Here is a 72,089-nt window from a genome sequence, read left to right as displayed (position 1 = left end):
CAAGAGATCATAAGAGAATACTATGAAAAACTATATGCCAACAAATTGAACAACCTGGAAGAAATGGACAAATTCCTAGACTCCTACAATCTCCCCAAACTGAATCAGGAAGAAATGGAGAATCTGAATAGACCAATCACAAGTAAGGAAATAGAAACAGTAATCAAAAACCTCCCCAAAAACAAGAGTCCAGGACCAGACGGCTTCTCTGGAGAATTCTACCAAACATTCAAAGAAGACTTAATACCTATTCTCCTCAAACTGTTCCAGAAAATTGAGAAAGATGGAGAACTCCCTAACACATTCTATGAAGCCAACATCACTCTGATCCCCAAACCTGACAAGGACAACACAAAGAAGGAGAACTACAGGCCGATATCACTGATGAACATAGATGCAAAAATCCTCAACAAAATTTTGGCAAACCGATTACAGCAATACATCAAAAAGATTATACACCATGATCAAGTGGGATTTATACCAGGGACACAGGGATGGTTCAACATCCGCAAGTCAATCAACGTGATACACTACATTAACAAAATGAAAACCAAAAACCACATGATCATCTCAACAGATGCAGAGAAAGCATTCGACAAGATCCAACACCCATTTATGATAAAAACCCTCAGTAAAATGGGTATAGAAGGAAAGTACCTCAACATAATAAAGGCCATATATGATAGACCCACAGCCAACATCATACTCAATGGACAAAAGCTGAAAGCCATCCCTCTGAGGACAGGAACAAGACAAGGGTGCCCACTTTCACCACTCCTATTCAACATAGTTCTGGAGGTGCTGGCCAGAGCAATTCGGCAGGAAAAAGAAATAAAAGGAATCCAAATAGGTAACGAAGAAGTAAAACTCTCATTGTTTGCAGACGACATGATCTTATACATAGAAAACCCCAAAGAATCCACAGAAAAACTATTAGAAATAATCAACAACTACAGCAAAGTAGCAGGGTATAAAATTAACGTGCATAAATCAGTAGCATTTCTATACACTAACAATAAACTAACAGAAAAAGAACTCAAGAACTCTATCCCATTCACAATAGCAACGAAAAGAATAAAATACCTTGGGATAAACTTAACCACGGAAGTGAAGGATCTATACAATGAAAACTACAAGACTCTCTTGAAAGAAATAGGCGATGACATAAAGAGATGGAAAGACATCCCTTGCACATGGATCGGAAGAATAAACATAGTTAAAATGTCCATACTACCTAAAGCAATATACAGATTCAATGCTATCCCAATCAGAATCCCAAGAACATTCTTCACAGAAATTGAACAAACAATCCTAAAATTCATATGGGGCAACAAAAGACCGCGAATTGCTAAAGCAATCCTGAGCAAGAAAAACAAAGCCGGCGGAATCACAATCCCCGATTTCAAAACATACTACAAAGCTACAGTGATCAAAACAGCATGGTACTGGTACAAAAACAGGTCCACAGATCAATGGAACAGAATTGAAAGCCCAGAGATAAAACCACACATCTATGGACAGCTAATCTTCGACAAAGGAGCAGAGGGCCTACAATGGAGAAAAGAAAGTCTCTTCAACAAATGGTGCTGGGAAAACTGGACAGCCACATGCAAAAGATTGAAAATTGACCATTCTTTTTCACCACACACCAAAATAAACTCAAAATGGATCAAAGACCTAAAGATTAGGCCTGAGACAATAAGTCTTTTGGAAGAGAATATAGGCAGTACACTCTTTGACATCAGTTTCAAAAGAATCTTTTCGGACACTGTAACTCCTCAGTTGAGGGAAACAATAGAAAGAATAAACAAATGGGACTTCATCAGACTAAAGAGCTTCTTCAAGGCAAGGGAAAACAGGATTGAAACAAAAAAACAGCTCACTAATTGGGAAAAAATATTTACAAGCCACTTATCCGACAAAGGGTTAATCTCCATAATATACAAAGAACTCACACTGCTTAACAACAAAAAAACAAACAACCCGATCAAAAAATGGGCAGAGGACATGAACAGACATTTCTCAAAAGAAGATATGAATATGGCCAATAGACACATGAAAAGATGTTCATCATCGCTAATCATCAGGGAAATGCAAATCAAAACTACACTAAGATATCACCTTACCCCCGTTAGATTGGCAAAAACATCCAAAACCAAGAACGACAAATGTTGGAGGGGTTGTGGAGAAAGAGGAACCCTCATACACTGTTGGTGGGAATGCAAACTGGTACAGCCACTATGGAAAACAGTATGGAGATTTCTCAAAAAGTTAAAAATAGAAATACCCTATGACCCAGCCATCCCATTACTGGGTATCTATCCTAAGAACCTGATATCAGATATCTCAAGAGTCCGTTGCACCCCTATGTTCATTGCAGCATTATTTACAATAGCCAAGACGTGGAACCAGCCTACATGCCCAGAAACTAATGATTGGATAAAGAAGATGTGGTATATATACACAATGGAATACTACTCAGCCATAAAAAAAGACGAAATTGGCCCATTCACAACAATGTGGATGGACCTCGAGGGTATTATGTTAAGCGAAATAAGTCAGTCAGAGAAAGACGAACTCTATATGACTCCACTCATAGGTGGAAATTAGTATATTGAGAAGGAGATCTGATTGGTGGTTACCAGGGAAAAGGGGGGGTGGGGGGAGGGTACGGAGGGGGAAGTGGTGTACCCACAACATGACTAACAAAAATGTACAACTGAAATCTCACAAGGTTGTAATCTATCATAACATTAATAAAAAAAAAAAAAAAAAAAAGCAGAGAATTTTCTCTGGTTGGAGTCAGAGGGATGCAGAAGAAGGGAAATCAGAGAAATTGCAACTTGGGAAGGATTTTTGCTACTGCTGGTTATGAGATGCAGAGGGCCACATGTGTGACCTGAGAGAGGCCTCTAGGAGCTGAGTGGGTTCCAGCTGACAACCAGCAAGGAAATGGGGATCTCAGTGCTACATCTGCAAGGATCTGAATTCAGACAACAACCTGAGTGAGCTTGGAAGTGGGTTCTTCCAGAGTCCCCAGTAAGGAACAGAAATCTGTCAACACCCTGATCTCAGCCCAGTGAGAACATGTTGGACTTGTAACCTACACAACAGTGAGATAATAAATGGGTGTTATTTAAAGCCACTAGGTCTGTGGGAATCTTTACGGCAGCAATAGAAACCACACAGCAGAGAGGATGCTCTCACTCCTTGGCCTCTCACTTCCCTGAACTCCTCTCCTCCATGACCTTCTACTCTGCTCTCCCTGGGCCACCACTCACTTGTATCCCCTAGACCTTGTCATTACCGATAACCCAGCCCTTCCATGGTCTCCATTTCATGCTTCCCACCCTCTGAACTCCATCTCTCCTTCTCATCTCCTTGCAGGGTGACCAAAGCTCTGGAAACACTGATACTATTATTTTACAATATATTGTAGTATAATATGAGCACAACTTTCATTACAAATGTGCCTGTTTTCCAGGTGTGGAGTCCACCCTGTAGTACATCAATTCTAACGATTCTTTGACTCCTCTGGGATTTCCAGTCCATTGATCCTACCATCTTTCACTGTCCCTCATCCCTGATGTCCTGTCCTCCCTCCTTACTCATTTTAAAGTCATTTCAATCCCTCCCCTGCTTCTCACTTGCTTTGTCACACTTGCTGGACAAAACTACACAGCTGGTGATTCTACATGTGTCTACCCTATACCTGCCCCCACGCAGCTACAGGAGGCTGGAGGACAACACGCAGCCATGCTGATTGCTCTCACTTTAACATCTTGACCCAAAACATAAAGGGAACCCCTACCATTTCCCAGTAATCATCCTATCCTTGCTTGGTCCACTCAGTCTCCTCCTATCCTAGATGATGATTACCCACCTTCTCTCTCTGCTCAAACATCCAACCGTCCTTTGCCATTCTTATTTGTGCTAATGACCTTGTTTCCTAGTTCCGTGAGAAAACTGAACACATTAGAAGATGACTTTCACAGATTTCCACCACCATCTACTCATATATTAGCATCTGCATGCTCATTATGGGCCTTCCAGTCCTTTATCTTAGGTTAACCATCCATGCTCCCAGCCAGAGCCAGTCCCTCTGCTAGCTCCCTATACCTCATCCTCTCCCATCTACTTAAAGGCATTAGTCCCACAATTCTTCCCTTTTCTCTCCTTTATCATTAGTTTTTTGCACCCAACTGCATCACTATGGACACCATGAGAATGCATATCCCAGATCCTCAAGTGGAAGAAACACAATTGACTGATGGCCCAGCTGTGGAAGCTTGAAATCTATTGCCATATTGCCCTAGGACCAAGCTTCCCATGGGCTTCTTCTAGCCAATGATTGTGAACAGCAAGAAAACTAAACAGGACCATTCCTCCTCTGAAGCTGACTTAGACTCCAGAGCTCCTTAACACCCTTACTGAACTGTCCTTAAACTCTACTGGGTCAATGACTCTTCCAGCCACCTTCCTTCTCTCTCTTCTTCATTTGGATTCAGACTCGCATCAAGATTTGATGGCTTTCCCAACCTCTTCTGGCTCCTTTCTCATTTTCTCCCATAGGTATTTCCCCTAATAATATCTTCACATGTTTAATACTGAATTGGTGTCCATTCTTCACAGGACACTAACTGACACAAGTGGTATTAGGAGCAGTCCAAGACGTTGGCAAGAAATGGGTGTTTGGGACTAGCTCATTCACTGCCTGGCAGGCCCAGAGGATGCTGTCCAAGTTGGTAGGTGGGGCACAAGGTGACAGCTGAACTGTTATAGATTTCATTGGTGGTGACCTAACAAAATGTGCTTATTTGAGGGAATGCTATGGCAAGTGTGACGATAGAAGCCTTTGAAAAATAATTGGAAAGAATGCCTACAAAGACAGTGGAGCTGGTTGGTTACTGCTAAGCTGTATTGATGTCCTATAGAAAGTTAATAAGAATCTGAGGATTGTTAGCAAACCATTACTGGCTAGAGTGAGAGCCCCTGCAGGGGTTTATAGAGAAGCTTTTATCTTATGTACAGCAAGCACAGATAGACTTGAATGGCAGCTGAAGATATAACTGTGAGGGTTGTAGAACTCTAGAGATGTTTGAACCCTGAGCAAAACAGGCCTATTATGTGAAAGTCAGGTCTCTGGTGGGGAAAATATATGGTTCTGCAAACTGGAACACGGTTATTCCAATGGATGCCCTTCAGGCCTCTCTGGACATGCAGAGGAGGCTCACCTTTCTCCAGTAATGGTTAGTACTTCCACTGTACTTGGAGATAATGTAGAAGTCTCATCCGTATGGTATATGGATATCCCACTCAGGAGCTGCCCCCACCTCTTCTCCTGGTTGACAGTCTAATAACTGGGGCTAAATCCTTGTATAACCCAGATGGAGACATACTGGAGTTAATAAGAGGGGAAAGAGGCTTTACACACAAATAATTGCAAGAACTAGCCAGCATGTACGTGTAGGGTCCCAAGTAGCACTTCTGAGATTGGATTTTGAAGGTACTTAATTACAGGGCCATAATGTCAGGCTAGATGAGAAAAATTCTATTAGCTTAGGGACACTTTCTCAAGACATGGGTTGATGAAGCACTCCAGGGCATGAGGCAATCTCACTGCTGGGGTGACTACATGTGGACTGGAAAAAACTAACTCTTAACAAATTGGCCATGACTTAGTTGTCCTGCTAGGTGGTAGAAAATGGGATAAAGAGGTTGAGGGAAGTGAGCATTTGGAATAGAGATATTATGTAAGACCAGAAGAGACATCAGAGGATAAAGTACCACAAGAGGACCCAGAGAACACACTTTTTCACTAAAGCCTTCAGGAATGCAGTTGTGAGAAGAATTGGCATTACTAAGAATTTTGGTAGTGTTGTCCTCTGCAGGCCAGGGATGATGGTAGGAAAGATGGTCACAGAGTTGGGCTCATTAATATCTGGGCTCACTTAATCGCTAGAATCAAGGAGGCCGAAATGACCGTAATAACCCTGGAGGCGTAGCCAAGGGATCTTGACCTGCAGGGAGTTGCAGAGAAGGTTAATAGAACATGGTGTCTCTAGAGTCAAAACTCTAGCACAGTTGATGTTGAGGAATAGCCAACATGAGTGCTGCTTAATGACTATAACAGCAAAAAAAAAAAAAAAAAAGAAAAGAAAAAGAAATGAAAAAGAAAATGAAAAGAATTTAGGAGTAGGAAGTTGAGGGTTGTTGCCTCCATAAAAAATCATGATCCCTTGCTCAGTTACCAGTCCTGAGCCAATTTTCAATTCAAAACCCATTGGCTGAAGAGGCAGCTCCTTAGAGGAAGGATCCTGGAACACCATGGCAACTATATATTATGACAATTTTCCCCGTCTTTGGGCAAAGGAACCTAAAGTCAGTTACATAGGTGACTGTTACACTGAGGAAAGGAGAATAACCAGAAATTTCAAGGCCTATAAGATACCATATTTGAGTTGATATTTATACCCACAGCATCAATCAAGTCCCCACTATTACATTGGGGCCTTACAGAGGTCAGGTAATAAATGGAGTCCTGGTCAAAGTCCAGCTCACAAATGGCCCACTGGGTCCTCAGAGTCACCTAGTACATAATTGGGTATGTCAAACACCTCTAGTTATTTCCCCATTCTCTGAGTAGTAATCGGTATTGACATACTTGGCAGTTTGAGCAACTCTCATACTGGGTCCTTGGTCTGTGGAGTAAGGGCTCCAAATACTGTGGAAGGCCAAAGGGAAACCTCTAAAACTGGCCCCATCCTGGCCAAATCAGAAATGATATTGTACTCCTGAGGGTGGGTCTTGTGGAAATTAGGCCCACCATTAGAAACATGGAGGATACAGGGGTCGTGTTGGTGTTGCCTATCATCTCCATTTGGTTCAACAATCTGTCTCTGTAGAAACCTGATGGATCCTAATTGTAAGAGCTACGTTTATAAAAATATTAGGAAAATTCATAGGGCAAAAGCTTCACAACGTTGGATTTGACAATGGTTTCTTGGATGTGACACCAAAGGCATTGGGAACAAGAGAAAAAATAGACAAATTGGTCCTCCTGAAAATTAAAATCTTTTGTGCATCAAAGGACACTATCAACAAAGTAAGAAGGCAACCCACAGAATGGGAGAAAATATTCCCAAATCACAAATTTGATAAGGGATTAATATCCAGAATACATAGACAACTCCTAATACTCTAAAAAAGACAAACAACTTGAATAAAAAGTGGGCAGAGGACTTGAATAGATATTTCTCCAAAGATATACAATGGCCAATAAGCACATGAAGAGATGTTCAACATCACTAACCATTAGGGAAATGCAAATTAAAACCACAATAAGATACTACTTCACATCCATTAAGATGGCTACTATAGGGGCCAGCCTCATGGCACAGCAGTTAAGTTCGCATGTTCTGCTTCTCGGCGGCACGGGGATCTCCAGTTCGGATCCTGGGTGCGGATTTACATTATATGTGGGACGCCTACCACAGCATGGTGTGCCAAGTGGTGTCGTGTCCGCACCCAGGATCCAAACCCTCGAACCCTGGTGCCATGCTGTGGTAGGCGTCCCACATATAATGTAGAGGAAGATGGGCATGGATGTTAGCTCAGGGCCAGTCTTCCTCAGCAAAAAGAGGAGGATAGGCAGTAGTTAGCTCAGGGCTAATCTTCCTCAAAAAAAAAAAAAGAAAAGAAAAAATTAAATATGGAATTACCATATCATCCAGCAATTCTACTTGTGGGTATATACTCAAAAGAATTGAAAGTAGAGACACGAACAAATATTTGTAAATCCATGTTCATAGAAGCATTATTTACAATAGCCAAAAGGAGTAAGTGACCCAGTTTTCCATCAATGGATGAACAGATAAGCAAAATATGGTATATACATATAATGGAATACTATTTGGCTTTAAAAAAAGAGAAAAATCTGACACATGCTACAACTTAGATGAACCTTGAGAAGAGTATGTGAAATAAGACAGCCACAAAAAGATGAATATTGTATGATTCCGCTTATATATGGTACCTAGAATTATCAAAGTCATAGAGACAGAAAGTAGAATGGTGGTTGCCATGGGGTGGGAGGAGGGAGTAATGGGGAATTATTGTGAAATAGATATAGCGTTTCAGTCTTGAAAGGTGAAAGAATTCTGGAGATAGATGGTGTTGATGGATGTATCACAGTATGAATGGACTAAATACTATTGAACTATATAACTAAAATTAGTTAAGATGGTAAGTTTCATGTTGTGTGTATTGTACCATAATTTTTAAAAAATTAAAAATTTTAGAAAATGATTCAGGGGGTGGCCACCTCTATTGAGTTTTATGGATCTACAGGTTAGTGGCATGCAGGACTATCTTCTCCAAAGTAAGACATAAATTATTGCATTTGGCATCCCTCACTGCAAAAAAGGAACAACATGGCCTGGGAGGCCACTTTGGGTTCTAGCAGCAACATATTCCATACCTAGGTTTATTGTTTGGCCCATACTCTTGGCGAAAAAAAAGGATGCTAGCTTTGAGTAGGACCTGGACAGGAAGATCCAGGCCATGTTACATTCAGACACCATCCATCAGATCCCATGGGTTTGGAGGTATCAGTGGTGGGAAAAGATGCAGCATGGAGCTAAAGGCAAATATTAATAGGAAAATCACATGCTGGTACCTGGGATACTGTTTTAAGTCCATGCTATCTACAGAAGAGAAGTATACTCTCTTTTAGAAGTGACTTTTGGTGTGTTACTAGGCCTGATAAAATGGAATCTTTGACCATGGGACACTAAGCAGTCATGTGATTAAAAAGGACCATATGCACTTGGTTCTGTATTACTCACTACATCATAAGTTGGACAGGTCTATAGCACTCCATCATAAGAGGAAACGATATATCTGCAGTTAAGCCTGAATTACATGTTAACATCCACCAGAAAACATCCTCCCCTGAAGAGGCACTGAACAATTAAGCAGACAAGTAGACCTTAGCAAGTCTTCACCGGTCAACCCAGAACTGGAAGGATGGGCACATGAATGGAGTGACCACGATGGCAGAGATGAAGCTACATACAGCTCGAACAGCATTGACTCCTACTTACCAAGGCTACTGCTACTTCTGAATGTCCAACCTGTCAAAAATAGAGACCAAAACTAGTTGATAATAGCACTCTCTCTTGAGGTGATCAACTATCCATGAAGTGACAAGTTGACTGCATTGAGCCTCTTTCATCCTGGAAGGGCAAGAGGTTCATCTTCAAAGGTATAGACACCTTTTCCATGTGTGGGTTTTCCTTTCCTGCTCTCAGAGCCAGTGCCACTGTGTTGGGGGCTACCAAAATGCCTGATACACAGGCTCGGAATTGGTCTTGGCACAGCATCTGACTGGAGGACCCACTTTATAGTGAAAGAGGTACAGGATGAGCCATGACCGTGGGATCCACTGGTCATATCACATTTCACATGATCCAAAGGTAGTCAGCCAGCCAGAACACTAGATAGGTCTTCTAAAGGCACAAAGTGCCAGCTTTGAGGAAGCATTCTGCAGGGATAGGTGTCATTTTTCAAGATGCATTGTATTTATTGAATTAGAAACCTCTCTATGGTGCCACGTTCTCAATAGGAAGAGTACATGGGTCCAGGAACCAAGGGGGTAGAAGCAGGGAGGGCCCGACTTACCATCATTTCCAATCATTCACTAGGGTATTTTGGGCTTCCCTTCTTTGCAATCTTGGGCTCTGCAGGGTTGGAGGTCCTGGTCCCCAAAGGCATGCATTCTTACAAGGGGAGAAATGAGGGTCTATTGAATTACATACATATTGCAGTTGCCATCAGGGAAGTCTGGATATGTGCCCAGAGAACAGCAGGTGAGAAGAGGAGTGACACCTTCTCCAAGAAGAAGTAATTGACTCTTATCCTCAGGAGCAGGTGGGGCTGCTGTCATACATGGAGGCAAGAGGAATAGTGTGGAACCTGGGTGATAAACTTGGGTGCCTCCTGGTTCTTCATTGTGCCATTGTAGTTATAAACGAACACATGCGGCAACCAAGCCTGAGAAGGGTTTGATTTCCAAGGCCCCAGACTCCTCAGGTAGGAAGGTTTAGGTCACATTCTCCAGGTAAGCTACAAGGGCCCCACTTACTGTGCTCTGAAATCCAGGACAGAATTTATGCAGAGACACTGCTTCACATGGGCTATTCTTATCCAATGACTTGTCACAGCAGGGACACTAAGGCAGTTCATTCCTGGGAAACATAGGACTCCTCTGATGACAGAATGCGGCTTAAGGACTCCCTTATGGCATTGCTCAACTTCACATTGCCTAGTGGTCCAACACACGTTCTCTCCTTCTGACCATCCCTTGGGATCAGACTTGCATCTTGGTCTGCTGGCTCTCCCAGCATTTTATGTCTCCCTCTTCATGTTCTCTGACAGGTGTTTCCTCTAATAAAATACTGCCGAGTTTAATCCCATTCTTGGTGTCTGCTTCTTGGAGGACCCCAACTAACAAAATCATTTTCATTTATATATCAATGACCTATTACTTATTCTATCTTGTAAAATCCTCTCTTTATCCAACTTCTCCCACTAGCATCTGCTCCAGCTTGCTTGTCTTTTTAGTATCTCTTTGAACTAATAGACATTTTTTGCTCTAAGCCACTAAGTTTAGAGTAATTTGCTATAAAACAAAGATAAGTAATAAAGCTCTAAGTTTCTATTATTCTATAGGTACTACCTACATCTCTTTTATTTCCTTGCATTTGGAAAATGTTATCTGTACTCACTAATTACATTTCCTCTCCTGTTCTTTCTTTACGTTATTTTCTCATTCCTTCCTTCCTTCGTTCCTTTCTTTTCTCCTTCTTTCCTTCCTTTCTTCCTTCCTTCTCTCCTTCTTTCCTGCCTTCCTTTCTTTCTATTATGGAAGATTCCAAACATAGAAAATAATGCTATATGGTTATGCTGAAAGGAAGCATTATCTGGACATATATGCTAAAAGTATAATGCCAAGGTATATGGAATAAAAGTAAAAGAAAAGAGGTGATTAATAGAATCAGAAAAAATTTTGGGGTGATTCTGCAACCCAGGAAGTGACTTTCAGCTCATTTTCTCCCCTTCAGCTGCAACAGCTCCCTCTCAATTTTTATTTTCAGAACCATCACAACAGCAGCATGAACACTTAAACATTCCTGGTAAAACTCTAAATAGGTACAAGTATTCTGAAAATCAAATTAGCATTATCTAGTATGGTTAAAGTACAAACCCCATGTAACCCAGCAATCCTCCTCCTGATCATACACCCTGGGAAATTTCTTGCCTATGTGTCCCAGGAGACATGTACACTAGTGTTTATGGCAAAAACTGGAATGGGGGCCAGCCCTGTGGCCGAGCGTTTAAGTTCGTGTGCTCCACTTCGGTGGCCCAGGGTTTCCCCGGTTCGGATCCTGGGCAACGACATGGCACCACTCATCAAGCCATGCTGAGGCAGCGTCCCACATGCCACAACTAGAAGGACCCACAACTAAAAATATACAGCTATGTACTGGGGGGATTTGGGGAGAAAAAGGAAAAATAAAATCTTAAAAAAAAAAAACTGGAATCAACCACAAACACATCAGTAGGAAAATAATAAAACTGTGGTATAATCCTGTCAATGCAAATAATCGATAACCAATCTATAGATAAGAAAGATAAAGTGATATTTAATGAGCTGAGGACAAGCCCAGAAGTGCTACCTCCGCCAGGGAAGAAAGCACTCTGGGGAAGCGTGGTTTACAGCTTGGTTATATACTGTTTCAGAACAAAGAACACACATCAAGCATAAGAGGAATACATCTTTTTCCCCAAAGTCACAAGGAGATGTTTTGCTGCAGTTTACCAGATAAACAGCAGGCCAATTTGACCTTGGTTCTCTGGGGGAAAAAAAAAAAGCTTATCTTCAAAGAAGTACTGGTATTGGCATCAGAGAAAGGGAGACATTTGTCCCTATCTTTAAAGAGTTCATTCTTTGCTTTGGGAAAATGTTTGAAGCAGATGTGCAATGCATGCTTGGTGGGCCATAAGTCAGGCTGCTATGGGAAAAACAAATTTTAGGCTGAATCAGATTTGTACCAGAATGGCTTCCTTACATACCACAATAAGTGAAAACTTATTATTCTTATTGTTTTCATCAATCATAAAATGTAAACTTCACAGCAGTAAAAATGAGTGAACTATGCCTCACACAACAGGGATAATTCACCTACACATAACATTGAGTCACAGAAGTATCCATGCAGTATGAGTTCACTGTACAGGAAAGTTAAAAACAGGCAAAAATAGGGGCCAGTGCTGTGGCCGAGTGGTTAAGTTCGCACACTCCACTTCAGCAGCCCGGGGTTCATGGTTTGGGTCCTGGGTGCGGACCTACACACTGCTCATCAGGCCATGCTGTGGTGGTGTCCCACACAGAAGAACTAGAATGACCTGCAACTACGATATACAACTATGTACTGGGGTTTTGAGGAGGAAAAAAAAGAGGAAGGTTAGCAACAGACGTTAGCTCAGGGCCAATCTTCCTTAGAAAAAACAAAAAATAAAAAAAAAATCAAACTAAATAATATTTGGTTTGTGGATGTATATATACTTACTGTAAAATCTTCAGAGAGACTCAAGGGTATAGAAACAAGAGTCTCAGGATAGCAGTTACATCTGGGGGATGGGATTGGGGAGGCGCCCACGGTGGCTTCACAGGTTCTGTTTCTTATGCCAGTGGTGGGTGCCCAGGTATTTACTTGATCGTAACTCTGTAAACTGACATTTTTCAAACTGGAGTTTGTGAATCATTCTAGGTTATTTCTTTTGTAATGAAAAAGAAAATTACATACCAAAGTTCATTTCAAGAATCCTTAGTAAGAACTAGCCACATTGGAACAAAGTCACAGCCAATTGTTATGAGCCATCTTAGAAAGAGGGCCAGGGTGTCATAACAATAGCATTGGCTAGAAATAGGTCATTTGATCTTTTGCTCACTGGCATCTCTATAGACTTTCTGGCATACAATGTTCAATATGATGTGCAAGGTAATTGTACCTTGTGAAGGATTGGATATGTCACATTTACCTCACCTTCAACTGAATTAAACACATTTACGGAATGAAAAAGTACATTCTTGGTCAATATGAATTAAGCTGGAAAAAATGTAAGGAATAACCAGTGACGAAATAGCAAATGTGACTAAAAAACACAATAGAGCTGCTTAAAAAGATTGCTGAGTCACATAATAACAGTGCTTTTTAATTTTTATTTAATTAATTTATTTATTTACTTATTTTGAGGAAGATTAGCCCTGAGCTAACATCTGCTGCCATTCCTCCTCTTTTTGCTGAGAAAGACTGGCCCTGAGCTAACATCCATGCCCGTCTTCCTCTACTTTATATGTGGGACGCCTACCACAGCATGGCTTGCCAAGCAGTGCCATGTCCACACCTGGGATCCGAACTGGTGAACCCTGGGCCACTAAAGCGGAACGTGCGCACTTAACAGCTGTGCCACTGGGCTCGCCCCATCAGTACTTTTTTAGAATCATGTTAGTGCCTAAACGACTGCTACCAAATCTCATTTAAAAACTTAGGGAAAGACGTTCAATTTATTATAGGATGTTGTATGCATCCTATAAGGGATACATTTTTTCGGGAAAAACAATGTTCCCAAATTGGAATTAACCATTTCTTCCTAATGAATCACATCAATACTGTTGTCATAATAGGTGAGGAGACTGAGGCATGAGATTCTCATTTTTCTAGTTGCAAAGCAATTTCATGAGGCAAATGTTGAAAATGAAGTTGAGTATGAAAATTGGCATTTTTGCTAATTTTGGGGGGCATTCTTAACAAACTAAATTTGAGACTTCTAAAGAAAAATAAAGATAGTTATTATTTTAAAGGAAGCATTGTTATGGCACCCAGGTCTTGGAAATATTTGATATAGCCACTATATATTCTGAACATAGTTGTGATTTATTGAAGAGAATATTATTAATAAAACCATTTGCAGGAAAATCTAGAAATATTAATATATCCCACTTCTCTGTCTCAAATTTTTCACTATTACTTTCCAAAGAGAAATTTGAAGCATTTAAGAAAAATAATTGCATAAAAGAAGCATTTGATTTACAAAATCCTGAAATCGTATTTAATTTAAATTTTGGTTTTAACATGTATGTAAATTATTTGATATTCCTTTCTTCTAGAGGTGGAGTGTAATTCCTTCCTATTGAGTGTGGGCTGCACTTAATGACTCACTGTTAACTGATGGAGTAAGACTGATGGAATGACGTGAGACTCTGGGTCTAAGACATAAAACACACTGCCGCTTCCATCTTGGTTGCTCTCTCTCCCTCAGATCACTTGCTTTGGGTCAAAACAGCTACCTAGTCATTTGCCACATTATACAAAAATCTACATGTCTAGGAACTGGGACCTCCTGGGCCCATCCAGGAAGAAGACAAGGCTTCTTCCAACACTCAATGAGTGAGCCATGTTTCATGTGAATCCTCCAGCCCCAGTCAAGCCATCAGATGATGCAGCCCTGGCTGACAACTTGACTGCAACTTTGAGAGAGGCCACGAAACAGAAGTATTTAGGTAAACCTCTCCTGGATTCCTCACCTTCTGAAACACTGAACAGAGAACCCCTCCAGAACGTACCTGGAATTTGACCTATAGAACTGTGAGAATACAAATGGGTGTTGTTTTAAGCCACTGTGTTTGTGGTTTTATGCAGCAAAAGAAAATTAATACACAGGCTCAACTGTGCAACAGATAAGCACGAAACCTTTTCTCATGGAAATGAACTTATGAACTGTCATGTACACTAGTGCATGAAATAAAATCGTTCCTAATTTGGGGTTTTTTTTTCATTTTATGATTTTTATGTGATGCAGTTAAACTTTAATACAATCAGATTTGTTATTCATTCATTCAACAACTAATTTAGTGCTCACTAGGTATCAGGACTGGCTCTACATGCTGGGGATACAGCTTTAACCAAAACAGCCCAAAGCCCCTCAGCTCATGGGCCTTACATTCTAGAGGCTTCTCTAGAGTGACATGGGAGCCACTGGAGCATTTTGAGTGAAGAAATGACACACCCTGATTTACATTAGTAGGATCACTGACCCTTGTGAGGAGAATAGTCCATGTGTGGCAGGTGAGGAGCTGAGAGGTGAGAGGGACAGAGAGAAGGGCTGGAGGAGCAGGGGTGAGGAGAAGAAGCAGAGGGAAAGAATTCTATAGCAGTGGAATTCTCAGATTTAAATCCACTGGTAGATTTTTACAGGGCTTAGCAGGATATTCTTTGCATCTAGTATTGACTACATTCTGGGGAGCTCCCTAAAAGTCAATTGCCTCCTTATGCTAATTCAGTCAAAGCAAATAATGCCAAGTGCCCCAAGAAAAAACATGCACATCCCTTAGGTATTAATTCACAAACACAGGCAATGCACGAGCATTGGTGAAGGGCATTCTGACTGCACTGAATGCTTGCAACTTTGAAGTGATTAGAGTTTGTACAGTCTGCCTGAAATGTACTGTATTCATGACACTTTCTTATTTTCTGTATTCTTGATGTTGTGGCATTTGTGGATGTGATAACTGGGGAGAGTCTGCCCCTCCCAGGGCTAGCCAACTCTTAGAGACAGTAAAGGGCGTGCCCAGGAACATGCCTTTCCTTTGCACTAAACAATCCAGAGCACTTATTCTGAACCACCTCTTCTATCAGATTCTTACACTCCAGGAGTCAATATTCCTCTGCCCTGAGCCAAGTACGAGTCAGCTAGAGACCACCCCTACAACCCAGAGCCCACTAAAGACATTATTCAAACTAGTCAATTCTAAGATGTTTCCCCAGCCCCACCTTGCCTTTTTCAAGGAAAACACAACAGGGGCTCTGAGCCATGCTTTTTTCCTCTCCTTCTGCCTCTTGACCACCTTGGTGCTTCCCCATGTGGCCCTGTGTGGTGTTCCCTGCCCCCTCCTCTTAGGAAACGTAAGAAACAGAAAATCTTTCAATGGCATTAGCCTCTGCCACTGTGACTCAGTCACCTTTATAAATCAAGGGCCAGGTACAGATCACACACAGTAACAAATAGTGCCTCCATGTGCTTCCTGGTACTGAGGATATGTGGGGACTTACACAGGCAAACCCAGGGCTATGGAATGAAGATCATTTTAAAATACAAAACCTGGAGTCACAGTTTGGGAAAGCAAAAATTATGAGCTTTGGTTACTTTAGGGCTGTTTAGGCACATTTACATATGAAGGGTAAAATCACTGCTTTTACAGATAAGATCCCTGATCATTCAGGGGTTATCAAGATTGTGTTACCCAATAGCCAAGACTTGGAAGCAACCTAGGTGCCCATCAAGGGACGAATGGATAAAGAAGATGTGATATATATATACACAATGGAATACTACTCAGCCATAAGAAATGATGAAATCCTGCCATTTGTGACAACATGGATGGACCTTGAGGGTATTATGCTGAGTGAAATAAGTCAGAGGGAGAAAGTCAAATACCATATGATGTCACTCACAAGTAGAAGATAAAAACAATGATAAATAAACACATAGCAACAGAGATTGGATTGGTGGTTACCAGAGGGGAAGAGAGGAGGGAGGGGTGGACGGGGTGATTGGGAACATGTGTGTGGTGATGGATTGTAATTAGTCTTTGAGTGGTGAACATGTTGCAATCTACACAGAATTCGAAATACATTATGATGTACACGTGAAATTTATATAATGTTAATAACCAACGTTACTGCAATAAAAAAAATTAAGAAAAAAAGATTTTTTCTTTTAGGAAGATTAGCCCTGAGCTAACATCTGCTGCCAATCCTCCTCTTTTTGCTGAGAAAGACTGGCCCTGAGCTAACATTCGTGCCCATCTTCCTCTACTTAATATGTGGGACGCCTACCACAGCATGGCTTGTCACGTGGTGCCGTGTCCGAACCGGGATCCGAACCCGCAAATCCCGGGCCGCCCAAGTAGAACGTGGGAACTTAACCACTGCACCGCCTGGTTGGCCCCATTGTGTTACCACTGTAGTTAAAAAAAAAAAAAAAAAGAAAAAGAAAACTGGTCTCTGAGAATCTCTACATGGTGCCCTCAGGCACAACTGCCCCAGGTTTAACGAGGAAACCAATGTTTCTTCACCCACTTTCCCAAGGCCAGCTCACTCTCTGCACCATATTCCCTGGGGGTAAGTTTTCTTCTAGAAAAGTCCTGGGGCAGAGTTAAGGAGTAGGAGTCAGCTCAGGTAGAGGGAATCCAGGAAGAGGAGGAAAAGGGCTGAGCCCAGCCTGGGAGTGTCTCTTCCTGGTTTCCTCAGACAGCCCTTGGGCCAGGACTCAGGGTGACAGTGTGACAAAAAGCGTTTGGTGCAGGAGAAGAGGGGTCAGGACGAAATTCCAGGTCCCCGGGAGTGGCTCTCAGGTCCTGAAGACAGTGTGTCAGGTTGGGGAGTAAAGCCCTCCCCATCTCCCTAGAGTTTCACTTCTCTCTCTCAACTTGTGTCTGGTCCCTCTTCCTGGATACACATGACGCTGTCCCAGGTCTCAGTCCCATTGGTTTCTAAGAGCGTCACTGCGATTCTGGGTTATAAACTCCTCACCAACCAGTCGAACTCAGATTCTCCCCAGACCCGGAGGATGCGGCTCATGGGGCCCCCAACCTTCCTCCTGCTGCTCTCAGGGGTTCTGGTCCTGACCCGGACTTGGGCAGGTGAGTCTGGGGTCTGGAGGGAAACAACCTCTGCGGGAGCTGGGGGGGAAGAGGGGACCCAGCCAGGGGATCGTCTGGTGGGAGCGCAGGAACCCCGGGGAAGGCGCGTCTCTGCACCGCCCCGGCCCAGACCCCTTCCCCTACCTTGTCCCCGCCCCGTCCTGACCCCTCTCTTTCCCTCCCAGTCTCCCGGCCCCTCCTCTCACCCACTCGGGCCTCCCACTGCCCCTTTTCTGTTTCACGACCCCCTTGCTCCTTCCTCCTCTCCGGGCCCCATCACCCTCGGACCCGGGAACCCGCGCCGGGAGGAGGGTTCAGACAGGTCTCAGCCCCTCCCCACCCTCAGGCTTCCACTCGCTGAGGTATTTCCACACCGTCGTGTCCCGGCCCGGCCGTGAGGACCTCTACGTCTCGGTCGGCTACTTGGATGACACGCAGTTCATGCGGTTCGACAGCGAGGCTGCGAGTCAGAGAGTGGAGCCGCGGGCGCCGTGGATGGAGCAGGAGGGGCCACAATTTTGGGAAGAGCAGACCAAGATTGCCAAGGAACACGCACATGATTCCAAATCGAATTTACGCTGGGTTCTGGGCTACTACAACCAGAGCGAGTCCGGTGAGTAACCCCGGGCCCAGATCGCAGGTCAGGAGTTCCTGCATCCCCCTTGGACGAGCCGAGGTCTCCAGGTTCTGCATCCCCACCTTGGACGAGCTGGAGTTTCCAGGTCCGAGATTTACCCTTAGGCCAAGAGACCTTCCAGGTCCCTCGACGCAGGAACAGCCTGCCGGGATTCACTAGGATTTTATTTTCAGTTTGGGGGGAGCGGGCTCTGACCAAACACCGCCGGTGGGTCTAGCGCGGGAGTGAGGCTAGGTGGGTGGGGCTGAGCGGGCTAGGCTGACCGCGGGGACCTGGCCAGGGCCCCATACGTTCCAGTGGACGTCTGGCTGCGACGTAGGGCCAGATGGGCGACTCCTCCGCGGTTTTGAGCAGTTTGCCTACGACGGCGCTGACTACATCACTCTGAACGAGGACCTGCGCTCCTGGACCGCGATGGACACGGCAGCGCAGATAACCCGGCACGAGTGGGAGGCGGGCGGACTTGCCGACCACTACCGGCTGTTCCTGGAGGAGGACTGCGTGGAGCGGCTCCTCAGTTACCTGGAGAAGGGGAAGGAGGTGCTGCAGCGGACGGGTACGAGGGGCCGCGGAGCACCTCCCCTTCTCCCTCAGGCTGGAGCTGTACCTCCAGCTGGCCCAAACAAAAAGCGAGAAAAATGGGATTGACACCAGAATTCTTCCCGCCCCCAGCTTGGATCCTGAGAGTGAGGAGATCGCCTGGGTTTTCACATCCTGTGCCAGAAAGTGACTAGCCCAGAGGGCCCAAGCTTTTCTCAGGGCCTTTAAGGGATCCAGTCTCTCTGGAGATCTCTGAAATAACTTCATAGCGGATTTCTTTGACCCTGGCCTTGATGACTTGCTCTCTCCCACCTTGTTCTCTGCCGCAAGCCCAACTTCTTTGCAGGTCTGACTCCAGATTTTTTTGAGTCACTCAGCCTCCACTCAGGTCAGGACCAGAAGTCCTTGTTGTCCCACACAGAGCCTCGTGCCCAGGCTGTCTTACCCTGATTCTAGAACTTTCCAAAGGATAGGAGGTTATCCCAGATCCTAGAGTCCAGGCTGGTGTCTGAGTTTTGCACTCTTTCCCACTCCCTCATCCCAGCTCTCTTTTCCATTCTCAGGATGGCTACATGAGCGCTGCTTCAGAGGATCTTGAGAGGTAATGCAAAGTTCCCAAATTTTCTCACCCTTCTCCTCAGATTCCCCAAAGACGCATGTGACTCTCCACCCCATCTCTGACCGTGAGGTCACCCTGAGGTGCTGGGCCCTGGGCTTCTACCCTGCGGAGATCACCCTGACCTGGCAGCGTGATGGGGAGGACCTGACCCAGGACACGGAGTTTGTGGAGACCAGGCCTGCAGGGGACGGGACCTTCCAGAAGTGGGCGGCTGTGGTGGTGCCTTCTGGAGAGAAGCAGAGATACACGTGCCATGTGCAGCACGAGGGGCTGCCCGAGCCCATCACCCTGAGCTGGGGTAAGGAGGGAGCCGTGGGCTCAGAGCCTCTTCTCAGGGACATCAGGAGCCCTTCTGGAGACCTTTAGCAGGGTCAGGGCTGAGGCCTGGGGTCAGAGCCCTCACCTTCCCTTCCCTTCCCAGAGCCGCCGCCTCAGTCCACCATCCTCATTGTGGGCGTCCTTGCTGGCCTGGGTCTCCTTGGAGCTGTGGTGGCTGGAGCCGTGATCTGGAGGAAGAAGCACTCAGGTAGGGGACGGGTGGGGTCTGAGTTTTCTTGCCCCCTGCCCCCCCCCCCCCAGCCCCGGGTGTTTCAAGCCCAGGTAGAAGTTTGTCCTGCCTCATTAATGGGAAGTCCCATCCATAGCCACATGTGCTTTCCTAGTCTGGGGCTGACACTGTTTAGTAAAGCACATGTGGAAATGAAGGACAGATTTATCACCTTGATGAGTCTGGTGATGGGGACCTGACTCCCAGCAGTCACAGGTCAAAGGGGAAGGTTGTTGGTGAGGACAGACGTCCAGGAGGGCAGTTGGTCCAGTCCCCACACATGTACTGTTGCCAGCTTTCCTGATCCTCCCTTAGGTCTGTAATCACAGTTCTGGAAACTTCTCTGGTGTCCAGGACTAGGTGATTCTTTTAGGACCTCATGGCCCTGCCTGCTTCCTGGCTTCTCACAGAATGTTTTCTTCCCACAGGTGGAAACAGAGGGAGCTACACTCAGTCTACAAGTAAGTATGGACAGGGGGTGATCCCTGAGATAGTGTAGACAGGAGCCCATGGGGGAGCTCACCCACCCAGAGTTCCTCCTTTAGTCTCATCTCCTGTGGGCTCTGACCCCATCCTGTTCTGTTCTACCCCAGGCAGTGACAGTGCCCAGAGCCCTGTCTGATGTGTCTCTCATGGCAGGTGAGACCCTGGAGGGCTTGAAGTGGCAGAGGGGTTGGGGCAGAGGGGACAAGTCTGGGTTATGAGGATTGTCTGGATTTAGACATGAGTGAGCAGAGGGTTGTTCAGAATGTCACCACTTACAGTGACTGACTTGAATTTGTTCTTGATTGTTTTGTTCTGTAGTGTGAGCCTTTTTGGAAACTAAGTGATGCAAGATGTGTTCACACCCTCACTCGGTGACTTCAAGAACCCTGACTTCTCTTTCTGCAGATGGCATCTGAATGTGTCTGCTTTCCTATTAGCATAATGTGAAGAGGTAGGGAGACTAGCCCACTCTTGCCCACCGGGACCCCCACCCCACACACACCATCATGTGATAGTACCGTGGATATATGTATATGCTCAAACTTGTTAAATTGTATATATTAAATATTTGCAGTTATTTTTATATCAGTTATATCTCAATAAAACTGTTTAAAAAATAATTTCATTTTTCATGTTTTGAAACTGTTTCCTCATTTAACCACTGCCATTTAAGATCATATGTTAGATTGAAAAAGTTTTTATTTATTTTATTTTTTAGAGTAAATGATTCACTTTACTTTCTGATAAAATGTAATGTTAATTTAAAATCTTAGTGTGAGCAGTTCAACATTCAATTAATTATGTGCAATCCTATCTGACAGAAGCTGTATGTGTACAAAAAAATTTAGGGAATGTCAACAAAAAGTAAATGCCATCTTGAGTTCCTAAATTACAAACTAAGAAAATTCTATAAAGCATAACAATCTTGCTATGCTAAACTAACTCACAGTAGAATGAATGACATCTGGGTTCAGGCTTTTGTGTGGACATGTTTTCAGCTCCTTTCAGTAAATAGCAAGAAGCACAGTTGCTGAATTGTATGATAAGAGTATGTTTAGTTTTATACGAAACCACCAAGCCGCCTTCCAAAGTGGCTGTATCATTTTGCATTCCCATCAGCAATGAATGAGATTTGCTAATGTTCCACATCCTTTCAGCATTTGGTGTTTCAGTGTTCTGGGTTTTGGCTATTCTAGTAGGTGTGTTTGGTATCTCGTTGTTTTAATTTGCACTTCCCTGATGACTTATGATGTGGGGCATCTTTTCGTATGCTTATCTGCCTTATATATCTTCTTTGGTGAAGTGTCTGTTAAGGTCTTTGGACCATATTTTAATCAGGTTGTTCGTTTTCTTAATGTTGAGTTTTAAGTTCTTTGTATATTTTGGATAACAATCCTTTGCCAGTTTTGTGTTTTGCAAATATTTTCTCCCAGTCTGTGGCTTGTCTTTTCATTCTCTTGAGCATTGCTACAGTATAAAATTTAGATCATATAGATAATTTTAAAAATATAGTAGCCTAACTATTTATAAAATAACTGCTCAATAGAAGGCTATATTTAGAACAAGTTTCCCACCTTACAGTAAATCTGTAATTGGTAAAGTACTTATTTCACATACAAATAAAAATCTGGTGCTGTTTTCCTCTACCCACAGAGAGCAGTGATAAATAGGTGTCCTTCATATAGAGCTCAGATATGTGATTAGTTGCTGAGTTTAAGAAAATCCTACTCCTGAAGTAAGTTTGTCACATTTTTTTCATTGAAATGGGGTTTGTTCCAAAGGTAATAACAACAGAGCTATTGTTAACAATGATGGATGGACTGAATTTTTTTAAAGCAATAGCAGACCCTTCATTTCATTTTTCTAATGTTGCCCTGTCCACATGCCACTGTTTAAATTTAAATCAATTAAAATGGAGTAAAATTTAAAATTTTGTTCCTCCATTGCACTAGCCATATTTCAAGTACTCAAAAGGCACATGTGGCCAGTAGCTACCATAATGAACAGTGCAGATACAGAACATTTCTATCATGGCAGAAGGGGCTTTTGGACAGCAGTATTCCCATGGATTCTCATTTCATAGACAGAATAACTGAGGATAATTATGAGACGATGACAACTTAGAGTTCCAATTCCCATTCATGGTCTCTTTTGTGATGAGTGAGGGTCCATCTCCTTTGTAAGTAAAGGTAAATTATTCCAACTAGACGTAAATAGTTAATATTACTTTTAATGGTTTTACACTGTAAATTACAACCAATAGAGATATGCATGAATTATGTCTGCACTCTAACAAGAAGTTTTAAAGGGAAATCCAGGTAACAAAACCAAGAGTTAGGAAAAAAACCATTACCACTCAGAAATTTCCTTACCAATTCCCATAGCAATAACAATCCTCTTGGTCATGTTCAGGCTTTTCTTTAGAGTTTTACCTCTATGTATGCATCTTTAAACACTATAGATTATTTTGAACTTTATATAAATCAAAAATTGTTCATACAAATGGAATCTTGCTATATGTTTTCTTTTGAGACCTTATTTTAGTTCAATAGTATGTTTGCTAAATTGTTATAAGTATCTGTAGACTGTTCATCTTCATTGTTATATAGCATTCCACTGAATAAATCATACTTTAAATTATTTGTTCTATTGTTTGTGGGAATTTGATTTGCTTTTTGTTTTTAGAAATTATGAACAACGCTGCTGTAAGCATTCACATACATGTATGCTGGCACACATGAGCAGATATCTGTCAAAATTATATGCTTAGGAGTGGAATTACTCACGTACATGCATAATATCCAACCTAAATAGATAAAGCCACCCTGCTATCCAAAGTGGCTGTACCAGTTTACACAACAGTTAGTGGTACATGGTAGCTCTTGATGCTCCATATTCTCAGCAAAACTTAGCATAATCAGTCATTTGTTTAATTTTTTTCATTTCTGTGCTTTTTTCTGTTTTTTTCTAATTTTTAATTTTGCAAAATATACATGACAAAATTTGCAATTTTAACCATTTTTAAGTGTTCCATTTAATGGCATTATGTACATTCATATTGTGGTGCAGACACCAACACCATCCATCTCCAAAACTCTTTTCATCTTGCAAAACTGAAACTCTTTACCTTTTAAACAGTAACTCCCCATGCCTCCCTTCCCCCAGCCCTTGGCAACCACCTTTCCACTTTCTATCTCTATGATGTGAATTGTCAGTACCTGATATGAGTAGACTAATATAGTGTTTGTCTTTCTGTGGCTGGCTTATTTCACTTGGCATAATCTTCTCATGTTTTATCCATGTTGTAGCACATGTCAGAATTTTCTTCCTTTTTAAGGCTGAATAATATCCCATTATATACAAACATATATATACACACCATATTTTGCTTATCTGTTCATCAGTTGCTGGACAATTGGGTTGCTTCACAATTGGGTTGCTTCCTCCTTTTGGCTATTGTAAATAACACTGCTATGAACATAGGTTTATAAATATCTGTTTGTATCCCTGCTTTCAGTTCTTTTGGGTATATTCCCACAAGTAGAATTGCTGGATCATATAGTCATTCTATGTTTAGCTTTTTGAGAAATAACCATACTGTTTTCCATAATGGCTGCACCACTTTACATTCCCATCAACAGTGTGCAAGGGTTCCAATTTTACCACTTGCTTGCCAAGACTTGTTCATTTCTGTTTGCTTTTTATTTTGTAACAGCCATCCTAATGGTTGTAAAGCGGTATCTCGTTGTAGTTTGGATTTGCATTTCCCTAATGATTAGTGATGTTGAGCATCTTTTCATATGCTTATTGACCACTGTATATCTTCTGTGGAGAAATATCTATTAAAGTCCTCTGTCCATTTTTTAAACAGGTTATTTGTCTTTTTGTTTTTGAGTTTTGGTTGTCTATGTATTCTGGATCCTAATCCCTTATCAAATATGTGATTTGGAAATATTTTCTCCCATCAGTGGCTTGCCTTTTCACTATGTTGACAATGTATTTTGATAAAAATTTGTCTATTTTTTCTTTTGTTGCCTGTGCCTTTCGTGTCTAATGATCCAAGAAATCATCATCTAATCCAATGTCATGAAGCTTTGCTCCTAAGTTTTCTTCTAAGAAATTTATAGTTTTAGGTCCTTTGATCCATTGTGAGTTTATTTTTTGTATACAGTATTAGATAAGGGTCCAATTTCATTCTTTTGTATGTGGATATCCAGTTTTCCCAGCACCATTTGTTGAAAAGACTGTTCTTTCTCCATGAATGAAGGATCTTGGGACCCTTGTCAAAAATCATTTGACCATATCTGCAAAGATTCATTTCTAGGCTCTCTATTCTATTCCATCAGTCGTATGTCTGCCTTTATGCAATTACTACACTGTGTTGATTACTTAGCTTTGTAGTAAACTTTGAAATCAGGAAATGCGAGTTCTCTAACTTTGTTCTTTTTCAAGATTGTTTTCAATATTTGGAGGTCCCTTGAAGTTCCATATGAATTTTAGGATGGGTTTTTTTTCCACTGCTGCCAAAAACAGCACTGGGATTTTGATGCAATGGTGTTGAATCTGTAGATTGCTTTGGGCAGTGTTGATATCTTAACTTTTTCTTTTTTTTGAGGAAGATTAGCCCTGAGCTAACATCTGCTGCCAATCCTCCTCTTTTTGCTTAGGAAAACTGGCCCTGAGCTAACATCCATGCCCATCTTCCTCCACTTTTTTTCTTATATGTGGGATGCCTACCACAGCATGGCTTGCCAAGTGGTGCCATGTCTGCACCCGGGATCCAAACTGGAGAACTCCAGCCACCGAAGTGGAACGTGCAAACTTAACCACTGTGCCACCAGGCTTCCCTGATATCTTAACATTTTTAAGTCTTCTAATCCATGAACACAGGATGTCTTTCCACTTATTTATATCTTCTTTAATTGCTTTAGTCAACGTTTTCTTTTGTTTCAGTAAATGTGCATGTCTTTTAACTGCTGTTCAAGTTAATACGCAAGTATTTTATTCTTTTTAATGCTGTTATAAATAGAATTGCTTTCTTAACTTCCTTTTCAGATTGTTCATTGTTAGTGTATAGAAATGAAAATTATTTTTGTGTGATCTTTATACTGTGAAACTTTGCTGAATTTGTTTATTCGTTCTAACAAGTTTGTGTGGAATCCTTAGGGATTTCTACATATAAGATTATATCATCTGGGAACAGAAATAATTTTACTTCTTTCATTCTGATTTGGATGCATTGTATATCTTTTCCTTGTCTAATTGTTTTGGCTAGAGCTTCCAAAACTTTGTTGAAGAAAAGTGGCAAAAGTGCGTACTCTTGTCTTTCTTCTGATCATAGAGGAAAAGCTTTCTGTCTTTTCACATTTAGTATGAAGTTAGCGGTAGGGTATTCATCTATAGCTTTTATTGTGTTGAGATAGTTTCCTTCTATTCCTATTTGCTGAGTGTTTTTATAATGAAAGTGTGATGAATTTTGTCAAATGCTTTTTTCTGCATCAAGAGAGATGATTATTTTTCCCCCTTCATTTGGTTAACATGATATATTACATTGATTGTTGAACCATGTTGTTGAACATGCATTGATTGTTCTCATATGTTGAACTACACTTGCATTCCAAGAATAAATCTCAGTTTGTCATGGTGATGCTGCTGAATTCAGCTTGCTATTTGAATTTAGTTTGAATTCAGTTTTGTTGAAGACATTTATGTCAATATTCATAAAGGATATTGCTCTGTAGTTTTATTTTCTTGTGTTGTCTTTGTCTTTGGTATCAGGACAATGCTGGCCTCATAAAATGAGATTGGAAGTATTCCAATCTTGATTTTTTCAATTTTTTGGAAGAGTTTCAGAAGGAGTGATGTTAGTTCTTTAAATGTTTGGTAGAATCACAGTGAAGCCATCAGATTCAGGGGATGGTATTTTTGATTACTGATTCAATATCCTACTGGTTATGGGTTTATTCAGATATTCTGTTTTTTCATGATTCAGTCTTGGTAGGGTTTTTGGCTTTTAGAATTTGTTCATTTCATCTATGTTATCCAATTTAATGATATATAATTGTTTGTAGTACTTGATAGTAATTTACTTATCCTTACTTTCATTTCTGATTTTAGTAATTTTATTAGTCTTGTCTCTTTTTGTCTTAGTCAATCTAGCTAAATGTTTGTCAATTTTGTTGATCGTTTCAAAGAACTGACTTTTGGCTTCGTTGATTTTTTCTATTCTTTATATTATTTATCTCTGCTCTAATCCTTTTTATTTCCTTCCTTCTTCAAGCTTTGGGCTTAGTTTGTTCTTTTTCTAGTTCATTAGGTTTAGAGTTCGGTTGTGATTTGAGATCTTTCTTCTTTTTTAATGTAAGTATATGCAGCTATAAATTTCCCCCTTAGCACTGCTTTCACTGCTTCCCATAAGTTTTTGGTACGTAGTGTTTTCATTTCCATTTGTCTCTAAATATTTTCTAATTTCCCTTTTGATTTCTTTTGACACATTGGATGTGTAAGAATGTGTTGTTTAATTTCCACAAACTTGTGAACTTTCCAGTTTTCCTTCAGTTATTGACTTCTACCTTCATCCCATATTGGTCAGAGAAGATAGTTTGTGTGATATCTATCTTTTCAAATCTATTGAGACTTAACTGGTAGCCTAATATGTGTTCTATGCTGGAGAATGTCAAGGTGTACTCGAGAGAATGCACATTTTGTTATTTTTGGTTAGAGTACATTGTGTATATCTGTTATATCTACTTGGATTATTGTGTTGCTCAGGTCTTCTATTTCCCTACTTATCTTCTGTCTGGTTGTTCTATTCATTGAGAGTGGAGTGTTGAAGCCTCCAACTATTATTGTAGAACTATTTCTTCCTTCAATCTGTCAATTTTTGCTTCATCTATTTTGATGATCTGTTATTAGGTATGTAAATGTTTATAATTATTCTATCTTCTTTTATTGAAGCTTTTATTAATATATAATGTTCTCTATCTCTTGTAACTTTTTCTGATTTAAAGTCTATTTTGATTTCTATTACTATAACCATCCATTCTCCCATTAGTTACTATTTGCTTGGAATATCTTTTTCCATCCATTCACTTTCAACCTATTTGTGTCTTTGGATCTAAAGTGAGTGTCTTGTAGACAGGATATAGTTGGGTCATTTTTTTAATTGCATTCTACCGGTTTCTGTCTTTTGATTGGAAAGTTCAATTCATTTAAATTTAAAGTAGTTACTGATAAGAAGGGACTTACTTCTGTCATTTTGCTATTTGATTTCTATATGTCTTATTCCTTTTTCTATACCCTCATTTCCTGTATTACTCTTTTTTTGTGTTGAGCTGATTTTTTTCTGCAGTGCAACTTTTAGATTCCTTTCACATTTCCTTTTGTGTATATTCTATATCTCTTTGTGTTTACCATGGGGATTACATTTAACATCCTAAAATTAAAGCATTGTATTTTGAATTTATACGAGCTTAACTTCAACAGCATATAAAAATCCTGCTCTTACCTAGCTCTTATCTTTCCCACCTTTCAGTTATTGGTGTCATAATATTAAATATTTATACATTGTATGTCCAAATTCATAGACTAATAATTTTTAATGAATTAGTCTCTTAAATCACATAGAAAACCAAATGTGGAATTACAAATAGAAGTTACAATAATACCAGCTTTTAAATTGTCCATGTGTTGACCTTTACCTTGAATCTTTATTTTTCATACAGCTTTGAGTTACTCCCTAGTGTCCTTTTATTTCAACCTGCAGGACTACTGTTAGCATTTTTGGCAGGGCAGGTCTAGTAGTAATGAACTCCCTCAGATTTTGTTTATCTGTAAATATCTTAAGTTTTCTCTTATTTTTAAAGGACACATTCACTAGATATAGGATTCTTGGTTGAAAGTTTTTATCCTCCAGCACTTTGAATATATCATTCTACTGTCTTCTGTCCTCCAAGGTTTCTGATGAGAAATCTGCTGATAAATTATTGGGAAGCCCTTGTTTGTGACAAGTCACTTTTCTCTTGCTGCATTCAAGATTCTCTCTTTGGCTTTCTACAGTTTGCTTATAATGTGTCTCACTATGGGTCTCTTTGAATTTATCCTACCTGGAATTTGTTGAGCTACTTGGATGTTTATATCCATGTCTTTCTTCAAATTTGGGATTTTTTGATCACTTGTTTCCTCAAATAAACTCTCTGCCCCTTTCTCTCTCTCTTCTCCTTCTGGGACTCCCAAAATGTGAATATTGATCCATATGATAGTGTCCCACAGGTCTCTTAGGCTCTGTTTACTTTTCTCCAATGTTCTTTCTTTCTGTCACTCAGACACAATAATTTTAAATGTCCTATCTTCAAGTTTGCTGATTCTTTCTTCTCCCTCAGCAAAACTGCTTTTGAATCATGCTAAGAAATTTTCTTTTCACTACAAACTACAAATCTTTTTGTAATTTTGAGCTTTAGAAATGTTGAGGGGTAAAAGGGAGTTCATATTTACGTTTTCTATCTCTTTATTGATATTTCTGTTTTGTTCAAATGTCCGTCTATGGACTTTAAACACATCTTCTTTCAAGTCTTTGAGTCTTTTTTTGTCTGGTGAGAATGCTTAAGATATATGCTCAGCCAATTTCAAGTATATAATACTGTACTATTAACTATAGTCATCATGCTATACATTAGATCCTCAGCTCATTTTTATTTTATGACTGAAAGTTTATAACCTTTGACCTATATTTCCCTAATTCTCCCTTCCCCCAGTTCCAAACCCCTGTAAAATACCATTCTACTCTGTTTCTATCATCAGTTTTTTTGTTTTTGTTTTTGTTTTTTGAGGTTCCATATATAAATGATACCATATAATATTCTTCTTTCTCTGTCTGGCTTATTTCACTTAGCATAATGCCCTCCAGATTTATTCACATTATCACAAATAGCAGTATTTCCTTCTTTTTTATGGCTGGATAATATCCTATATATACATATACATATATGTACACACATATGTATATATATATCTCCACTCTATACATATATACACATATATATAGTATATATATAATATATATCACAATTTTTTATCCATTCACCTACTGATGGACACCACTTAGGTTGTTTCCATACCTTGCCTATTGTAAATAATGCTGCAATGAACAAAGTAGTGCAGATATCACTTTGAGAAATGGATTTTGTTTCCTTTGATATGTACCCTGGAGTGGTATTGCTGGATCATACGGTAGTTCCATTTAAAAAGTTTTCAGGAACTGCCATACTGTTTTTCATAATGGATGTACTACTTTATATTTCTAACAACAGTGTACAAAGATTCCCTTTTCTCCACACCCTTGCCAACATTTGTTATCTCTTGTCTTTTTGATAATAGCCATCCTAATAGGTGTGAGATGATATCTCATTGTGGTTTTGATTTGAATTTTCCTGATGATTAGTGATGTTGAGCACCTTTTCATGTACGTACTGACAATTTGTAAGGCTTTTTTAGAAAAATTTCTATTCAGATCATTGCCTTTATTTTAATTGGATTATTTGTTTTTTTCCTATTGATTTGTATGTATTACTTATATATTTTGGATATTAATCTCTTATCAGATATATGGGTTGCAAATATTTTCTCCCATCCCATAGGTTGCCTTTACATTTTATTTATGGTTTCCTTGTTGCTGTGTAGAAGCTTTTCAGTTGATGTAGTCGCTCTTGTTTATTTTAACTTTTGTGTCTTGTGTTTTTGGTTTCATATCCCAAAAGTCATTGCCAATACCAACGACAAGGAAATTTTTCCATATATTTTCTTCTAGGAGTTTTATGGATTCACTTCTTACATTTATGTCTTCAATCTCTTTTAAGTTAATTTTTGTGAGTGGTGTGAGCTAGGGAGGTAGTGTCATTCTTTTGCATGTAGATATCCAGTTTTCCCAAGACCGCTTATTGAAGAGACTATTGTTTTCCTGTTGTGTGTTGTTGGTACCTTTGCCAAAGATTAATTGATTGTATTTGCAGGGTTTATTTCTGGTTTCTCTTCTGTTCCATTGTTCTATATGCCTATTTTCATACCAGTACCATACTGTTTTATTACGAATTTGTAATATTGTTTGAAATCCGAAAGTCTGATGCCTCCAGCTTTGTTGTTCTTCCTCAAGATGTTTTTGGATGTTCAGAATCTTTTGTGGTTCCATATGAATTTTAGGATCAATTTTTCTGTTTCTTTGAAAACTGCCTTTTGAATTTTGATAGAGATTGCATTGAATCTGTAGATCAATTTGGATAGTATGACTATTTTAACAATATTTATTCTTTCAATCCAAGAACATGGGATAGCTTTCCATTTATTTGTCTCTTTTTAAATGTTTTTCATCAGTGTCTTATAGTTTTTCGTGTGCATATCTTTCACTTGGTTAAATTTATTCCTAAGTATGTTATTGTTTTTCCTGCTATTGTAAATGGAGTTGCTTTCCTAGTTTCTCTTTCAGATAATTTCGTGGTTAGAGTGTAGAAACACAACTTATTTTTGTATATTGATTTTGTATCCTTCAACTTTACTAAATTTGTTATTAGTCCTAAAGTTTTTTATTAGAATCCCCAGGATTTTCTATATATAAGATTATGTTATAGCCAAGATATGCAAACAGCCTAGGTGTCTGAAAATGGATAAATGGATAAAGAAAATGGCATATATAAGTATCATACACACACACACACACACACTCACACAATGGAATTTAATTCAGCCATAAAAAAGAATGAAATCTTCCCATTTGTAACAACATGGATGGAATTTGAGGATATTATGCTAAATTAAATATGTCAGGCAAAGACAAATACTGTATGTTCTCACTAATATGTGGAATCTAAAAACAAACAAAACAAAAACCAAAAACTAAGCTCATAGATACAGTGAACAGATTGTTGGCTGCCAGAGGTGGGGGATGGAGAGTGAAATGGGTGAAGGCGGTCAAAAGGTACAAATTTCCAGTTATAAAATAAATAAGCCATAGGATGTAATTGTACAGCATGGTGACTATAGTTGACTATACTGTATTTTATATTTGAAAGTTGCTAAGAGATTAAATCTAAAAAAAAGTATTATGTCACTTGCAAACAGAGACAATTTCTCTTCTTCCTTTCCAATCTGGATGCCTTTTATTTCTTTTTCTTGCTTAAGTGCTCTGGCTAAGACTTCCAGTACTATGTTGAATAGAAGTGGTAAGAGTGAGCATCTATGTCTTGTTCCTGATCTTACAGGAAAGGCTTTTAGCTTTTCACCATTGAGTATGATGTTAGCTGTCAGCTTGTACTATATGGCTTTATTATGTTGAGATACATTCCTTCTATACCAAATTTTGCAAGTTTTATCATGAAATGATGTTGAATTTTGTCAAATGCTTTTTCTGCATCTATTGAAGTGATCATATTATTTTTATCCTTCTTTCTGTTAATGTGGTGTATCACATTTATTAATTTGTGTATGTTGAACCATCTTTGGATTCCAGGGATAAATTCCACTTGATCATGGTGTATTATCCTTTTAAAGAGCTCTTGAATACATATTGCTAGTATTTTGTTGAGGATTTTTGCATCTATCTTAACCAGGGATATTGAACTGTAATTTTCTTTTCTTGTAGTGTCCTCATCTGGCTTTGGTATCAGGGTAATGCTGGCCTTGTAAAATGAGGTTAGAAATGTTCCTTGCTCTTCATTTTTTTGAAGAGTTTGAGAAAGATTGGCCTTAATTCTTCTTCTTTAAATGTCTGGTAGAATTCACCAGTGAGGCCAGCTGGTCCTGGGCTTTTCTTTGCTGGGAGATTTTTGATTACTGATTCAATCTCCTTCCTAGTAACTGATCTGTTCAGGTTTCCTATTTCTTCATGATTTAGACTTGGTAAGCCATATGCTTCTAGGAATTTATCCAATATTTCTAGGTTATCTAATTTTTTGGCATATAATTGTTCATAGTAGAGTCTTATGATCCTATGTACTTCTGTGGTATCAGTTGTAATATCTCCTCTTTTGTTTATAATTTTATTTATTTGTCATCTCTTTCTTTCCTTAGTGAAGCTAAAGGTTTGTCAATTTTGTTTATCTTAACTTAGTTTCATCAATCTTTTCTATTGTGTTTTTAGTTGCTATTTCATTTATTTACACTCTGATATTATTTTCTTTCTTCTACTAACTTTGAGCTTAGTTTGTTCTCCTTTTTCTAGTTCCTTGAGGTGTAATCTTAGGTTATTTATTTGTAATATTTCTTAATGTAGGCATTTATTGCTATCAAATTTCCTCTTATAACTACTTCTGCTGCATCCTATAAGACTTGGTATGTTCTGTTTCCTTTTTTGCTTATCTCAAGAAATTTTTTTATTTCTCTTTTGATTTAGCCTTTGATCTATGGTTGTTCTGGAGTGTGGTGTTTAATTTCCACGTTTGTGAATTTTACAGCTTTCCTCCTGTTACTGGTTTCTAGTTTGATATCACTGTGATTGAAAAAGATACTTATATGATTTTTATATTCTTAAATATGTTAAGATTTGTTTTGTGACCTAACACTTGAGCTATCCTGGATAATGTTCTGTGTGCACTTGGGAAGAATGTGTATTCTGCTGCTGTTGAATATAATACACTGTATATGTCTGTTAGATCTGTATATGTCTAAAGTATAGTTCAAGTCCAATATTTCCTTATGATTTTCTGTCTGAATGATCTATCTATTGTTGAAAGTGAGGTATTGAAGTCCCCTACTATTATTGCATTACTGTCTATTTCTGCCTTCAGATATGTTTATAATTGCTTAATATATTTAGGAGTTCCAACGTTAGGTGCCTATATATTTATAATTTTATATCTTCTTGGTGAATTGACTCTTTAATCATTATATAATGACCTTCTTTGTCTCTTGTTACAGCTTTTGTCTGATATGAATATAGCTCATCCTGTTCTCTTTTGGTTTCCATTTGCATGGAATACTTTTTCTATTCCTTCACTTTGAGTCTATGAGTGTCCTTAGAGCTAAAGTGAATCTCTTGTAGGCAACATATAGTTGGGAGTTTTTAAAATCCATTCAGCCACTCTAAATCTTTTGATTAGAGAATTTAATCCATTCACATTTAGAGTAATTGTTGATAGGTAAGCACCTACTATTTTATTAATGGTTTTCCAATTATTTTTAGTTTCTTTGCTCCTTTCTTCCTCTCTTTCTGTCTTCCACTGTGAATTGATGACTTTTGGTAGTGAAATCCTTTGATTATTTTTTCTTTATTGTTTATGTATCTACTGTAGGTTTTTGCTTTGTGGTTACTGTGAGGCTTTCATAATTCATCTTATATTAGTCTATTTTACACTGATAACTTCAGATGCATAAAAAAGCTCTACACATTTACTCCTCCTCCCACATTTTATGTCATTGATCTCACAATTTACATCTTTTTATACTGCATATATGCTAACAAAATATTGTACCTATAGTTATTTTTAACACTTTGTCTTTTAACCTTTGTACTAGAGTTAAAAATGGTTTATACTCCATCTTACAGTACTAGAGTATTATCTTTATATAATTACCTTTACCAGTGCACTTAAGTTTCATATGTTTTCATATTATTAATTAGTGTCCTTTCATTTCCATTTGAAGAAATCCCTTTAGCATTTTTTGTAAGGCATGTCTAGTGGTGATGAACTCCCTTAGATTTTGTTTGTCTTGGAAAGTCATTATCTCTCTTTTATTTCTGTTTTTTTTTTTTTTTTTTTTAAAGATTGGCACCTGAGCTAACAACTGTTGCCAATCCTTTTTTTTTTCTTTCTGCTTTTTCCTCCCCAAATCCCCCCAGTATATAGTTGTATATTTTAGTTGTGGGTCCTTCTAGTTGTAGTACATGGGACACCACCTCAACGTGGCCTGATGAGCGGTGCCATGTCCGTGCCCAGGATCCGAACCAGAAAAACCCTGGGCCGCCGTAGCAGAGCGCATGAACTTTACCACTCGGCCATGGGGCCGGCCCCTCTCTTTTATTTCTGAATGATAATTTTGCCAGATAAAGTATTTTTGGTTGGCAGTTTTTTTCTTTGAGCACTTTGAATATATATCACCCCCTCTCTCATGGCCTGAAAAGTTTCTGTATTAATCTCTTCAATCTTGCTGAGCTTCCATAAAATAATTATTTTGAATTTCTTTTTAGGTAACTCACAGATCTCCATTTCTTTGAGATCAATTGCTGGAAAATTATTGTGTTCCCTTTGTAGTGTTATGTTTCTGTGCTTTTTAGTGTTTCTAGTGGCTTTGTATTGATGCCTGTGCATTTGCAGGAATAGTCGCCTCTTCCAGACTTTTCAGACTGGCTTCAGTGAGGAAAAACTTTCACTTGAAAGTGGTGCAAGAGTGCTGTCTGGGTGAGGTGCAGCATTTCCAGTTCTGGGAAGGGTACAGTGGTATAGTCTCTGTGCGGCTCTGTCAGCTGAGGTCAACACTGGCAAAGACTTTTGGGGTCCTTAGCTGGCAAGGCTACAAGTGTCTGTGATGGTAGTGGAGGCTAGGGCTTCTAGGATCCTCCTATTCTCCTTCTTGCTTATGGGGGAAAGTTCTAGTCAAGGAGATCTTTCTTAGTACTGGGTCTGGTGCACTGGTCTGGTACTCAGAGTGGTAGTGGAGCTGGGGGTCTCAGTCTTAGAGGTGTACAGAACTAACAGAGTGCTTGAGGCCTGGGGCACAGGAGCAATTTCTGTGGCAGTGGCATTGACGTCTGTGGTCCAGGCATGTGCAGATCACCAACAGAACTGAGGTCTGGTTCTCTGAGGCTTGCAGTAGTGACTCAAGCCCTAGGGAGGGAGCAGGGCACAGTTGTATCAGGGGTCCAGGGATGACAGGGTGCAGCAGTGGGCTGGACCTAGGAGACTTGGCACAGAAGCAGCATGCTCCAGTGATGATGGGTCAAAGCCTCAACTTAGGGACCAGAGAGTGGGGCACAAGGCATCACCAGTATGATCCTGGTGATGGTGGGTCAAAGGCACAACTTAGGACGCAGGGCGTGGGGCATAGTGCAAAGGCAGCTCAGCCCCAGTGATGGCAGGTACGAAAGCAGTGATTTAGGACCCAGGGGCCAGGGTGTAGAATAGCAGCAGCTCAGCCTTGGTGATCACAGGTCAAAGCCCTGACTCGGGATGCAGAGGGCAGTGCGTACAGCAGCAGAACCACCTGGGTGATGGTGGGTCAAAGCCCTCATTCAAGGTCCAGAGGGTGGAGTGTGGAATGGCAGTTACACAGCTCCAGTAGTGGTGGGTCACAGCTCCAATTCGCGACCCAGAGAGCAGAGCACAGTGCAGCTGCAACTCCAGTCTCTGTAGATGGTGAGGTGCTGTGATGTCTCAATCCTGGGCAGCAGAGTGCAGTCATGACTTGGGCCCCTCAAAGCAGGTCTCACCACAGCAGGAGCTCCAGCCCTGGGAAGGAGATGAAGTGGCAAGGACTCCGGGCAGCTCCGTCAGCTAGATTTAGCATTAGTGAAGATTGTGGGGGTACTTGGTAGCAAAGGATGCATATGTCCACAGGGGAGAAGGACTGCTGGAGTCCGCCTGTTCTCCTTTTCCCTGTGGGGTGAAATCCATCCAAGGGGATCTTTCTTGGTGCCGAGTGCTCTGGACTGGCGGATGGGGTGATGCAGGTAAAATGCTTCCTTTGCTTTCCTATGCAGCCATTCTTGATTGTTGTGCTCTACAGAATTTCTGCTCTGTCTTCACTGTAGTCCAGAACGTTCCCAGAGCTATTTTCGTCAATTTGTAGTTGTTTATTTATTTATTCAGAAGCAGGTGTGGTACCCTATATATTTTAGCTAATTAGTTTTTATTTTTACCTTTTGATTTTTTTTTGTTTTTGCTGTTTTTATGGAGGAGATGAGCATTGGGACCTCCTAGTCTGCTACCACTCTGACTTCAGTTTGAACATTTTCAAGTCAGTTGTTTTAAAGTCTTTGTCCAGTAGGTTTGCCATCTGTTCTTTCTCAGCGACAGTTCTGTGGATTGATTTTTTCCTTTGAATGGACCATACTTTCCTGTTTCTTTGTATGCCTTGTGATTTTTTTTGAAAACTAAACATTTGAATCTTATCAATAACTCTGGAAATCAGACTCTCTCCTTCCCCAGGATTTGCTGAGTTTTTTGGTTTTGCTTTTATCTTTTGGTTGTTTTTGTTGTGTAAGGTATCTCTGTGGCCGAAATTTCCTGAAGTGTATACTTAGGAACTTCTCAGATCTTTTATGAGCCTGCACCTTTCCCTGGGCATATGCAGTAACTTTTTAAATTTCCCCATATTTGCAGTTGCTTTTGGATGTTCTAGTCCTTATATGCCTGCCTCCAAAAATTTTTTTAAAAATGGGAAATGAAGGGAGTAAAAATTCCCAAGCCCTTTAAATGCCCTTGATGTTGCTTCAACAGGAGAAGAGGCTTGTATTAATGGCAATGGGAGTTGCAAATGTTAATGCCTGCCTCTTTGCTGCACCTCCTTGATCAAAAGCAGCAAGCAGCAATCAGAACACTCATCCCTGATATTTGGAGGACAGGGTTCTAATTGCCCACCTTAACTCCTGCAAGCTGCTCTAAGGACACATGCTGGCTGCCTGCAAAGGCCTAGAGGGTGGAGGGTGCAAAGCCTCTAAGGTGCTAGGCTGAAATTGACTGAAGTCAACTACAATTTAACATCCAGGCCTTCCCCTGGAAGTTGCAAGCCTTCAGTAGACCCTAGCATTCCAAAATAGTTACATCAGATGGATTCTACCAGTGCAATTGTTGTACAGGTGGCAATATGGATCACTGATGCTTCCTATTCCACCATCTACCCTGACATCATTCCTTCATAGTCAATCATTGTAATTTAGGGATTCTAGTGAATTTGTCATAGTATCTCCTTATGGATTTTTTAAATTACTTTACTGAGATATTTTTCACATGCCATTCACCAATTTAAATATACAATTCAATAATTTTTGGTATATTCACAGAGTTGTGCAACAATCACCACAACCAATTTTAGAACATTTTCATCACCCCCTAAAAGAAACCTCATACTTATTAGCAGTCACTCCTCATTTCTCCCATCACCTTTCCCCCAGCCCTAGGCAAGAGTTAATCTAATTTCTGTCTCTATAGATTTGTCTATTATGGACATTTCTTAAAAGTGGAATCATACAATGTGTGGTCCTTTGTGACTAGGTTCTTTCACATAGCATAGTCTTTTCAAGGTTCAGTCCTGTTGTCATTATGGTTTTAATTTGCATTTCCCTCATCTAATGAGGTAGAGCACATCTGTGTATGTTTGTTTATCATTTAGATTTCTTCTTTTGTGATTTTCCCATTCATCCACTTCCCCTGTACTCACCATGCTCTGTACCCCAGGAGACTATCCTCTATCGACTACTTATAGTATGGACTACTGTACCTCCAAATGCTCCCTAGCTTATGCGCTTCCATTTGAGTTTGGCAAATTGCAAGCATTAGACTATTCATCTCTTAAATAGTCTGTCTTATACTCATTGATCTGAGAAGTTTTTATATATTCTGTGTATTAGTCAGTCCTTGGTTTGTACAGATACAGCAGAACTTCCCAATCATTGCCATCCACCATGGGATGCCCCAGGAGAAGAGGTGAGTCAGAGATGGAGAAGATATTTTGTGTCCTTTTTGAATTCTCTCAATGATCTCAACATTTTTCCAATTTTTTTTTCTCACAATTCCTTCTCAGTATGAGCAATTTAAAGATTTTCAATGACACATTCTTATGGCTACCAACCTATTTGGCCAAGGCCTGGACATCGATCAGGTGAAGACTGCCTTTAACTTTGACATTCGTAAGGGTTCTGACACCTACCTACATTGGGTAAGTCCCACACCCAGAAGGACATCCCAGGGTCCTCTCCCACTCCCTCTTTTTCTTTATCTTTTCATACGTTACATCTTCATCCCCCTTTTGGGTGTCTTCTCTATTTGGGTCTTCCAGTGCCACCATCTGTCTCCTTCCAGGTGGCCAGAGCAGACCATTTAGGCACAAAGTGTCGGCCACCACGTTTGTGTCAGATGAGAATGATGCCAAGATCCTCAATGATGTGCAGGATCACTTTGAGGTCCATATTAGTGAGCTGCGTGATGAGAAAGACATCTCCTCCTACAGTGAGTATTGATCTCGTGAAACTGGCTTCTCCAACTCTTTAGATTCTCCTCGTTCCTTAGTGGACAGTCATGTGCCACACGACAACATTTTGGTCAATGACAGACCACATATACAATGGTGGTCCCATAAGATTACTACCATATAGCTTAGGCGTGTAGTAGGCTCTACCATCTAGGTTTGTCTAAGTATACTCTATGATGTTCCCACAGTGACAACACCATCTAATGACACCTTTCTCAGAACATATCCCTGTTGGTAAGTGATGCATGACTGTATTTGTTTTAAATCCTATCTTGCATGTAATGGGCATCTAATGCATAATGGGTACTTGACAAGTTCATGGCTCCCTAGTCTTTATGCCAGGTTGGGATGTTTTGTGGACCTCTATGTAGGGTCTTCTTCCTCTCTCATTAACTTATTTTTCTTTCTCCACCCCCCAAGTCTATCCTCTGAATCCACACGCCATAGAAACATTAGCAAGTATGTGCATATGTGCTTCTGCCATCCTCACTTTTGCCTTTCCATGCCTTATTCCAACTGTGCCATGTTTTCTCTTCAGCTGAACAGACATGGTAGAGGGTTTACCCATTCTTCCTCTCTTCAGGAGATGACACCAAGTGTGGGGGTAAAGTGTGCCATCTACCCCTGACAACCCCATCCCACAGCTTCCCCCTTTTGCATCACCACCACTCCTAAACCTCCATTTATGATTTGGCAGAATTTTTAAAATAACATTACAATGAAACATGTGTATCTGTGGTATCTGTAAATGACTAAATTTGAGGTGAGGTAATTTTTGGGCATGATCCAAAAAAATTCCTGTAAAGGCTTGGGGCTTATGTACCATGCTGTGGAGTCCAGGTCAATGGGTGGTCAATGTAGTTTTCTTTTCTTGTAGTGTCTTTGTCTGGTTTTGAGATCTTGGTAATGCTGGCCTCATAGATGAGTTAGGAAGTTTTTCCTCTTTTTCATTTTTTGGGAAGACTTTGAAAAGGATTGGTGCTTCTTCTTCTTCAAATGTTTGTTAGGATTCAACAATGAAGCCACCTATTCTAGGATTTTTCTTTGTTTTCGATTACTCATTCAATCTTCTTACTAGTTATGAGCCTATTCAGATTTTCTGTTTCTTCATGCTTCAGTCTTGGTGGTTGTGTGTTTCTAGGAATTCGTCCATTTCATCTAGGTTTTCCAATTTGTTCATATACAGTTGTTTTTCACAATACTTCTTACAATCCTTTTTGATTCTATAAAATCAGTAGCAATGTCCCACTTTTTCTGGTTTTAGTAATTTGAATCTTCTCTCTTTTTTTCTTAGTAGATCTAGCTAAAGGATTATCAATTTTCATTGATATTTCCAAGAATACCTTTGGTTTCATTGATTTTCTGTCTTGGTTTTCTAGTCTCTGTTTTATTTTTCTCTGTGCTAATTTTTCTTATTTGCTTCCACCTGATAGCCTTGGACTCAGTTTGCTCTTCTTTTCGTAGTTCCTTAAGATATAAAGTGAGGTAGGAAATCTTTTAAAAATATGTCCACTTCCATTCCTACTGCAGTTTGAGTGCCTGACCTGGCATAGAACCCTAGACACGTCAAAGGGAGATCCTGGAATGTTCTTCTGTCAAATATCTCCTGAATGTTCTAGACCAGTTGGGCCGTCACATGACTGCAGCCCCAGCTCGTGTCATATGGGGCAGAAGAGCTGCTCGCTTAGGCCAGCCAACTCTCAGAATGAGGGAGAATTAAAAGGTTATTGTTTTATTTGGGGACTGTTTGTTACTCAGAAATAGATAATAGGAACACAGACCATAAAATTTAAGACTATTACTGTTTTTATTTATTGTCTGTCTTTCGTCTCAGACTATAAGCATCAAGAGAGCAGGAGATTTTTTCTGTTTTGATTAATTGATCACCAGGCCTGGAACAATGCCTGGTACAGAGGCGCTCACTAAACATTTGCAAGTAAATGAATAAATACTGTGATCAGATTCCTTAAAGCTGAGTCTAGGGCTTGAAAGGGGGAGTTTATTGGTGTTTGGTTTTGAGGGTCTTCTGTGACGTGTGTGTGTTTGATACCTACCAATTTGTCCCAGTTTCCTGAGCCCCTAAAAAGCGCTCTCCATAGAGCTGCACTGTACTTGGGGTCCAGCCACCCAGGCACTGCCCACAGCCTGGGATGACCACCAGCTGCCTCCTCGAACTCCTGTGTCCTAGAAGGAAGCCCACCTGCCCAGCTCACAACCATGCTCAGCGACAGCATGTGGCGCCCTTTCCTATGAACCCCAAACCCCTGGGTCAGTCTTCAGAGTAGAGATGAGATTTAGGGTTGGTGCTGCAGAGCTCCTAAGTTCAGGGGTTGGGGTTATCAGAAAGTGAGGCCAGTGGTGTCCAGTCTGAGGATCTGGGTACTTGTGTCACCAGAGAGGAAAGAGGCAGGACCCCAGAGTTCTCAGGCAGCAAGCTGCGGAGGGTGCAGGGGCTGCCTCTAGGAACCTGGGAAATGCATAATAGGTTGCCTGGGTCTGCTGGCGAGGTCCTTGTAGCCCTTGATTGTGTCCAGCCCCCAGGTCATGTCCAATGCATGGTTGTCTAGGGCCCCTCAGCCTGGGGCAGAGGCTCCAGGTCTCATAGGCAAAGAAGGAACAATTGAGCCTACCTGCCCAGCTCACAACCATGCTCAGTGACAGCATGTGGGGCTGGGCTCAGATCACCTGTGAGGTCCTGGTGCCGGGAGTGGGACCCTGGAAATCCCAGAAATTCAGGACCAGGACTGGTCCCTACAGGGTCAGTACAGCACCTGCCCTTTGCTATCAGCCAGTATCCAGAAAACCCTCTCCAAACACAGTCCACAGGTGGCCCCTAGGCCAGCCATTCCTATGCACCTCCCTTCTCTGTCTCCATCCCCTCTCTTTCTCATAACCTCTCTGCCCCTGATGTCCCTATTTCCTCCCTGTCATCACTTCCCTGGGGGGCATCCCCTCCTTCCTGGACCTGCCGCCCCAGGGCTTCATCCCCTGAGATCCCAAGTTGAGAGACTCAATGGACTGAATCCCAGATGGAGGGACCTCCAGCCCCAGCTGCAGTAGGAGGAACAAGTGACAAGGACTCAGCAGTCCAAGGTCCCATGCCTGGAGACTGAGGGGATCCAGTGGGATGCAGCCAGGACCTGGGATTGGCTATTATGTCCTGAGGCCTCACTGGGCATCATGGCCAGGGTTTTCATGGTCAATTCTTGTCAGGAGTGAGTGGCCGTGTCCTTCTTCTTTGTCTTAGGCTGGAAGCTCCACTGAAACCTGTCTACCATGGGTGACCCTGCTGGTATATGAAATACTGGTGGCATAGCTTTCAGCATCACAACAACATGTAGCTGCCACCGTGTGACAACCGACAGACAGGTAGTGTGATTCCCTGACTGGGAAATGAACTTGGGCTATGACAGAGAACACCCAATCTTAACCACTAGACCACCAGGGCTGGCTTAGCCTTACTTACATTGCTAAAATCCCTTTTGAGATGTAAAGCAACCTATTCATAAATTCCAAGGATTAGGGCATGGGCATCTTTGGGGACCACTATTCAGCTTACCACATCTCATGTTGATACCACCAAGGATCAAGGCAATAGCACTGCTGGAGACAGTGACAGTGAGCCAGGCCCGAAGAGTGGAGGAATGAGGGGAATGGTCTGGAAGTCCATAGGGAACACAGACAATGAGGGGATTGGGGGCACTGATCTGATGACAGAAGATTCATATCTGAAGATGTCTCAAAGAGAGGGAGGAAGAAAGATCTGAGAGCAGCAGTGAAGAGCAAGGGCCCAACTCATCTCCAGGTCCAGGGATACAAGGCCTGTGGGAGAGGAAACACCTCCTGGGAGAGGACTCCAGAGGGAACCATGTCCTCAGGGAGACTTGGGTTTCTGTCGAGCTGTGAGGTGAAGGGAACATCTTGAGAGACGTCTTCAGAGATTTTGCTGATCATGGGCTGAGAACTGCAGGGGGTGCAGTGGACAGGTTTCAGGAGCTGGCGAGGGGGTGTGAGAGGAGACAGAATAGGGGTGTGCAGAGCCTTGTGGAGGTGAGAGTGAAGGATATTTGGGGGACCAGGAGTGACTGACACAAACAGAGAAAGGGACATAGTGATATTAGTTCTGGTGGATTCAAGGCAGATGATGGGGGTGAGTCCATGAGAGATGAAGGTGGGGAGGAGCAGCGGTTTGGGGCTCTCACTTGGACTCTGTCGATGGAGATAAGGAGGCTCGGGGTGATTGGGTCTTGGTTCTAGTCTGTGGACCACTTCTCGACCCCCTGATTATCAGATGGAGCGCCTGAAGGAGAGGAGGGGCCTAGAGGATGGGCATATGTTCACTCTTCACCCTGAGGGAGGTGAGTGTGCTCACACCTGGTCTCAGGTCTGCCTGACACCTGCTGTTGGAGATGTGACTTCTGGGGCACCACGTGTGATCCCTGGCACAGGGGTCCCTCTTCTGTCCTACTAGGGAGGACAGAAAGCCTAGGGCAGCTGTGCTCCTAGTCTCAATAGTCCCAATATGCATGTCCACACTATGGAATATTATGTAGACACTGAGATGGTCTCAAATAAGACATGATTTTATTCACAAAAGTGAGAAATAGGCAGCAGAAGAAAATCTTTCCACTTTTCGGTTTCCTAGAGTGTTGACATCAAGGGGCTGGGAGAGGGGTTGCGAGAAGAAGCAAACCTCAGAGACGGCACAGGCGACAGTGAGCTCTCCTCTTCTCCAAATGAAAGACACTCGGAGGAAAATTAAAAGAATTTTATATTATTGTGACATTGTAGAGTATTAGGGAAATACAGTTATTTTCTTCAGTGTAATAATATAGTTTGAATTAAAGGGTTATTTTTTAATCGATGAATATCGAACTCTTTAGGGATAAGAGTCATGATGTTGGCAAGTGATTTTCAAGTATTTCGGCAAAAGTTATAGCCATATTATTTATTACATACATAAAGAAAATACGGGAAAATATTAAGATGATTAAAACTAGAGTGATCATTGTACTATTCTTTCAAACTTGAAGTATGTTTGAAATCTTTTACAATAATTGGGAGAAAATTTTTGAAATAACAATGCATAATGACATGAAAAATGCTCACAATATAACATTGAATGAAAATTCGGCTTCAAGAGTGTGCGTGTGTGAGAATTGTGTGTGTGCCAATGTGTGTGTGTGTGTGTTCTGTGTATGAATATGTCAGTGTGTGTGACAGTACCTGTGTGTTGGTGTCCAGCAGTGTGTGTCGGTGAGTGTGTCAGTCTGCATGTGCATTCACACATTCATTCACTCAATCATTCAACAAATCTTTTTTTTTTTAGGAAGATTAGCCCTGAGCCAACATCTGCTGCCAATCCTCCTCTTTTTTTGCTGAGGAAGACTGGCCTTGAGCTAACACCCATGCCCATCTTCCTCTACTTTATATGTGGGAGGCCTACCAGGGCATGGCTTGCCAAGTGGTGCCATGACCGCACCTGGGATGCCAACCCGGCGAAACCCAGGCCACCGAAGTGGAACATGCGCACTTAACTGCTGCACCACCGGGCCGGCCCCAACAAATATTTTTAAATCAACAACCAGGCACTTCCAGGGCAGTGCAAACACAGCCGTGAACAATCAAATCCCCATCCTTGTCCTCATGAAGCTCATTTCCTAGAGGAGGGACAGACAATAACAATTAAATAAGCACATGTAAAAATGTGCGTTAGTGAACAGGGTGTGAACAAAGGCAAAGCAGGGCAGGGGTGGGGGAGAGGCTGAAGGTGCCACGTGCAGGGGTGCAGCAGGAGCCTCTCAGTGAGGACCTTTGGAGAGAATGTTCAGGGAGGGAAGAGCTGCCTCGCAGACACATTATCAGGCTGGGTAACAGCAGTGAAGGCTCTGAGTGTGAACACCCTGGGCATACCGGAGGAACCACACAGTGGAGGGCCTGCATCTCGGCCTCATGCCGGCCCTGATATCAGTTCCCCTACATTAAATGCAGCATACATGGGATTAAAACCAAAGCACTCTTTCCCTGCTTACTCCCTGGCTCCCTGGCTCCAGAATCCACTATCTGTCATGGAGACAAACAGCCACGGTCGTCCACCTGGATTCCTTGTCACCTCCTCCTCCTCCCTGCAAGCAGCTCCCAAGGCCTAATGGAGGCTGGTGGGAAAGCTCCTACCAGCAAGCCCACTGACTCCCCCTGCCTGTTTACAAGCAGCCACATTCCTCACAGACCTTGGAAACCCCTCACCTTCCCTCTTTTTGGAAGATGAGACAAAACAAGACAAATTTGAAGGCTCACTCTCGTCTCCCGGCTGATGTCACCTGAAATAAAAGCCCTTTCCTTGCCATAAGCCTGGCGTTTCAGTTTTTCTTTGGCCCCTCTTGTGTGGTGGGTAAAGAACCAGTGTTTGTAGGTGGGAACAGACCCATCACACGGCTGCATCTGTGTAAACTGGGTGTTAACTGGAAAGTGTCCTGCAAATGAAAGAGATTCTTAGTGTAACATATTTTGAAAAGATCATTCAAGACATTCCAAAGGGTTTACGGTGGGAAATTTTCCTCCCTCCCCACTCTCCCCTCAGGTCCCCTGCCAGAAATGAGCATGTTACCAATTTCCCATGTATCCTCCTGAGAAAAATTTATGCAAATATTGTTATTGTTGCTACATCAAGGAGGAGTACTGAAAAGAAATAGAGTAGAAGAAAATGTTTGTGCTTTTCAGTTTCCCGGGTGTGGTCGTCAAAGGCTGGAGAGGGGTCACAGGGAGGAGATGGGAACCTCAGAGAGGGCACAGGGCTGCTGAGCTCTCTTCTCCTTCAGTCCCTGTCCATCCCTGACCTTGACACCTGTGGAGTCCAGGGCTGCTCAGAAGCTTCTTCCCCCCATTGATGCCCAGCCTCCAGGTCATCCACTTCTGACCAACTTACAGCCCAGACCCTCCCAGGAAGGTCAGTCACAATCTGAGAGCAAAGCAGTGGTGCCCCTGTGTGTGGCCACAGTGCTGAGAACAGAATACCCAGCTCCCTTTTCTCCTGCTCATCCAGGACCTCTGCAGGGTCTCTCTGGGCCCCCAGTAGCAGGACTGGGCTCTGCACACAAGGGGATGCCTCTGTCCTGCGTCAGGTTCAGGCTGTGAAGTTTTTCCCAAAATCCACAGTGACATAGATATTTCCTCCCCATTGAGTCACTGTAGACTCTGCCTCAGGGCACAGGGAGGTCTCCAGGCCATAACAGCTGGTTCCCAGGTGCAGAATAGACCTCCAAAACAATCTGGGTGCCCTCAGTCTCCCAGGATGGGATCCAGGACCCCTAAGTCCTTATGACTTGTTCCTGCTGCTGCCTCTGGAGCTGGACTCTGTCCAGTGAGTCTCACGATATGGGATGGGGGTGGGGGAGAGAAGCCCCCACAGCGTTAGGTCTAAGAAGGAGAGGATGTTCCTGGGGAAGTGAGGACAGGGCAGAAATAAGGACATCAGAGGGGTAGAGGTTACAAGGAGGGGAGAAGAAGGAGCCAGGGAAGGGAGGGGCGTGGGAAGGGCTGGCCTAGGGGACACCTGTGGGCTTGTGTTTGGAGAGGGTTTTCTGAGTACTGGACCATAGAGAGCAAAGGGCAAGTGCCTGTGCTGCCCCTCTAGGGACCAGCCCTGATCCCAAATTCCCAGAATTTCCAGGCTCTCACTCCCTGCACTAGGACATCACAGCCACGTCTGAACCCAGCCCAGAGCAGCCAGTGGTTCCAGCCTTCAGTTGTCCCTTCCTCCTCTTTGAGAACCAGGCCAAGGGGCCCCTGAGCACCAGCTGATGAACATGTGGTGGGGCTACAAGGATCTCAACAAAAGGACCCAGGCAACCAACTACCCATTTCCAGTAGTGGCCAGTACACCTTCTGCAGCTCACTGGCCAAGGACTCTGGGGATACCATCCCTTTCCTCTCTGGTGACACAAGCACCCACATCCTCAGACTGGACTCCTCTGGCCCTGCTCTCTGCTGCCCCAAATCCTGAACTTAGGAGCTCTGCAGCCCCAGCCCTAAATCTCATTTCTATCCTGACAACTTATCCAGGAATTTGAGGGTGCTATAGACTGAATGAGTCCCCCAAAAATCTATATATTGAAACTTAATCCCTAATGTCATGGTGTTTGGAGGTGGGCCCTTGGGGAGGTGATTAGATCAAGAATGGAGCCCTCATGAGTAGGATTATCATCCTTATGAAAGAGACCCCATAGTCCCTTTCACCATGTGAGGACACAGTGAGAAGACGGCCATCTATGTACCATGAAGAGGGTTCTCACCAGACACCCAGGCTGCTAGCACCTTGATCTTGGTCTTCTCAGCCTCGAGAACTGTGAGAGATAATCTTCTGTTGTTTATAAGCTATTCAATTTATGGCATTCTGTTATAGCTGCCTGACAGATATGGACTCCACAAGCCAGGGGAGGGTGTCCCAGAGCCCCACATGCCACAGCTAAGCCACCGCTGCGATCTGGGCAGCAGTCACCCATGACCCCACATCCTAGACAGACCCCCTTCCGGGCCCAAGAGACATCTGGAGCAGTTGGTGGCCAGGCACCTCCCATCTGCTGTGCTCGTGTGGCAAGACATGAGTTTGGGGCAGTGTTGAGAACTGTGTTGTCCAGGGGTTCCAGAAACCAAGACCAATTGGTAGGATCCAAACACACACACATCACGGGTGACCCCTGTTATGGGCTGAGTTGTGTCCCCCAAAATTTGTATGTCAAAGCCCTAACCCCAAATGTGATTGTATTTAGAGATAAGCCTTTAGGGAGAGAATTAAGGTTAAATGAGGTCATAAGAGTGGGGCCCTGTCTTACAGGACTGGTGGTTATGAGAAAGAGACACCAGAGATCTCTCTCTCTGCACACAGAGGAAAGGCCATGTGAGGACACAGAAAGAAGACAGCCATCCACAAGCCAGGAGGGAGACCCGATCAGAAACCAAATTTCCTGGCACTTTGATCTTGGATTTCTAGCCTCCAGAAGTGTGAGAAAATAAACTTCGGCTGTTTAAGCTCCCCAGTCTGTGGTATTTTGTTACAGCAGCTGGAGCAGAGGAAGACAACCTCCAAACCAACACCATAAACTCTCCCTTTCAGTCTCAGACTCAGCTCTAAGGAACGTGGGCCCAGCATTTACTCATTCACTCGCAAATATTCCATGAGAGCCTCTGTACCAGGCATTGTTCCAGGCCTGGGGATCATTTAATCAGAACAGACAAAACACCTCCTCTCCTGATGCTGACAGTCTGACAGGACAGACAGATAATAAATGAAAACATCATAATAGTTATACATTATATGGGATGTGTTCCCATCATCTATTGCTGGGTTACAAACAGTCCTAAAATACACAACAACCTTTTTGTTCTCTCTCATTCTGTGGGTTGACAGGGCTGAGTCGGGCAGCTCTTCTGCTCCATGTGACATGGGCTGGGACCGCAGTCATCTGGAGGCCCGACGGATCCAGAACATTCAAGAGGGCTCCATCATGGGGCTGCAGGTGATGCTGGCTGTTTGCTGGGAGCTCAGTGGGGCTGTTAACAGGGAGACCTAGGTTCTCCTCCACCTGCTTCTCCACGTGGCTTAGCTGTTCCCAGCTCAGCACTCGGGTTTCGGGAGGGAGTGTTTCAAGAGGACCAGTCAGAAACCACGAGGCGTCTTAGGTCAGAACCTCAGATTTCAAGCTATGTCACCATTCCATGTTCTAGTTGTCAAAGCTGGTCATTGATTCAAGAAGAAGGGAATTAGGCTTCACCTCTAGAGAGGAGATGGTGAGGTCACATTGCAAAGGAGCATGTGGGATGGGGGATAATGCTTAGGCCATCCTTGGGAAAACAAAACTTCATTCTGTGTTAAAAAGTGATAAAGAGAGAGAGGAAAAAAACAATGTAAAGTCGACCGTCAATGCAAGGTGATGGGAGAGGTGGCACTTTTAAATAGTGCGGTCAGGATGGGCATCATTGAGGTGACAGCTGAGCAGACTTGCAGCAGGTGAGGAACTGAGCCATGCAGATATTTGAAGGAAGAACATTCCTGGATCACCTTCTGCGAGTACCCAGGGCTCTGCACGGAGCAGGCCCTACAACTGCAGTGGGAGTGGAAGTGCGCACACTGTGGAGAGACTCCTGGCACAGAAGTGGGCTTCCCCCCTCCCTGCCTGGGCTTTCAGAAGTCCTGGGGCTGGGGGAGGGAGGAGGCGCTGCTGTGGAGGAAGACTAGGAGAAGAGGGAGGAAGAGAAGGTGGGGCCCACCCTCACTCCGTCTCTCTACTGTCTCTCACCAGTGTCCTCCAAGGTCGTGGTGACTGACAAGGAGGACCATCACACTGTGAGAGGCTGAGCACTTGACTGTTTCCCTGCCAACACCATGCTGACCTGGCTGCAGGAAGGGAAGGAGCTGACTGTGGACTCAGGACTCAGGGGAACCTGACACGGGGGGGACAAAACACATAAGGGGTGGGCACTGGTGGGGTCTTCGCTGGAGAGGAGCTAAGATACACCTGTCTGGTGCATGACCTGGGCCTGAAGGGCCCCCTGCTGTGACCTGGGGTTTTGTCAGAGTACACAGGTGAGCGTGGGAGTGAACCTCATCCAGATTCTGCCCATGTTCTTTGCCCCTAATGCTCCCCTCCTCAATGGAGATGCCAGCAATGTCCTCAGTCCCCCTCTGATCACTCACATCTCACCCTCATTCAGAAGTCCTTCTTACTCTAACCTCCTTCATTCCTGCTGTTCCTTCTCCCACAGTCCCAGGCTCTGACCTCTCTCTCTCCTCCTCTGCCCTCCTGCGGTAGGAATGGCTCACTTCCACTAAGGGGCAGCTCTAGGGGAGAGGCTGGGCTCTAGGTGAGGCTGAAGGCAGGAAGGGCTCCTGGGCCAGGGGTGGGGGAGGAGGATGGGCACAGCCAGAGGAGAAGCTGAAGAGCTGGGGGAGGCAATGAAGGAAGAAGTTTCCACATCATTTTTCTCTCACAGTCCCAGGGGAGCCATCCTTCCCCCAGGCCGAGGAACATGGAAACAGCAGCAAGAAGAGGAAAATATTCCACATGAAAGAAAAATAAAAGAAATTGCTCCAGGTGCTTTTTTGTTTCTCTTGCCTATTCTAGTCAATTTTGTAAGATCAAAGTTTTTCTTTTAGGAAAGTCTCCAATTATTAAGAAATCAAATTTTAATGTCTAAGCCCTGTAGACTGAAAACACAGAAGCTTTAACAAAGAGAGGCATGTATGGAGAACTGGCCATAGTGTGTTGGGTCCTTAGGCTGCACTGAACAAACTCGAATGTGGTGCTGAAGTGAGAGCCACCTACTTGCCTGTGTGAGCTTGGACGGCTCTAGAACTTCTGTGTCCTCTTTAGAAAGTGAAATCATCACCCTGTGCCCAGATCTTTGTCTCCAAATATCATTCTCCAATAAAAGGAACCAGGGATCCTTAGATAAATAGCTGATTCTAGAGCTGAGACAGAAACAACACAAGATGAGCCTGGAACATCTTGTAAAGCAGAAGAGAAGTGCAACTCCACAAAATCGTGCACGTCAAAGGGACACAGGAACCAACATGAAAGAGCTCCCTAGGAACAAAGCTGGAACAATTTGAGCAGCAAAATAACAATAGTCTTGGATTATGACCCAAAATATAAAGTAAATATCAAGTTCAAACTGAAATAGATAAGTGATTGAAAATTTTTAAATGGGAAAAAGGGACAAATCTTCCCTACAGAAGAATTCCAAGTAATGTCTCTCATGAACATTGATGCAAGAGGATCCCCCTGCCAGGAGGTGGAGCTTACTTTCTCTCCCCTTGAAAGGGGGCTGGACGTGTTGACCCACTTTTCAAGAATAGAGTACGGAGAGGGAAAAATTACAGAAACTTGGCAGACGTAATTAAATCAGTGATAAATGTCATGTTGACATCATGCTCCCCCTGACATGATGTGATGAGAAGGGCACTTCACTTCTATGGCATTCTTCCCCCAAACCCAGAACACCAGTCTAATGATGAGAAAACATCAGATGAACCCAAACTGAGTGACATTCTACAAATTCTCTCTCCATTCCTCTTCAAAACATTCAAGGTCATGAAAACAGGTAAAGAGTAAGAAACTCAACAGATCAGAAGAGCCTAACGAGACATGATAACTTAATGCATATTAGTCTACCCTGGATTGGATCCTGGAACAACAAAAAAGGACAATAGTGGAAAGATTGGTAAAATCCAAATAAATTCTATAGTTTAGTTAATAGTATTACACCAAGGTTAGTTTCCAAATTTCTTAGTCTTGACATTTTGTTTTTGTAAGAATGAAACATTGTTGTCTTGACATTTTGGTTTTGTAAGATATTAACATCAAGGGAAGCTGGGTGAAGGGTATATGGGAAATCTGTGTTGTAGCTTTACAACTCTTCTACAAACTAATATTATTCAAAAAATAATGTTAAAAAGTGAAATGAAGTAGACAATCCAAATAGATCTAGATCGATACAAGAAATTGAATCAATAATTAATAACATTCCAGAACACCAGGCCCTGATAGGTTCCCTGGTGAATTCTACCAAACATTTAGGGAAGAAAGTATAACAATTCTCGACAATCACTTCCAGAAGATAGATGCAGGAGGACTACTTCCTAACTCATTCTAAAGGCCAATATTACCCTAATACCAAACCCAGACAAAGACACTGTGAAAAAAGAAAACTATGGACCAATATCTCTCATGAACATAGATGCAAAAATCCTCAACAAAATATTAGCAAATGTAACTCACAATGTATAAAAACAACTATATGCCATAACAAAGTGGGGTTTCCCCCAAGTATACAAGGCTGGTTCAACGTTAGAAAATGAATTAATGTAACCCATCACATCAACAAGCTAAAAAGGAAAATTCACAAGACCAGCTCAATAGATGCCGAGAAAGCATTTGACAAAATCAAACACTAGTTCATGATAAAGACTCTTGGCAAACTAGGAATAGAGGGGGAACTTCCTCAATCTGATTTTTAAAAAATCTACCAAAAACCCACAGCTAACATCATACTAGATAGTGAGAAGTGAGAGCGAGAGGCTTTCCTGCTAAGATCAGGAACAAGGCAAGAATGTCCCCTCTCACCACTCCTTTTCAACATCAGACTGGAAGTCCTAGCTAATACAAACCCAATTTAAAAAAAAAAAAGGAAATAAAAGAGATACAGAGGGGGAAGGAAGAAAGAAAACTTTGTTTATTGGCAGACGACTTGATTGTCTATGTAGAAAATCCAAAGAATCAACAACAACAACCACTAACTCCTGGAATAACAACTAAGCAATTATAGCAAAATGCAGGACACAAGGTTAATATGCAAAAGTCGATCACTTTCCTATAGATCAGCAATGAACAACTGGAAGCTGAAACTAAAAACACAATACCATTTACATTAGCACACAAAAACTTAAACACTTGGTATAAATCTATCAAAATATGTACAAGATCTATATGAGGAAAATTACAAAACTCTGATGAAAGAAATCATCGAACTAAATAAATGGAAAAATATTCCATGTTCATGGATAGGAAAATTCAATCTTGTCAAGATGTCAGTTCTTCCCAAGCTGATCTATAGATTCAACAGAATTCAAATTAAAATCCCAGCAAGTTATTTTAGATATTGACAGCTGATATTGTCAATATTCCAGCAAGGATATTGATGAACTCATTCTAAAGTTTATATGGAGAGGCCAAAGAGCCAGAGTAGCCAGCACACCATGAGACAGCAGAGTCAGAGGACTCACACAGCCAGACTTCAAGACTTACTATAAAGCTACGGTAACCAACACAGTGTGGTATTGGTGAAAGATGAAGTCATGCTCACAGGTAAGCAGCCCCAAGGGTGGGGGTGCAGGTCGTGAGGGGCATGTGGGGGGTATTTCTACTGCGAGGGGATCCTTTCAAACTTATCCTGCACCACAGACCTGCAGATACCAGCTCCCTACACTCCTGGAGTTTGTTGCCTAGTTCCAACTCTCAGCTCCCCACCCCGACCCCACTCCAGGCCTCAGGGCTCCCTCTCCCACACGCTTCCCTCCCTGCACAGTCCATGAAGAGTTCCCATCTAAGAGGTCATTGCTTCTGAGGGGTGGGGACAATCAGTCTTTCTTTTCCCATAACCCTATATCCATGTACCAGGCCAGTCATAGCCCCTGGGCCACTGATCTCTATCGCCTAGAGGCCTTTACCTAACACAGGAAGCTAGGTGGGCTGCACAGTACAGATGACCTTCAATAGGGTCCCAAAATGGGAGAGGCCTAATTCCTGACTTCCAACGTGCCTCAGGCCCCTGTCCTGGCTGATGAAGTTCCCTCCCCAATGTCCCCCTCACCCAGGATCCCCAGCCCCACCCCCTCAGCTGAGCTGGCCCAAGCTGAGGAGTTGCTGGAGCAGCAGCTGGAGCTGTCCCAGGCCCTACTGGAAGGGCAACAAGGGGCCTGGGAAGCCCACGCCCTGGTGCTCAAGACCCAGAAGCTGAAGGAACAGATGAGGAGACACAGAGAGAGCCTGAGAGGAGACGCCTAAGCTTTCCACCAGTTCCCACTTCATCCTCCAACAAAGGAAATATTACGCACCAGCTCACTGAGCTCCTCAATCAGAAACATCCCAGCCTCCCCCAGGCCACTCAGAAAAACGGAAGACACCTCCACAAAGGGTCAGAAATTGGAAAAAAGTGGGGAGCCATGGTCTCTGCAGTCTTTTTAGTCACATCCCCACTTTGACCCCCTCCCCCCCACAGACCTCTGCCCCACAGCAGGGCACACAGTCCTTAACAGGAATATACCCTGGATCATAGCCTAAAATAATGTCACCCCAAAACCAATAAAGGGACGGAGCATTTACAGACATCACAGACGCATGTGTTTTCTAGTTTTGTTAAAAAAAAGTTCTGACAAATCAGGAAATGGAGGTTTAGAAGTGGTGGTGATGCAAAAGGGGAAGCCATGAAGTGGGGGCTGGGGGTAAGTGGCAGTAGCGTATCCTTTGCTCCTACCCCTGGTGTCATCTCCTGAAGAGGGACAGCTGTCACTTTCCAGAATGGGTGGGTAAGTCCTCTACCGCGTCTGTTCAACTGAAGAGAAAACATGGCATGGTTAGGATAAGACACAGAAAAGAAAAAGTGAGGTTGGCAGAGACACACACACCCATACATGCAGTTGTTTATGTGGTGTGTGGGTTCAGAGGATAGACTTGAGGGTGGGAAAAAGAAATGTCACAAGAAAAGAAAGCGACCCCATGTAGATTCCAACAAACATCCCAACAGGGCATCTAGACCAGGGGGCCACGAACTTGTCAAGTGTCCATTATGCAGCAGAGGCTTTGCTACATAGTAGGATTTACAACAAACACACTAAAGAACAAGGGGAATCTAAAGAGTTGGGGAGGCCAGTTTCAATACTCACTGTAGGACGAGATGTTTATCTCATCAGACACCTCACTAATATTGACCTCAATGCAATCCTACACATCATTGAGGATCTTGGCATCATTCTCATCTGACACAAATGTGATGGCCAAGCCCTAGGGGCCAAACTGGCCTGCTCTGGCCACCTGGAAGGACACAGAGGATAGAACTAGAAGACCCCCAAAAAGGGAAGACACCAAAAAGGAGGGATGAAGATGGAAGGTTGCAAAGATACAGAAAATAGAGGGTTGGAGGAGGACAATGGGGTGTTCTTCTTGGTGTGAGGCTTACCCAATGCAGGTGGGTGTCAGAATCCTCAGGCTGTCACAGTCAAAGGCAATGTTCACCCACTTGATGTCCATGCCTCGGCTGAATAGGTTGGTAGCCACAAGAATTCGTCATGGAAAATCTTTAAACTGCTGATACGGAGAAAGCCTTCACGAGAGAGGAAATTAGGAAAATGTTGAAAGTCCCTTCTCTCAATGGCCTCTTTTCCTCCCAAGGACACAAAACATCTTCCCCATCTCTGACTCATCTCTCCTCCTGGGGCATCTGTCGGTGGATGGCAATGGCTGGGAAGTTCTGCTCCACCAAGAGCTGGGCCAGGGCAAAGCAACACTGCACAGACTTCACAAAGATCTCCACCTGTGTGTGTGTGTGTGGGGGGGGGGGGTTGCATCTGAGTGAGAAGGGGGATGTGTGTTCATGGGTGTGTGAGAGAGATTATGTGCAAAGGAGTTTTCAGGGATTACACTTTTCTAAAGGAATTCTTAGTCTCCATCACATATTTCCTCTTCTGCTCTAGATATCACTTAGCTTCTCTCTCTCGGCTTTGAGTTTTCCTGAGCAGACATGTTACAGAGAAGATGCAGAGAACAGTAACCGAAATTACCAGATGTTAGGAGACAAGGATGAGGACACCTCTCGAAGAAGTGGTAAAAATTAGAACTAAAGTCTAGAAAGATCATGACCAATATACCTGCTCATCAAAATACCGAACATAAGCAACCTACCCTATTCTAGAAAGTCGTTTTCAGTGATGATAAACTGCACAACAGGTACAGTGATGGAAGGCTTTTCCTCCATCAGTAACACAAGAACTAACAAGCAAATTAAGGACCTAACAGCCCCAAGATATTTGGGGACTTTTACGAACTTATTAAACCCCTCAAGGGTTTTCATATTTTGAGGTTTATTTATTGAGGTTCTTATTTATTGAGTACCTGTTGGTGCCAGCCATGGTACAGAAAAGCAGTTTCCACCTTGTTCATGGCCAGCCCCAAAAAGATATTTATATTCTCATTTAAAAGAATTACATGTAAGAGAATTTCTCCACCATTCTCTCTCAAATCAGATACATGGTTTTCTCAATAAAAGCGTACTTAATACGGGTTTCTCCTACAGTTGGAGATATGTTCATCCCCCTACTGGAACTTGAACAACTGATCTCCTTGAACTCAAGGACATCCAGAAGGTCAAAGAGCTTCCGGTTCTTCTCATTGTCCTTCAGTTTCATGTAGCACTGCTGCAACCCATGCAGCCTCAGCTTCGTCTCATCATCCATGCTCTCCATTCGCTGGGGGGGAGGGGGTAGGAAATGGGTGAGGAACAGGAGGAGGGCAGATTGGGGGGGTTAAACCTTGCAGGGGTGGAAGAAGTTGGTCTCCAATATACCCCATGGGGGGAGATGGGGAGAAGAGAAAAGATTGAACACCACTCCCCACCGCCCAAAATACCTACATTTTTATGTGGTCTCTTCCACATTAGACGTCATTTCCTTCCGATCAGTTGAGTTTCAGGATTGTTCAACTGAAAACTGTCACGGGAAGGGAATTTTGCAGGGAGGAAAAGAAGCAGTGAAACCACCCAATGGCAAGATGTAACAGATATGCCTGAATCTATAAGCGCATCAGGCTCTGCTGCTACAGGTGTGAACACACCCCTTCCCTCATGCCCCTTATCCTCCCATTGCCAGAGTCCTCCACCATCTCTCCTTCAGTCTATAGGCTGACTCATTAGTTTCTGGAGAGGGAAGTACAGCTGGGCTGTCTTTTGCTCAAAACCTGAGCCAAGTCTATTATTCCTTTAGCCATACAGCAGCTCTGATCATCCCAAGTCTCCACCTACAATATGAACCGCCCTCCCTAACTGTGAACTACGAGTGGCTGCTCTGTCTAGGTTTGAGGTGAGGAACTGAGGAGTCTGATTCTCAGTGATATGGAACCGACACTTCTCCAAATTTGCCCAAATGTATAATGAAGATCAACCACACTTCCTTATAACTCCCGTGGAGGTAAAACATCTATCAATGTTACAATCTTACTTCTGATTATTTATCCTACAGATACATCATCATGCCTAGAAATCATAGAGAAGAAGATTATGCATTGCAGCACTATTTCAATAGCAAAAGATAAAATTACTCAAGTGTCAATAAATAAGGGACCAATGAAATCATCCACATAGTAGAACACCATAAAGATATAAAAAAAGGAAAAGGGGAAATTCTTCACATATTGACAAATAAGATCTCCAAATTGAATTATTAACAAAAAATAATCAAGCTGCAGAACTATGTATACTATGCTATATTTTCTTTAAAAAGGGAACAGGAATTCATGTACATAGATGTGTGTACACACCCCTATGCACATACGTGCCTGGAAAGACATCCAAGGACCTAGTGATAATGGTCTCTAAGGGGAGAGCAGTAGGAACTGTGAGAAGGGGAGACAGTTTTGAAAATATTTTCACAGTATGCTTTGGGTAGTTTTAAACTTCTGAAAATTTGAAACTATTATCTAATAAAAATGAAATAAAATAACAATATAACAACAACAGAAGAAAACTACACTGTAAGACAACACTGCCCTGCTCTGGCATAACAATCTTCAACGGAAGCATGTCGGGGTTGCTACCCACTCTCCTGTGACAATTGCTGCTCTGCCCTGGGCTGCAGATGGCACTTGGGCCTGTCCACACGTCACCTGTGGGGAAACTGATTTGCATTCCACTTCCCAATCTTTAAATGAATAGAATTACATTATTCTACTTCCCCAGTCAGGAATCCGCTTATCAACAATTGAAAGATATTTTCCAGAGCTATTATTTGCCGTCTTCTCAATACTGTCTACTGATTGGTTCTACATGGAGTTTCTCCCTCTTGCTCTCATTTAGACTTTTTCACTTCTAAGGTGATTCAATAACTCTCTGTTCACAGCTTGCTCCAATCCAAATGTCCTCTGACAAGGCAGGGCTGAGTGAGCTCCCAAATGATGACAAGAACCTTGTCAGCCTCTTACCACATCCGATATGCCCCACCCCCATTGTGGAGTGTAGGCAGTTTCTGCTGTGAGACAATCAATATTAGCAAGAGAGACGTCCTCTCTGTGTTCCAGGTGCTCCATTCTGCCCCTCCCACAGAGGATGGGAGTAAGGAGACACCGAGGGCAGCCATGCACCATCACACAGGAGCTCAGCACTTCAGTGTCTCTGGCCTTAACCATGAAGATGAAGTCTGAACTCTGAGGGGCAAAGACATAGAAAATGGATGGTATTGGGAGACCACAGACACAGAGGACTCTCAGGAGTGTGTCTAAGGCTAATGAAGGATGAATTGAAGCAGGTTCAAGGGAATCAGTCAACAGTTTTGTAGCAGCATCATCAACAGCAGCAATGACAAATAATTGAAGTCAAGAAAAACAAACCAAAGAGATCTCTTACACAGAAAGAGACTAACTAGTTTAGCAAATTTGAAGATAACTATTTATCTTGATGGGCTCTGCAGAATCTGACCTTAAGAAAAATAAAAATATATTCAGATTCATTCATTCAACATATGTTTATTAAACCTATAATTTGCCAAGAAATAGTGCAAGTGCTCAGTAGAAGCAGTGAAAAAAAAATGACAAAAATACACTCTGTCATGAAATTTTCATTATACTTTTAGGAGACTGACACGAAGTTAAATAAATCAATTATGTGGTACATCAGGTCATGATTTGTGCTACAGAGAAAGTAGAGGCAGGAACAGTGTGTGGATGGGAGTAGGTGCTGGGGGTTGGAAGTCTAAACAGAGCAGGCATCACTAAGGACAAAGACATGAAAGAAGTGAGGCAGAAGCAGCCCAGGTAAGTGGAGTAGCAAGTGAAAAGGTCCTGAGGTGGGGGTGCTCAGATTAATTTCCAGGTAAAGAAATTAATTGGGAAATATTCTGTACAGGGCCATGCGCCTCTGACACTTGGAGTCTGGGATCTAAACCTGTGCTTGAACCTTAATCCAGTTGAGGACATTTGATTAAAACTCAGCCCTTCTTTCAGGCTCCCTCATTGCTCTCTTCCCCCGAATACAGTGCAAATTCATTCTGAGTAAAAGTATAGATGAAGATATGGGGTTTTCACAAGTCCTTGGCAGCTCCGCAGTTTTCTTGGTTAGGATTCCTGGTCAGTGAGAGAGATGCTCTCCATGAAACTGCCCATTCCTCTAGGCGCTCTCCCCTCTGGACACTCCTTTTCCTGTGTCTTTGTTTCGATTATTGGAAAGGGATTTTCCTAGGCCACATTTACTTAGATCTGCAGGAAAAGGCCTTCTTTAAATTGTTAATCATTTGATCTCAATCTTCCTCTAGGAGGTATTTCAAGTAGACGTTTAAGAGCCAACTTTCTATCTTTTCAAGATTATACCTATCAATAATTTTCATTTTTGTAAGCAAGGACATTTACAACAATTCTACATGATAAGTCCTTCCTTAAATACATCATAAGAATTTGTTTTTCTCTCCAGGTGGTTTAGCACATTCCCGAGTTGTTTCTCTTACAGCCTGAGGTGCCGAAAGCTGAGGACACTAATGCTTGACTGTATCCCACATAAATAGGGTATCTAGATCTTTGCTATGGTACGTTGACTTTTGTTGTGTTTATTTTTAACTGCCCCACTTAAATTATGCACTAGAATATACGCCACCTGAATTCCTTTTGCCAACTAAGAAAATAAACACTCACACAACATCATCATCATATTTATGAATACACGGTATTTCCCTTTTGTTCTTCATGAAGGAGAATCTCAAAGTTTCCAAAGTCCACTGGGCATTGACTCTGGATTGAAGCACTATGTCTCTCTTCCACCCAGTTTTCTATCGTCTGTAGTAGACCTAGAGGGGAGAGTTGGGGTGGGGAGCAGGGCATGGGACTCAGGGAGTGCCTGTGTGTTCAAAATCAATGTGAATATAGAATCAAAACAAAACATCAGGGTAGAACTTATCTAAGTATCCTGTAGGAATTACGATGAAGTCTTGGACGGCTCCATTGTTAACATGAAGGACTGTAGGCTGTGTCTTCACCATACTAAGTCCTTGGTTGAATCTTACTTGAACAACTCTTCCTTCAGAATGACAGTAAGTGATGCCCAGGGACATTTCATGAAATTCCTCAGCAAATCATGAAACCAGATATGGAAATGCGAAATTCCTTTTGTCCTGAGGAAGCCTCACCCTGAGCTCACATCCACTGCCAACCTTCCTCTTTTCGTATGTGAGCTCCCACCGCAGCATGGCCACTCACAGACGAGTGGTATAGGTCTGCACCCAGGAGCAAAACTCGGACCACCAAAGTGGAGAGCAGTGAATTTAACCACTTGGCCTCACCAAGGCTGGTCTGTGAAAAATCTTTTATTGTGTAAAGAACAGTGTAAGAGTTTAAATGCATAATCAATCTCTGGAAAGATGCACAACAACTGGTAACAGTTCCTCAGGGGTGGTAACTAGGTGACCAGGGGCAGTAGAAACAGCGTGACTTACCTTCCACTTGTGAGATATAGTGATGTGGGAGACACTTCTACAGTATAAACAGGCAAGGTTTACGGGGGCTAAAGTTTATACAATTTGGAGGTATCCTTTAGTAAAAAGAATGCAAAGTATAAATACAAAATTAGACACGAAAGTGAGTAATTATAAAGAAGGGTCTTGCGCAGGTGAGGGGAACTGGAACTTGCCTTCATTAGCTCAGGGTCACTCCACTTCAGGCTGCAAACATGACCTGGAAGCCCTCAGGAAGTTTCCCCAGCTGAAGTAAGAGCTGAGGGGACAAGGACAGCTGAAGGGAGCCCCTCCCACGGGTGTCTCAGAATCCTTGGGCACCTGTGTCTCCAGTGTTTCCCCTCAGAGTCAGTCAGATGGGCCGACTCTATTCAGATTCTGTTGTCCTCTCAGTGAATTAAGACAACTTTGACCATCTCATGAAAGCTACGGCCTTGCCCCACACCTGCCCCCACCTAAAATCCCTCACCTGCATTCCCACACAATTTTCATGCAATTTTCATGTGGGTATGAGACCCCTGAGACCAGGGGTCTATGGTCCCTGTCTACACTTTCTATCAGAGAGTGAAAAAGGAATTCCTGGGGACAGCAACTCACCAGGTGTCTCCTACCTGGCCCTCCCTCTCAATGACAATCCTATTACCTGTCATTGATGATAACACAGTATTTTAAATCCTCACTCCCTGCCAGTCCTTGCCCACATGGAACCAATGGATGAGAGGAGACACAGAGTGAGCCCCCTGACCTGTGAAGACCAAGAGGAGGAGGGTGGAGATATTTAAAGGCGTTCAGTCCCTGCACTTACATTTCAAAATATCTGTCTTGATTGGCGGTGTAGTTTGGAATTGTAACCAGGATCTCTTGATTCTTCAGAATCCGCGGTGCCCTGACTGGGTCTGGGTGACCTTCATACTTGTTTTTTAAACTCTGTGCTGAGGAAATTTTCCACACACACAATATTAGAGAGAATGTGAGTGAACCCCCGACCCTTCACTCAGCACTCCATCGATCACGCCCCATCGGGATTCATCCACACCCCAACCATCACCCACACTGCGTTATTCTGAAGAAAACCCCAGACAGTATATTATTTCATCTGTTGGTAATTTTTTTGAAGAGATCAGTGTTTAACTTCCTTAAAAATGACACAGGGTGGGGGCTGGGGGAGAGTGATGAAACTGACAAACTATTTTCCAATACAATTACGAACGAGGATCCTCTGAGAACTCGAAGTGTCCTGCTTTATACTGAATGTTCAGCATCTCTCAGACACTCAACACGAGAAATCAGCAGCTCAGAGCTGAGGCGCCAAAGACACACATTATTTAATCTCTTTTCTCGTTTTTCGGAGTAGTATTTGTCATCTCTGAATTATAACTGGACATTTCCATTCCCAACCTCACAAAGGGAATCCCAGCTCAGATGAAAACAAAATGTTTCTCTTCGTTAATTTGCACCTGTGAAGCCCCCACACTCCACAAGTGGATGTGAGCAAGGAAAAGCAGGGCTAGGAAACCGAATGGCTAGTCCGCCATCTGCTGGTTAGATCCACGTATAACAGGAGTTGCAGACAAAAGATTCAGAGCCAAGAACAGTGTTTCCTGTGCTCTGTTTCTCTCAAGAAAATACCCCTAAAGCACACAGAGCAAGAGCGATTGAAAAGCACATGGGACCAGGACAAGGGGAGAGGTTTGGTCCTGCGCTTGCATTTCTACATTTCCGGTTTGTCATCGTACCTGGACTAAACTCCATCACAGTGGATACAGCAGGATGGCAGAAATACGAGGCCTCATTCCCTCTGGTCCAGGCTCCTGGAGAACATCTCATGAGGTTTTCTGAGAAATTCCTCAGAGAGTGGCCTATCAGCACCAATTACCCCAATTATTCCACCTTGAATGAAAAATTAGCAAGAGGAGATGATTGCCTATAAGAGACATTATCACAAAGAAGCAGTGTTTTATTATCATAGAGAAAGTGTTTTTATTCACTGGAGGATTACTTCAAACAGTGGAGAGGTCACTCAGAAAGCCATGGGTTGTGGCATTGATGACCATATACTCTCCGTTTTACACTAACCTTTTGTAAGACAGTTTCCCACTTCTACACTAGGCTTTTCTTCACATGCAGAAGCTGTAGCATCATCACCCATAAAATGGGGAAACAACAGACCTGTTGTAAGGATAAGTGAGTCCCTGTGAAGCCAATAGTCTACACTGTCTGGCAAGTAACAAGCACTCAATAATTGTTAATTTTCTCCATTCTTTCCTCTGCATCCTACACTTAATTAAGACACAGCATCAACGCTATGAAAAAGCAATTCACAGGAAGGGAGATCTAAATGGCCAGTACCCGTGGAAAAATGTTTCGGCTGGGTAGCAACAAAGGATTGAAAAGTGAAACAAGACATTATTTTTCATCTACGAAATTGGCTGAAAAAAACAAAAGTCAGTCTGGGCAGAATTTGGGAGCCAGGCACCCTACGACCAGATTCCTAGAAGCACAACTTGGAACAATGTTTCAGGGGCAACTGCCACAGCTTCTGCATGTGAAAACATGTCCAGGGTAGAAGTGGGAAATTGTCCTAAAGTTGTCTTAAGTGGCTTCCCTACTGGGTGGCAGATGGCTGGTTTTTCACTTTATCAGCGACAATTAATACCTTTGCTCTTAACTGATTCCTAAGACTTCGGGGTTTCTTCAGGGGAAGCTGCTGAAGGAGGCAGCTGAGTAGACAGAATCCTCCCTGAGGATTTTCCTGCATGTCCCTGAGACGGTGTGACTGACTGCCTCCCATGGGGACCTGAAAGTTGTATATTCTCCTGTGTGACCCGAGGTGAGGATGGATCCTACCAGCCCCATCTCACAGCTGCCACATGAAATTTGGAGTCTGGGAATTCTCTTTATTTTTCTTGAAGGAACTCACGTGTTGGCTTCTTTATTGACTCAGGAAACCACGACACTGGATTTGGGCAGATTATCTCTGCACTAAACTCTCTGGAGGGGAATACGCTGAAAACTCAGCTCATTTTCCGATACTGAAAGGGAATGAAAAGTCAGGTATTCCAGTGTTTGTAATGGACACACAGGAATCAAAACACAGAATCTCCGGGACTGGAGAAGTAGAGACCAGGGTCTTTCTGATGTGCCTGTTTCCTGAGGGGCAGTGTTTGAGATCCTGGATTTTCCAAAGAACTTATTTACTGAGCGAGTATTTCCACTTTTTGCAATAAAGTCAGGCGAAATGGAAGCCACTTTGCAACCAAGTGAATGGATGAGAAGATGAAATGAGGTGTTCTGGGAGAAATCAGAAAGGGCTCTTTCCCTGAGGGGTTCTTCTTTTTAGGGTTCTCAAAATCCACTTGCTTGGGGTTATAACCACACCCTTTTTAAACAAATCCTGAGAAAATCATTGAAAGAGCATTTAACAGGTGGTTGACATAGTGTAAATGCTGAGAAGTCAGTGCTTGATTCAAAGATAGTGATCATTCCAGGATGGCTGAGTCTCCCAGGTGTCAATAGGGAGGTTGGCCTGGGACTTTTCCCAAGGACCAAAAGGAAGAGCATCCAGGAGATAAGGTCATCCCACCACCAGGCACCGGACAGGGCTCAGTGTGAGCAGATCACAGGTATCTGTTCCTGTTCAGACTCCAGAGCTCAACACTCAAAGCCAAAGGATTGAGGAGGAGATGGAGGAAGATGTTTCCACATTATCATTTTTCTCTCATGGCCTAAGGGAGCCATCCTTCCCTCAGGCCGAGGGACATGCAAAGAACAGCAAGAGCGGGGAGCTCTTCCAAGTGAAAGAAAATAAAGGCATTCCTCCCTCCCTCTCATTCCTCTTACCTTGATGGCCAAAGTTTGTGGTAGAAGTTAAACTGAGATACTTTTCACCAAATCCCACAATCCCTAGATTTAGAGAGTTTTCTGTATTTGAAAGATGTCATTTAGGAAGTCTTCAAACAGAAGTCTTCAAACAGGAGGGAACAGTATTAAGGATATCCTAATGCTGGGAGATTGAAACAAGTGATTTCAAGAAAAGGTCAAAATATTAGAGAAATAACCATCCATGTTTGACTAGTAAAGACTATACTAAACAAATTATGATATGTTGTATTGAACTCAGAATAACTTGATTTCTTTTAATTTTTATTTTGAAATAATTTCAAACTTAGAGAAAGCATGCAGGTATAGCACAAGAAAATCCTATATACCTTTTCCCAGATTCACCAACTGCTAAGATTTTGCCACATTTGCTGCATATATAATGATATGAAAATAAATTATAGATATCTCTGCCTTGTTACTCACAAAAGTTTTAGCATATATTTCTAACAAGAACATTTTCTTTCACACCCAGAGCACAAAAATCAAAATCAGGAAAGTTAACGTGGACTCAATACTACTGTCCCTATTCAAATGTCCCAAATTGTCACAATAATATTCACAGGCACTTGTTTTCCAGTCCAGGATCTAATCCAGGAACACGCACTGCATTCAGTTGTCACGTATCTTTAGTGTCCTTTAATCTGGAACAGTTCCTCAGATTTTATTTATTTTTAACGATGTTGGCATTTTCGTAGAGGACAGGCCCTTTATATCATGGAAAGTTCTTCAACTTGAGTTTACCCAATGTCTCATCATGATTAGATTCTAGTTATGCAGTTCTGGTAGGAATATTGCAAAAGGGATGTTGCATCCTTCTCAGAGCCTCACATCAGGAAGCCCACTGTGGGTGACGTCAACTTGATCACTGGGTTAAGGCAGTGCCTCCCAAGTATTTCCAGGATAAAGTTACTGTTTTCCATTATAATTGAGAAGGAACTTGAGGGGAGATACTTTGAAAATATGTAACTATCCTGTTCTTCAACAACATTCACTCACTAGTTTAGTCTTCCTTGATGATTCCTGTCTGTATCCATTATTACTACTATGGTTGCAAAACAATGGCTTTTCAAACTCGATTCTTTCTCTTATATTTACTAATTAGCATTCCACAATAGAGAGTAGAGTTTTCACTCCGCCTGTCCCCGAATATTTATTTACATATCCATTTAATATCAGGATGGATTACTGGATTCTATTTTAAGTCACTGGGTTATGATGGAAGGATTGGTTTTTAATCCTTGATTCTGTCACTCAGTTGCTTGTGTAACTTGGACAGGTCACCAAACCCTGATGTGCCTTAGTGCCCTTAGAGAAGGGAAAAGCTATTTTGCTGAGTTCTTCTGAAGCTTGCCTGTGACAGATTCTCAGAGCCTTGTGGACAATATCCAAGAAAGCACACATGTGTGTAACTGGAACCCCCGGAGAGGAAAGAGAGAACAGGAGAGAAAAAATATATAAAGAGATGTCGATGAAAATAATCCATAACCAATCTACAAATGAAAATTTGGGAGAGTTTATTCTGAGCTAAAATCTGCGGACCATGGCCTGGGGCCTTTCTTCCCAAAGGAGGAAAGGGCACCAAAGAAGTGAGGTATACAGAGTGGTTATATACCCCCAAACAGGATGTTTCACATATGATTGAAATGTCCCTCCCACAATAGTCACAAGATTGCCCTGTTGGCACAGCGCTTGATGGACACAGCAGGTAGTGGGTCTGCTATCTTGGCGGGTGCAGCAGGAAGCAAGTCTGTTGTCTCTAGTTGGGTAGTCACAGGTGAGTGCAACAATCATTTCCTAGCCTAAGGAAAGATGCTTAATCCTTAAGGGAATGCCCACGTTGGGAGGGGGAGGGAAGTTGCACCTTTATCTCAAGGGCCTTTTTCTTGCCATAGGAAATGTCTAAAGCAGATATACAATGCATGCTCAACAGCCACGGTGAGTCCCTTTTGGAAAGACAAGGTCAGGCTGAATTAGGTTTACATCAAATGGCTTCCTCATATACTTCAATGTATCCTATTGCTTGCCATTTCTATTTTGTCAGAGATCAGCCCGAAACTTTCCAAAATTTGGTAAAAGACATGAATTTATAGATTCAATAAACTTGTTGAACCCCAAGCAGTATATAGATACATAAAACCACACCTAGTAAAACTGACAAAAACCAAATATAAACAGAAAATCTTGAGAGCAACCAGAGGAAAATTACACGTTACATACAAGGGAACAGTTATAAGACTGACCAGTGAATATGTCTCTAATTTTTCATCAGAAACAATGGAAGTCAGAAGACAATGAAATGACATTTTTTAAGCACCATAAGAAAACAAACTGTTAACTCAAAACTCTACATCAGTTAAAGTGTTCTTCAGGGAAAAAAAGAAAAGATATTTTCAGATAAAATAAAACTAGTGGTTTGTCTCAAACAAGATTCCGCGAAAAAAAAGCACTAAAAGTGTCTGAACTTAAACACTACGCCATTGGGCTGGCCCCCAGAATACATACATTTTTAGTGCTTATGGTGCATTCACTAAGAGAAATCATATGTTGAGACATCAAGAAACTTTCTTACAAACTTAAACGTACTCTTAGCATGCAGCCCAGCAATCCCACTCCCACATATTCACCTAAGTGAATTGAAAACTTATTTCCACAGAACTTCAGGTTAATATTTAGAGTAGCATTATTCATAATCACCAAAAACTGTAAACAAGATATCCTTCAAAAGTGGAAAGATAAACAAAGAGTACAACAGACACTAGAATACTATTCAGTGATAAAAAAAAACATGAACTATTAATGCATACAACAAGCTAGATGAATTGTTTGCTTTGTTTTGTTTTCGTTTTACTAAAACTTTATTTTTTTAGAGCAGTTTTAAGTTCACAGCAAAATTAAAAGCAAGGTACAGAGATTTCCCATATACCCTCCACCCCCACATGCCCATAGCCTCTTCTACTATCAACATCCCTCACCAGAGTGGTACGAGTGGTACAAGTGTTACAACTGATGAGCCAACATTGACACATCATATTCACCCAAAGGCCATAGTTTACAATAGGGTTTACTTTGGTGGTGCACATTCTATGGGTTTGCATAAATATAATGACATGTATCCATCATTATGATATAACATAGAGTATTTTCACTACCCTAAAAATCCCCACCTACTCAACCATACCCCCTAGCTTAACCTTGGCAACCATTCATCTTTTTACTGTCTTCACAGCTTTCCCGTTGCAAGATGTCATATAGTTGGAGTCGTGTATGTAGCCTTTTCAGATTGGCTTCTTTCACTTACTAGTATGCATTTAAGGTTCCTCCATGTCATTTCATGACTTAATAGCTAATTTATTTGAATGTTGAATAATATTCCATTGTCTGGATGTTCCACAGCATATTTATCCTTTCACCTACTGAAAAACATCATACATGTTTCCAAGTTTGGGCAATTAGGAATAAAGCTGCTATAAACATTTGTGTGCAAGTTTTTACGTCGACATAAGTTTTCCGCTCCTTTGGGTAGATGCCAAGGAGTGTGATTGCTAGACTGTATGGTAAGAGTATGTTTAGTTTTGTAAGAAACCACCAACTGTCTTCCAACGTGGCTACACCATTGTGCATTCCCACCAGCAGTGAATGAAGGTTCCTGCTGCTCCACATCAACCTCATACTCGGTGTGGTCAGTGTTCTGTATTTTGGCCATGCTAACAGGTGTGTAGTGGTACCTCATTGTTGTTTTCATATGTATTTCCCTGATAACACATGATGTGGAGAATCTTTTCATATGCCTATTTACCATCTGCAAATCTCCCTTGATAAGGTATCACTGTTAAGATCTTTGACCCACTTTTCAATCAGGTCGTTTCTTTTCCTACTGTTGAGTTTTAAGACTTCTCTGTATATTTTGGGTGAAAGACCTTTATCAGATAATCTCTTGCAAATATTTTTGCCCATTCTGTGGCTTCTCTTCTCAATCGTTTGACACTGTCTTTCATAGAGCAGAAGTTTTTAATTTTAATGAAATCCAGCTTATCAATTACTTCCTTTGTGGATCATGCCCTTGCTGTTGTGTCTAAGAAGCCATCACCATACCCAAAGTCATCTAGGTTTTCTCCTATCTTCTGGGAGTTTTATTACTTTGTACTTTACATCTAGGTTTATGATTCATTTAGAGTTGATCTTTGTGATGGGTGTAAGATGTGTGTCTAGATTCACTTTTTTGCATGTGGATGTTGTCCAGCTGTTCCAGCACAATTTATTGAAAAAACTGTCTTTGCTCCATTGTATGGCTTTTGATACTTGTCAAAGATCAATAGACTATATTTATGTGGGTCTATGCTGGGCTCTCTATTCTGTTCCATTGATCTATTCTTTCACCAATACCACACTGTCTTGATTACTGTAGCTTGAGAATTATTCCTGAAGTTGGGTAGTGTCAGTCCTCCCAATTTGTTCTTCTCCTTTAGTATTGTGTTGCCTGCTACGGTATTTTGCCTCTCAAGAGAATCTTTAGGATCATTTTGTTGATATAAAATAATTTGCTGGGATTTTGATTGGGATTTCACTGAATCTGTTGGTCAATTTGGAAAGCACTGATAGCTTGACAGACTGGGAATATTGACATGTTCCTATCCATAAACACGGGATACCTTTCAATGAATTTAGTTCTTGATTTCTTTCATCAGAGTTTTGTAACTTTTCTCATATAGGTCATATACATACAAATATTTCATTATTTATACATAAGTATTTCATTTGGGGGGATGCTAATGTAAATACTGTTGTGTTGCTAATTTCAAATTCCATTTGTTCAGGCCGCTATATAGAAGAGCAATTGACTTTTGTTTACAGAAGTCAGTTGCATTTCTATAAACCAACAACAAATTTTAGGAAAAATAAATGAAGAAAACAATTTAGAATAAGAAGTGAAAGCTGTATGCATTAAATCTATAAGATTTTGATTAAAAAAATTGAATACAACACAAATAAGTGGAAAGATATCTCATATTCCTGCATTGGAAGAATTAATAGTGTTAAGATGTCCATACTACCCAAAGCAATCTACAGAGTCAATGCAATCCCTATCCAAATTCCAAACCTCTATTCACAGAAATAGAACAAACAATTCTAAAATTTGGATGTGACCCCAAAAGATCCCAAATAGTCAAAGCAATCCTGAGGAAAAATAAAGAACAAAGCTGGAGGCATCATACTTCCTCATTTCAAACTACGTTACAAAGAGATAGTAATCAAAACACTACAGGACTGGCATAAAAACAGACACGTAGACCAATGGAATAGAATCAAGAGCCCCAAAATAAACCCTCACATATGTATACAGTCAACTAATATTTGAAAAGAAAGCTAAGAATGCTCTATGGGAAAAGCGTCTGTCTAATAAATAATGTTGGAAACAGTGGATAGTCACATGCAGAAGAGTAAAATTGGATCCCCACATAACACTATCCACAAAAATCAACTCAAAATGGATTAAAGACTTAAATGTAAGATCTGAAATTGTAAAATTCATGGAAGAAAACAAAGAGAAAAATCTCCTTGACTTTAGTATTGGCAATAATTTTTAGATATGATACCAAAAGCAAGAAAAGCAAAAACAAATAAGTAGACTTTCTCAAACTAAAAAGATTCTGCAATGCAAAAGAAACAATCATCAAAATGAAAAAGCAACCTACAGAATGGGGGAACCTATTTGCAAACTGTCAATCTGAAAACGCGTTAACATCCAAAATATATAAAGAACTCATACAACTCAATAGAAAAGAGGAAAAAAAACCATCAAATTAGAAAATGAGCAGAGAGTGTGTATAGACATTTTTCCAAAGAGGACTTACAAATAGCCAACAGGTACATGAAAAGATGCTCAACACCATAATCGTCAGGGAAATGCAGATCAAAACCACAATGACATATCACCTCACACCCGTTAGAACAGCTATTATCAAAAAGACAAGAGATAACTCTTGGTCAAGATGTGGAGAAAAGGGAAATCTTGTGCACTGCTGATGAGATTGCAAACTGCTACAGCCACTATGGAAAACAGTATGGAGCTTCCTCAAAAAATTAAAAATAGAGCTACCATATGATCCAGCAGACACACATCAGCGCATATCCAAAGGAAATCAAGCCAGGATCTCAAAGAGCTATCCACACTCCCATGTTCATTGCAACATTATTCACAATAGCCAACCTATGGAAACAGTCTAAATGTCCCTCTATGGAGAATGGATAAAGAAGATGTGGTATACATATAAAATGGAATATTCTTCAGCTATGAGAAAGAAGGACATCCTGTCATTTGCAACAACATGGATGGACTTTGAGGGCATTATGCTAAATGAAATCAGTCAGGCAAAGACAAATACAGTATGATCTCACTTATATGTGGAATCTAAAGAGGCTAAACTCATAGAAACAGAGAGTAGAATGGTGGTCGCCAGGGCATAGGCGAAGGAGGAAATGGGGAGATGTTGGTGAAAGGGGACAAACTTCCAGTTATAAGATAAGTAAGTTCTGAGGATCTAATATGCAGCATGGTGACTATAGTTAATAATATCGTATATATTTGAAAATTGCTAGGAGAGCAAACTAAATGTTCTCAATACCAAAAAATAGGTATATATAATTACATCAGGTGATGGAGGTGTTAAGTAACCCTATCATGATAACCATTTTGGAATACAGACATGTATCAAATCATCACCTCGTACGCGTTAAACTCACGCAATGTTACATGTCAAATTTCAATAAAGCTGGGGAAGAAAAGATCTCCCTTCTAAGATGAAGGAGAAGTTGTTGCATCTCGCCCATCCTACAGCCATTAACATGGCACAATGCCTAGTGGGCCTCTTTGCATTTGGAGGCAACATATTTCTCATTTAGGTGAGTTATTCTGGCCCATTCGTGGAATGACCTGAAAGGCTGCTAGTTTTGTGTGGGGCCCAGAAGAAGAGAAGGCTCTGCAACAGGTCCAGGCTGCTGTGACGGATGCTCTGCTGCTTGGACCATATGAGTGAGCAGATCCAGTGGTGCTTGATGTGTCAGTAGCAGATACAGATGCTGTCTGGAGCCTTTGGCAGGCCCCTATGGGTGAAGCACAGTGCAGGCTCTTAGGATTTTGGAGCAAAGCCCTGACATCCTCTACAAATAACTACCCTCCTTTTGAGAAACAGCTCTTGGTCTGCTACTGTGCCTTAGTAGAGACTGAACACAGAACCATGGGCCACCAAGTTACCATGCAACCTGAGTTACCCATCATGAAATGGGTGTTATTTGATTCACACAAGCCATAAAGTTGGGCATGCACAGTAGCACTCTATCATCAAATGGAAGTGGTATATACACAATTAGGCATGAGAAGGCCCTGGGGCCACAAGTTCCACAAAAAATTGGTCCAAATGGCCACGGTTCCGCCTATCTTCTGTACTCCTGCTACAATACCTTCTCTCTCCCAGCCAACACCTAGGGCTCACTGGGGAGTTCCCTACACTCAGTTCACACAGGAAGAGATGGCTCAGGCCTCGTCCATAGATGATTCTGCACCATAGGCAGACACCACCTGAAGGTGGACAGCTGCGACACTACAGCCCCTTCTGTACTCACCCTTGAATAACAGCAGTGAAGGAAAATCTTCCCAGTGAGCAGGACTGCCAAAAGTCACCTGGGCATTCGCTTTGCTTTGAAGTAGAAATGGTCACATACACAACTGTATACAGATTCACCGACTGCAGTCAGTGGTTTGCCTGGATGGGATGTGGAAGGAACATGATTGGGAAATTGATAACAAGGAAAATTGAGGAAGAGGCATGAAGATACACCTCTCTGAATGGGTAAATAATGTGAAGATATTTGTGTGCCATGTGAATGCTTACCAAAGGGTCACGTCAGCAGAGGAGAATTTTAATAATCAGGTGAGGAAACCTGTCAACCTCTTTCCCCAGTGACTCTCATAATCGTAAAATGGACTCGTGAACAAAGTGGCCATGGTGGCAGGGGCAGAGGTTATGAGTGGGGTCAGCATCATGGACTTCCACTCACCAAGGCTGAGGTGGCTAGTACCAATTCTGAGTACCCAATCTGCCAGCAGCAGAGACCAAGACTGAGTCCCTGATATGGCACAATTCCCTGGGGTGTCACCAAGCTTCCTGGTGGCACGTTAATTCCATT

General features: G+C 42.1%; 1 protein-coding gene and 1 long non-coding RNA gene across 3 annotated transcripts; both read left to right on the top strand.

Moving 5' to 3' along the window:
• The first annotated feature begins 17,356 nt into the window (after window positions 1–17,356).
• Window positions 17,357–22,134, top strand: LOC138919462 (class I histocompatibility antigen, Gogo-B*0103 alpha chain-like). Of its 2 annotated transcripts, XM_070244365.1 has the most exons (8): window positions 17,357–17,767; window positions 18,114–18,380; window positions 18,685–18,960; window positions 19,586–19,861; window positions 19,985–20,089; window positions 20,539–20,571; window positions 20,704–20,749; window positions 20,915–22,134. In XM_070244365.1, the coding sequence occupies exons 1-7, from the start codon at window positions 17,584–17,586 to the stop codon at window positions 20,730–20,732; spliced, it is 1,170 nt and encodes a 389-aa protein (XP_070100466.1). In that variant the 5' UTR covers window positions 17,357–17,583; the 3' UTR covers window positions 20,733–20,749; window positions 20,915–22,134. The 2 variants fall into 2 exon arrangements, with proteins under 2 accessions (XP_070100466.1, XP_070100467.1); XM_070244366.1 differs by lacking the exon at window positions 20,704–20,749 and having other exon boundaries at window positions 17,569–17,767.
• Window positions 22,135–38,320: 16,186 nt separating this feature from the next.
• LOC138919461 (uncharacterized) lies at window positions 38,321–40,733 on the top strand. Its single transcript, XR_011429663.1, has 3 exons — window positions 38,321–38,455; window positions 38,599–38,745; window positions 38,956–40,733. It is a non-coding gene; the product is annotated as an uncharacterized lncRNA (long non-coding RNA).
• The last annotated feature ends 31,356 nt before the right edge of the window (window positions 40,734–72,089 follow it).

This window comes from Equus caballus, chromosome 20, assembly GCF_041296265.1.
Source record: "Equus caballus isolate H_3958 breed thoroughbred chromosome 20, TB-T2T, whole genome shotgun sequence".
In the NCBI taxonomy this organism is placed as follows: domain Eukaryota; kingdom Metazoa; phylum Chordata; class Mammalia; order Perissodactyla; family Equidae; genus Equus; species Equus caballus.
The sequence above is the reverse complement of the archived record's forward strand: the minus strand, read 5'-3'. Positions and strand labels throughout refer to the sequence as shown.

Excerpts from the sequence above, each read along its gene's own strand:
- LOC138919462 (XM_070244365.1), top strand. The coding sequence starts at position 17,584 with ATGACGCTGTCCCAGGTCTCAGTCCCATTGGTTTCTAAGAGCGTCACT. Across the intron at positions 18,381-18,684 it reads CTACAACCAGAGCGAGTCCG|GGCCCCATACGTTCCAGTGG; the intron begins GTGAGTAACCCC and ends GGACCTGGCCAG. Across the intron at positions 19,862-19,984 it reads GCCCATCACCCTGAGCTGGG|AGCCGCCGCCTCAGTCCACC; the intron begins GTAAGGAGGGAG and ends TTCCCTTCCCAG.